General features: G+C 44.7%; 1 protein-coding gene across 1 annotated transcript; it reads left to right on the top strand.

Moving 5' to 3' along the window:
* Positions 1-40985: 40985 nt before the first annotated feature.
* LOC142290699 (splicing factor Cactin-like) lies at positions 40986-60542 on the top strand. Its single transcript, XM_075334688.1, has 7 exons — positions 40986-41072; positions 49164-49569; positions 49650-49745; positions 52219-52364; positions 52471-52633; positions 58270-58392; positions 60242-60542. The coding sequence occupies exons 1-6, from the start codon at positions 41053-41055 to the stop codon at positions 58318-58320; spliced, it is 882 nt and encodes a 293-aa protein (XP_075190803.1). The 5' UTR covers positions 40986-41052; the 3' UTR covers positions 58321-58392; positions 60242-60542.
* Positions 60543-72089: the final 11547 nt, after the last annotated feature.

Below are 72089 nucleotides of genomic sequence, written 5' to 3'. Positions count from 1 at the left end.
CTGCCTCAGAGTCCAGTAGTCTAGACATCTTCTCTAAATTGGTTACTAATGATCTTCGAGCTATTCAACCCCAAATACAGCCAGTTAAATCAAACCTAACGAGGGAGGAATGGCAGGCCCTTATCAAGCTTGAGAATAATACACAGATTACTATCAAACCATCCGACAAGGGTGGAAATATAGTAATTATGGAAACAAAGGATTATCCGGCTATGTGTGGCAGGATCCTGTCAGACGAAACCACTTATGAAATACTTTTGAAAGATCCGACTCTAAAGGTGGTGTCACACACAGCGACAACGACAACAACATCGCTGCTAAGTCGCCATTTTCTGTGACGTAGCAACGACCTCAACAGCGACGTCGCTGTGTGTGACACATAACAACGATCAGACCCCAGCTGCGAAATCGCTGCTCGTTCCTGAATGCTTCAGGTCATTTTTTGATCGCTGCTATCCCGCTGCGCCATGATGATAAGCTCTGCATCCTTGTGTTTGACACCGCAGCAACGACGGTCGCTACGACGCTGAAGGCAGTGACGTAGGACTGAAGGCAGGACAAGGGCGTGTTTTTGCGGTGTATTTTGCAACGCCCCTACGACTCCGATTGGTGGTTACAACAGCGTTCCGATTGGGTACTTTGCCGAAGGCGTTACAGTGATTTCATTCTTTAAGTTCCATTCTTTGTTCTACGTAGTAGATGCTCTGTCTGGTGTCGCTAGTGTGTCGTTTTTTGTGGATCTTTCATCAGACCTTGTGACTGAAAAGGTAAAGTACGCTTTTTATTCTCAAATTGTTGTATATAGAATAGTAGTTTTGTATATAGGAGCAGTATTATAGTAGTTGTATTTTTGTACTTAGGGAGCAATATTATAATATTTATATTCTTATACATAGGGAGCAGTAGTTATATTCTTGTATATAGTGGTCAGTATTATAGTAGTTATATTCTTGTACATAGGGGGCAGTATTATAGTAGTTATATTCTTGTACATAGGAGCAGTATTATAGTAGTTATATTCTTGTATATAGTGGTCAGTATTATAGTAGTTATATTCTTGTACATAGGGGGCAGTATTATAGTAGTTATATTCTTGAACATAGGGGGCAGTATTATAGTTGCTATATTCTGGGGCATTATTATAGTAGTTATATTCTTGTATATAGGGGGCAGTATTATAGTAGTTATATTCTTGGACATACGGGGCAGTATTATAGTTGTTATATTCTGGGGCATTATTATAGTAGTTATATTCTTGTGTATTGGGGGGCAGTATTATATTAGTTATATTCTTGTACATAGGGGCAGTATTATAGTGGTTATATTCTTGTATATAGGGGTCAGTAGTAGTTATATTCTTGTACATAGGGGGCAGTATTATATTAGTTATATTCTTGTACATAGGGAGCAGTAGTTATATTCTTGTATATAGGGGTAAGTATTATAGTAGTTATATTGTGGGGCATTATTAAAGTAGTTATATTCTTGTATATATGGGGCAGTATTATAGTAGTTATATTCTTGTATATAGGGAGCAGTATTATAGTAGTTATATTCTTGTACATAGGGAGCAGTAGTTATATTGTTGTATATAGTGGTCAGTATTATATTAGTTATATTCTTGTATATAGGGGCAGTATTATAGTAGTTATATTCTTGTATATAGGGAGCAGTATTATAGTAGTTATATTCTTGTACATAGGGAGCAGTAGTTATATTCTTGTATATAGTGGTCAGTATTATAGTAGTTATATTCTGGGGCATTATTATAGTAGTTATTTTCTTGTATATAGGGGGCAGTATTATAGTAGTTATATTCTTGAACATAGGGGGCAGTATTATAGTTGCTATATTCTGGGGCATTATTATAGTAGTTATATTCTTGTATATAGGGGGCAGTATTATAGTAGTTATATTCTTGGACATACGGGGCAGTATTATATTTGTTATATTCTGGGGCATTATTATAGTAGTTATATTCTTGTATATCGGGGCAGTATTATATTAATTATATTCTTGTACATAGGGGGCAGTATTATATTAGTTATATTCTTGTACATAGGGAGCAGTAGTTATATTCTTGTATATAGGGGTCAGTATTATAGTAGTTATATTCTGGGGCATTATTATAGTAGTTATATTCTTGTACATAGGGGCAGTATTATAGTTGTTATATTAATTTATTTACGTAGGTGGAAGTATTATAGCTTTTATATTCCGGTACATAGGAATATACATACATATTGTTGAAACTTCTCTCATTTCATTTTATTTTTGCAGTTTGCACAGCATGGACGATGCGCAGCGTGCTCTTGTTGTTGCTGCATTGCTGGTGGAGGAAGCTCGGCGACAAGATGAAGCACGGATGCTAGAGAGGCGTTCCAAGCGTCGCATGTGGACCACAGAGTGGCTGCAGAGGAGGTCCGAATTCTCCCACATGCAACTTATAAGAGAGCTGCAGGAGAAGGGTCCTCATGATTTCCACAACTATCTGCGGATGTCAGAGGAATCCTTCAAACTGTTACTGGAAAGAGTTACGCCACTCATTCAACGGAAGGATACAAGGATGCGTGCTGCCGTCCCCACAGATGAAAGATTGGAAGTCATACTGCGATTCCTGGCCAGAGGACGCTCCCTGCAAGACTTGCATTTCTCTGCAGCTGTTTCAAGGTCCCTGCTCAGCGTAATAATTCCAGAGACATGTAATGCAATTGTTCGCAGTCTACGCAGCGATAATTAGTTTCCTAAAACGAAGGAGGCATGAAAAAAATTGCCAAGGATTTTGAGCAGCTGTGGCAGTTCCCAAACTGTGGTGGGGCTTTGGATGGGAAACATGTGCGGATCACGCAACCAACGAACAGCGGATCCTATTTCTATAATTACAAGGGCTATTTCAGCGTCATCATGATGGCCCTTGTTAACGCCAACTACGAATTCATAAATGTTGATGTTGGCATGAACGGCAGGGTGTCCGATAGTGGGGTTTTAGAGCACACAATGTTTGGTGAGCATTTGCAGAACGGTGCCCTGCACTTGCCTCCCAACTCTGAGACCAAAGGCAACCTTAATTTTGTTTTTGTCGGCGATGAAGCCTTCCGGCTTCATGCTAATCTTCTGAAACCGTTTCCACAAAGCACTCTTACGCAGGAAAGACGCATTTTCAATTACCGCTTGTCAAGGGCACGTCGGGTGGTAGAAAATGCCTTCGGGATCATGGCCAACCGCTTCAGAGTTTTCCACACTCCTATTAACCTGAAGCTTCAATCAATAGACTCTGTTGTTTTGGCCTGTTGCACGCTGCACAACTTCCTTCGTCGGCAAGATGTAAATGCATACAGTCCGCCTGGTTTCGTGGACTCTGTGGAACCAATAAATGGGGAAGTGGTTCTTGGTGAGTGGCGTGCTAACGATCCCGCAATCGCAGGCCTTCAACCAGTCATACATGGCAGAAACAAGGATAATGCGAAGGCCTGTCGAGACAACTACTGCCGATATTTTAACGGTCCTGGTGCTGTAACTTGGCAGCATCAGATGTTATAGTGGCCTACTGAACGCTTTGCTGTCTATACTGTATTTATAATATATTTTTGTTTTAAGTTTTATTTTAATCTTTCTGAATATTATACAGTTTGTATTTGTTCAATAAAATTTGATATATACTATAATGGTTGATGACTTTTATTACACTGACTGTCATTTGTACCAACAACCATTTAGGTCCTCTGTACCGATACCCCATCGGGTATAATCCCATGTGCGCTCTATTCTCCTTCCTATAATAGATTTTTAAATCAAAATGGTACCACTGACACTTTATGCCATCGCTACACCCTGCACAAAGACACTGGGCCCCGGGGCAACCATCCCTACCCACGGAGAGGTTAACATCCAGCTGCCACTACCTCTCCCCTGGGTGCCCCACAACAGCAGCAGTGGTGTCACACCTGACTACACATCCTGCATGGCGTCACGAACTTAATACGGCCTAGCCCGTTCATCTACGTCCTTCTCTTTATTCCGCGTGTCTGCAGAATAATACTGCCCCTATGTACAAGAATATAACTTCTATAATACTGCCCCTATGTACAAGAATATAACTACTATAATACTGCCCCTATGTACAAGAATATAACTACTATAATACTGCTCCTATGTGCAAGAATATAACAACTATAATACTGCTCCTATGTACAAGAATATAACTACTATAATACTGCCCCCTAAATACAAGAATATAACTACTATAATACTGCCCCCTATATACAAGAATATAACTACTATAATACTGCCCCCTATATACAAGAATATAACTACTATAATACTTCCCTATGTACAAGAATTTAACTACTATAATACTGCCCCTATGTACAAGAATATAACTACTATAATACTGCCCCTATGTACAAGAATATAACTACTATAATACTGCTCCTATGTGCAAGAATATAACAACTATAATACTGCTCCTATGTACAAGAATATAACTACTATAATACTGCCCCCTAAATACAAGAATATAACTACTATAATACTGCCCCCTATATACAAGAATATAACTACTATAATACTGCCCCCTATATACAAGAATATAACTACTATAATACTTCCCTATGTACAAGAATTTAACTACTATAATACTGCCCCTATGTACAAGAATATAACTACTATAATACTGCCCCTATGTACAAGAATATAACTACTATAATACTGCCCCTATGTACAACAATATAACTACTATAATACTGCCCTTATGTACAAAACTATAATTATATGCACAGCTGTATTGAACATATAAAACAGCCCGATTAAAAAGAAAAAAAAATAGCTTTTAGAATTTAGCAATGCAAATCTGCATTGTTAAAAGTGATGATGCTGGAACTTTTATTTGGTGTCATTACAATGGCATTTAAATATAGAACAGTCTGAAAAGAATACATACATTTCCACAGTATGTAATGATATAGGACTGCATATCAACCACAAATTCTATAACACAGAAATCCAATAAACATAAATCAATGATTAGATTTATGTCTTATGCTTTTTGCTTTGACTCGGTTACAGCCGGGATCGAAGACGGGAACGCTACTGTGACTCTGCAAGCAGGTTGTGATATTCAGCCCGCAAGTTTAACGAACGGGAACGCTACTGTAACGCGGTTCGAGCGGGCTAGCTGACAATGAGACCGCTAGCGGGATCGCTACTGCGACGCTGTTCATAACGCGACTTGATGACGTTTCTCACGTCGTCTTTGAAGTCTAGTGGGCGGCGTGGATGTTTTGCTATGCTCAGATGCGGGAACATGGCGGCAAGGAGGCGCTGTTCTCCCTGGGGGCCTGTGGAGGTTCACTATATAGTGAAAATGATGCTACAAAAGGATTACCTTTGTGAGGCCCCCCATGAGCATCCCATGCTGCATAAGCAGGCAGTGCTGGGGATAATCAGCAGAGGCCTGTCCCGTAGATTTGGGGTGGAGCGGTCCACAACCCAAATCCGCAAGAAACTGGCGGACCTGCGCTACAGGTCAAGTGATCTCCTCGCCAGCATCCGGGCAGACATCCTGAGGCGTCGTGGTGAGTGCTGTTTAGCGGCTTTGGCCAGGTTCGGTTTTGTTAACCCCTAAACAACCCATGACTTTGTGGTTCATGGATCATGGTCATGGATCTTGTTTGTTTAATCGCCAACTCCTGCCGTGGGCATGACATGGTGATCCATACAGATATAATATAATTTCTACAATTAACATGTGTAGTCGCGGGTGTAATAGGGTTGTACCCACGACTATTAACCCCTTATATTTCATTCAGACAAAATCTGGCAGCAAGAGCTATATGCGCCTCGCCATTACGGTAACTTCCCCCGTCCCCATCGGAGGTCACGGCACCCCGAGTAAACAATACATGTTTGGTATCTATGAACTCGCACCGAACAGAGGCATCACGTTACCCTTTAGTGAACATGGTAAATATAATATCACAAAAAAAAATATTGTAGGATCACCCTTTTTTGGCAGCTTATCGACACAAGGTACTTTTTTTCTTTTTTTTCTCCGTTTTCAAGAACACTACATGGTTAAACTTATGGTTTCATTAAAAGGGAACCTGTCATCACTTTTTTGGGCTGTAAGCTGCGGCCATCACCATCACAGGGCTCTTATATACAGCATTCTAACATGCTGTATATAAGAGCCCAGGCTGCTGTGAGCAAATAAAAAACAATTTATAAAACTTACGGTCACGCTACGGTGGAATAGGGTCACAGAGGCGTGTACGTTGTTCAGTTCCGCCGGCGCCTCTTTCGGCCATCTTCGTACTCCTATTCCACCGCAGCGCGACGGCTAGGTAAGTTATATAAAGTATTTTTTATGTTGTCACAACGGCCTGGGCTCTTATATACAGCATGTTAGAATGCAGTATATAATGGCCTTAGGGGTACTTTGCACGCTGCGACATCGCAAGCCGATGCTGCGATGCCGAGCGTGATAGTCCCCGCCCCCATTGCAGCTGCAATATCCTTGTGATAGCTGCCGTAGCGAACATTATAGCTACGGGACCTTCACATGGACTCACCTGTCCTGGGACGTCGCTCTGGCCGGCGACCCGCCTCCTTATTAAGGGGGCGGGTCGTACGGCGTCACTGCGACGTCACACGGCAGTCGGCCAATAGGAGCGGAGATGAGCGGGATGTAAACATCCCGCCCACCTTCTTCCTTCCGCATATCCTACGGGAGCCGCGGTGACGCCGGTGGGAGATGTTCCTTGCTCCTGTGGCTTCACACACAGCGATGTGTGCTGCCGCAGGAACGAGGAACAACATCGGACCGTCGCGTCAGCATAATTATGGATTACGCCGACACTACACCGATGATACGATTACGACGCTTTTGCGCTTGTTAATCGTATCATCTAGGCTTTACACACTACGATGTCGCCTGCGATGCCGGATGTGCGTCACTTTCAATTTGCCCCCACCGACATCGCACCTGCGATGTCGTAGTGTGCAAAGTACCCCTTATGGTGGTGGATGCAGCTTACAGCACAAAAAAGTGTTGAGAGGTTTCCTTTAAAAGTACAACTAGTCCCGCAGAAAACATATGGGAACATTGACTGAAAAATCTGAAAAGTTCTTTCTGTTTGAAAAATGAAAGGGAAAAAAATACGGAAAAAATAAAAAAAAAAAATGCGTAAGTGCAGCAATGAATGCAGCATACATACTTTCCTAACATGGACATTACCTGGGATATTCATCCAACACTGGTGACCCAGTGATTACAATTGAAAAAACATGGCACAAAATGCCAATAACCAATTACTAAAATTCATATATTTTATTAATTTATATAAAAAGTACAAACAATAATAATACAATGGTGCAAAATATGAGGTAGTTTGGCGAGGACCCAAAGGAGGGGGTTGATTTCTGAAAGATAGGCACTAGAAATACACACACATATGGCTTCTACAAAGGCCAAACATGCTCCTAATGTCACTCTGATATGCACCGAGATAACAAGTATAGTCAGATGACTGTAATATTAATTGATGTCTGTTCCCTAGCCTCAGGATCTGGTTGGGTCGTCAGCCCCTCCGAGGATGAAGCTGATGAACCCCAAAACCGTAAGTGGTAAACAACAAAATCTTACCGGTCAGTTTGATGTTTGAACAAGCCTGGATAACTTTTACCATTCCCTCCACAGAAATCCCCACACTACAGGACCTGGTGGACTCAATCAGGCGGATGCTGGCATCACATCGGCGTTTGTCTCAAGCCATCCGCCAACATGGGGAGATGTTAACAAAGTTTGTGGCAACCCAACTACAGGGCCACTAAATGTCTTATTATTTGTTAAAACCTGTTTTTGTTTTTTTTATTAGACATAAATCTTTCAACATCGAGGCCAGACTATTTTTTTAAATTAAGACCTAGACCCTGCAGTTGCATATCATAAGGGATCCCTTTTTGTATGGTAATTTTTCCAGGGAAGCTTTGGCAGGGATGTGAAATATGCATGAAGGACTGCTCAAACACTCCTGGGTGCATATTTCTAATCACTGCTTAATAGTCCCTGAATATATTAGCATAGATAAAGGGAGCTTTACAAAAAGTGACTTTTTTATGAGATGCAAATGACTGCAGTGTCTAGGGTGTTATTTAACCTCTTAATACCTTTGCTCCTAGGCTCACTTTTTCCAACTTCAATTAAATTTCTGGTCACGTTAGTCTTTACCGATGAACATGGCCATATGTTTACCTATACACTAAACCCACTGACCGCAACAGTCTACTTTTATTTTCTGTCATCCCCAACATATTAAAAAAACCAATACCAAAATTTCAACATTGTACAATTGATCGCATAATCAGTTATCCTGCCATAGTCATACAGCAACATAAGAACATGGACCTTAAATTTCAAGAGGGACTACACTACAACAATATTAACCATCTCTACTAACACCCAACATAGGATACCTAGTAACAACAGAATGCCTTTCATTAGTACATATCCTTTTATGCAAACTATTCATGTATTTGAAAAAAGAGGTCCCTCTTATATAACGCATGCCCATGTATTACATTTTCATTACTTCCTTTCTTGTGCTCTAAACGATCGACACCTTAAGGATAGTCTTGTCAGAGCATATACAGGTTCCAAAAAAAGTACTTGGATACAGGGGAAACTGACGCAACATCGGAATGAAACTGTCCACTCTTTAGGGTGACCCCAATGCTGAAACATGACGAAGGGTGATACCTTTACACATACCTGCTCAAGAACGAGGTATCCCATAAAAGAATTTACTCAGTGTGATACTTCACATGCTGTTTACTTGATCAAATGTCATTGCAGTCTCGGATATGTTGGGGAAACCATCCAACATATCCGAGACAGCATGGCACAACATAAATCCACTATTCGATGCATACACACCATTCTGCCGGTCCCAGCCCATTTTATACAAATTTGGTCACTCAACTTTCTAATTGAGATATATTAAATTATTGAGCAGGTGTCATGACCAAGACGTGGAGGACATTGTTAAATCTCTAAAAAAGCAAGAATCCTTCTAGATTCATACCTTTCAAACCTTGTATCTCCTTGGCATGAACAGGGAATATGAGATCTTCCAATAGGGTTGTAGATCAGATCACATATATTTGAATCTTATATATTCTTTTGGATTCTTTTTTGAACAACCAAGATGCTGCTGATAATGGTCATTTCTAATAATATTTTGTTTATTTACTATCTGTGTTTGCTTGTTTCTAGATGACCTAGATATGGTTGATCAATTTCTTAATACCTTCTTATTCCAATATCTACTCTATATTTCATATATTTTCCGCTTCTCCCAGAGATAACTCCTGATAACAGTGGTAACATAGAATTAAATAAATGCAAAAAAGGTAAAGACTATGTAATTTTTTCTTTTTTTCCATGTATATCTAATTAATTTGATAAATATGAATATTCAATTCTAAACTTGCCTTTATGCACTGTAGCTGCCTTTGCGCGGCTCTTTTGAATTTTTCGGTAGCAATTCTTTCAGGCTACTTTTACTTCTTTTCTGCGCTCTTGTTCGGCATTGTACGGAGGTATTTGTCTTTGCCCTTATAACGTTCACCGCCGGACCCGGAGGTAACCATCGGCATGTTTACCCCACTCTACACGCTACAGGTATGTTATAATTTTTGGTTTGGAAATATGTTCTTGATTTTGAGTCACCCAGTCTCCGTCTAATGCATGTTATTTCTCACCATATAGGCTTTGTTTCATACTTGACTCAAACACACTGTTTGTACCACAACAATGTACCTTTGATACTCAGTATTCTAGCTTTTATATCCAAATTAATGGACTGTGTTTACACTATGTTGTACACTTTTAGGATTCTCTCTTTTACCTTTATGGGCCACCTTGTTTAGTGCCCTAAGATTATTTAGGGTATTTAAGCACCCCGGCTTCAGAAGGACAACTAAGACGACTGAAAGAGGTGGCACCGGCACCAGAGAATGAAGACACCAATATTCCCCAGCTTCACCGCAGCAACCGTTTAGGTAAGTATTATAAAGTGATTTTTATGTTCTACACAGCAGCCTTGGCTCTTATATACAGCATGTTAGAATGCTGTATATAAGAGCCCAGTGGTGGTGGCAACAGCTTATAAGCCCCAAAACTGGTGACAGGTTCCCTTTAAACGAGAGGACTGATTTCTAATTGCAGCCTTTAGTGTGTTTTCTACCAGGATATATCCGTGACACAAAATCTATTATTTACAACATGCAAGATTTTCATTGGTAAGAAGAATACCAGTGGCTGTACTGTGGTATAGAAAGCTTATATCCCTCCCTTCCACACAAGATGCAGTTCCTATTAAAGATTTTTTTATTTTGGCAGTTTAGTTTCTATTAACGCTACACTATTTTGTTTTTAATAAAAACATTTATTTATTTTTACTGAAAAGAGAAGTTAGCATGGAGGTGAAATTACGAATACTTTTACCTGCGGATTTTCACACAATAGCAATTTTTCATGGACTTCATAGAACTCAAAATGCTTTCCCACCATGTTTAAGCCGTTTATTTTGGATATTAAGTCTCGAAATGAAAAATTTAGGCAGTGGTTTCATGGACATCTATCCCTTTGGTGTCTAGGATCCCGGTATATCTTTTGGATTGTTCTACTGTGTTGCTGTTTTTTGATAAATTTCATTGGGCTGAAGGTCTTAACTTTTACATGTGATGTATCTAATTTATAATCCAGCATACCCCACCATCTGGCCATTGAGTCTATCCAATACAACATTACTGGATATACCTCTTATTCAGATGAACTTAGACAATTTATCTTCATCGCAATACAGTATTTATTGCAGCATACCGTATTTTTCGGACCATAAGACGCACTTTTTTTCCCCCAAATGTTGGGGGAAAGTTGGGGGTGCGTCTTATGGTCTGACTATAGGGCTGCGACCGGGAATGAGGGTGCTGCGGTGGAGCGGGTCATCGGGGGCACGAGCAGGCTGTAGCAGCCTGCTGTGACCACGTGGGCCCGCTCATTACATATGCACGCCCATCCTCCCGCCCATCTCTCAGCGCAGAAGACGGCACTGCCAGGTGGGCGGGAGGATGAGCGGGGACGCGCGCATAGTAAAGAGCCGGTCCGCATGATCACCCCTGGCAATTACAGCCTGGAGTGATCATGTGCGGCTCTATTCACTGCCCCCCGCACATCATTATCAGCACGGGGTGCAGTGAGTCAGTACACTCACCCGTCCCCGTGTGTGGAGCCGTCCCCCTGCAGCATGCGATGTCTTCCTGTCTGTGCCGGTCAGCTGATCTGTGCTGGTCAGCTGATCGGCACAGGCAGGAAGACATCGCGATGGTGCAGGGGAACGGCTCCACACACAGATCAGCGGCGCAGAGAGGAAGATATGAGCGGTGCTGGAGGAAGTGAGGAAAAGGTGAGTATAAACGTTTATTTTTTTCTCTGTGCCAAAGGATACAGGCCATATACCAGGATGGTATATGAGCACGATGGGGGCATATAGCAGGATGGGAGTATATGAGCAGGATGGATGGGGGGTATAGGAACAGGATGGGGGTATATGTGCAGGATGGATGGGGGGTATAGGAACAGGATGGGGGTATATGTACAGGATGGGGGTATATGAACAGGATGGGGTATATGAACAGGATGGGGGTATATGAACAGGATGGGGGTATATGAACAGGATGGGGTATATGAACAGGATGGGAGTATGTGAGCAGGATGGGAGTATATGAGCAGGATGGGGGAATATGAGCAGGATGGGGGTATATGAGCAGGATGGGGGTTTATAGCAGGATCATATACAAGGCAGGAGGATCATTACCAGGATGGGGTACCTTAGTAGAGAATTTGGGGACATTAACATAACAGTGTCAGCAGCAGATCCTCGCCCCATAACACTGTGTCATGACCACATTTTTTTGCTTAAAATTTTATTTTCCTCCTCTAAAATCAGGGTGCGTCTTATAGTCCGGTGCGTCTTACAGAATGAGTTTTCTCTCTAAATTGTTGGCGCGCCAAGTTTTCGCCACCCTTAGTGTTACGGTTGCTGTGGCTCTGGAGACTATGTCCGGATTTCTTGCTACTGCACATGTGCAAGCGCTGGAGACTAAGTCCTATCTTGGAGCCATTGCACATGTGCGGGTGACATCATCGCTGACACGAGGTCACATGTCTCTGACACCTTCTAAGCTGATTGGCCACTGGTCATGTGCTTGTGACACGTGGTCACATGTCTCTGACACCTTATATGCCGATTGGTCGCTGGTCATATGCTTGTGACGCTTTGCTCGGTGATAGGCCAGCGTAACGTCATTGCTGTCATTCTGGCAGCGGATTGGCTCTGGTGTCCTCCATCTTGGATGAGGCACAGAGTCTATTTAAGACCCTGACGCACGCCGCCCGGCGCTCAGTCCTCTTGGTTCATGCATGAGGGTAGACGCCCTGTGCACGTCCCTCTAGGCATCTCTCTGTCTATGTTAGGCGAGCGCTACCGGCAGGGTAGCGTTCTTATACCTTACAGCTTCGGCTGCAGTCCGTATCCTTACCTCTTAGTGGAACGGACATAGGCAGGTGCCTGAGGCACATGGTCCGGCTGGGCCTTGTGATTCTACTCGTAGGTGGACGTTGCTGCTAGGGTAACGTTCCTTATACTGCGTCTGGCAGTTGTTCGTATCCTCGCACACTAGGGGAGCAAACAGAGGTAGGAGCTTTGTGCGGCTTATGCTGCTGTCCGTCTCTTTTGCACCACTAGAAGAGCGGACCTAGGCAGGTGCCATATCTAGTGGTTCGTGTCCTCGCACACTAGTGGAGCGAACGCAGGTAGGAGCTTTGTGCGGCTTACGCTGCTGTCCGTCTCCTGGCACCACTAGAGGAACGGACCTAGGTAGGTGCCATTTCACACTCACTGCTTTTGTCTCTGTGATCTTTAACAGAGACCATTCCACACACCCTCCAAGTAGGGGAGGAATTGCTTTATTTTCTAAATTATATTCCTCTGTGAGTTTAACAGAGGTATTGCACTCTGCACTTCTGCTATTATTTTTTACAGTGGCACACTTATATACCCCTTATCCTCTGCCATAGTCTGCAGCAGAGTCTTTGCACGGTGGACCCTGACTGTCTGACATTCCTTTAGGTTTTATTATCAGACAGCCCCCCGTAACACTTAGCCATATAGTTTATGGCCTGGTGGGAGGAGCTGTACATTTTTCCAACAGTAAACCATTTATTTATTCCATTTTGTGTATGGCTGAAATGTGAATGACCTTCTCCTTGTTTGGTCTGGCGACAAATCTGTCATACCCCTTTTTTAGGGCATATTTGAATTCCAATAATCTCAATTTGAACTTTGCATTAAATCCATCTCAACCTTGGTACCCATCTCAACCTTGGTACCTTTCTTGTACATTTTTTTACAAGGTGATCTGACATTCAATAAAGTCCATACTTCTTTTTTCAGGAAAGAGATATTAGGGAAGACCACATTATTGGCATCTGGTTGTCACACACCATTCTAGCCATTCCATATGGCGAGCTTATCAGAGCTAAAACATGCTGCTCATTAGATGAAGTTTTTGAAGCAGAAAGTAATACTGTAAAAAAAACATATTGACCAGGAGAGGCTACAGTAAGGGACTCATTAATTCTGCTCATGAAAAAGTTAAAAATAAATCCTGTCTGCGCCAACCTTTATGAATCCTACTACAAAACTATGACAAGGTGGTATTTCACTCTGGCAAAACTATATTAAGCTTTCCCAAACCACTCTCTTCTTTGCTGAAGACGTTGCAACTTCAAAGGGGATATTCTACATATCTTCTGGTCTTTCCCAAAACTAAGTAGTTTTTGGTTGGATGTATCCAGCTCATTAACAAAAATACACAATCCAAAATTGATGTAACACCGCAAATGGCCCTACTCGTTTGGATATGCCCACAATCAACCCAGCATTAAAACCTATCATAATTCACGTATTACTTGTAAAAAAAAAAAAAATTCCATTGCAGCAAATTGGAAGAAATCAATAATTCCATCAATTCATGATATTGTTGACAAAACGTATTTACATAATTTATATAAGAGGAGCCATGCAATTTCTAATAACCTTTTCCCAGCTTATTACAAGAGATGGGACCTTGGATAAATAATTTCCCTTAATCCTAAACTGATTATACTATTCGGCCCTACTCTCACCCCTTCCTCTTTTCTTTAATTTTTCTCCCTTTCTTTTTTTTTCTTTCTTTCCTTTTTTCTTTCACCACACCCTGACTTCTAATCTTATATTTCGCTATATAAGTGTTATGTTCAATTGTTTGTATTTAACTTTTCTTTCTACAGGATTGTACTTTATAAATGTGTAATTTACATTATTTTTAACAGCTATATATTTGTAATTTATATAAATTTTCTCCTCTCTCCTTTTTTATTTCCTCTACTTCTTCCCTTGTTTTCCCAATAAAAGTTTACTTTCCCATTTTTCCCCTTCCATTCCGATACCTGTAACCTATATTGTTTTACTATATATGTTTTCTATGTATCACTCAAATATTGTAATGTATTCACCTCATCCTTCCCGTTTGCCAGTTGTAAATCTTTTAAAATAAAGATTATGGAAATGAAAAATAAATCCTGTAACATGATGTTACAAAGATCCTCGATTAATACCACTCTGCAGTACAATGATTCCCTTGCTACCGCTTCCACCCCTTTCAGTTCCAAATTTAACAAAATAAAAAATATTAAATATCTACCTATACTGAATCAAGATAGTTGCCAATATGTGGCCAGGAGGGGATCATCGCTCAGGAATATATTGTGCTCTAGTATGCTGCCTGATACCCTCAATTAAAGATATGTGGTCTCACAGAGAGGTTTTTTAAATGTGTTGGCAACACCTGTAATATCTGCAAACTTTGCCAGAAATACAAGTTTTAATTTTACATCCTACAATGGTAAAAAAAAAAAAATATTTGATTAATAATTTTATAAATTGCTAAACACTCCATATTATTTATTATAGAGTGCTGTGAATGCAATGTAAAGTACATCAGATATACTATTAGCAACTGCTCCGGCCCGAAGCTCCGTGTCTGCAGTGACAGGAGGCAAACAGTTGCACACACTGCTCTATGGAAGTCGAATTCAGCCACTCACCCACAGCCGACTTGGGGCCGGGGCCAGGGTCACGCAGGGCTGATTTGCCGGAGCTTTACTGCAAAGGAGCTCATTTCTGACTTCCTGTTCCTGCTCTCCGCTGAGGCTGGCTCCACTGCTTGTACACACACTTGTTTGAGGGTAAATGTACATACTTGGTTCTGTGTGTTTGTGCTTTGTTGTGCTACCTGTGTATGTGGACTGACTATGTGTGTATGTATATAAACCACAAAGCAGTCAGCTGCAGTAAAGCGCTGACAGCAGCGGTGGCCCTGTGTATTGGACGCGATCATGAAGGAGTGCTTCTTGTGGACTGCAGGCACATAGACCCCTCCATGATTGCATCCAATACACAGGGCCACCGCTTTACTGCAGGTGAATGCTTTGTGGCGCCGTAAAGCATTCAACTGCAGTAAAGCCATAATGACATCCTTCAGCGGCCGCTTCGTGCATTGGACGATATCACGGAGGTAGTCTATGTGCCTGCGGACTGCAAAAAGCAGCTGGAGGTACCGTGGGAATGGAGGACAGGTGAGAATATCTTTTATTGTGTGTAAACGACGGCGCCGTGCACCTCCGTATAAGACGACCCCTAACTTTTAAGATTTTGAGGGGTTAAAAAGTTGTCTTATACGCCGGAAAATATGGTATATGTATATATATTTTATATTTATTTCAAGATTGCAGTGTCAAACTTTAATTTTTAATAGCCTGAGTATTGTTGCCTACTTGCAGGAAATTCGACATTGCATGTTTTTTTTTTTCTGGCAAAATACTCCATGCTGAAGTCTGCAGCCCATCCTGCGTCAAAACGGCTGTCATCATACAATAGACGTCTCCAGCAAATATTCAACAGGTACAACTCTTTCCTAAAACACTAAATAACATTGCAGCAATACTATGTGCCTAAAGAGTACTTAACACGCTGCGATATTACGATTGATATCGCTAGCGAGCGTACCCGCCCCCGTCGGTTGTGCAACACAAGCAAATCGCTGCCTGTGGTGCACAACATCGCTAGGCCCAGTCACACGAACTTACCTTCCCTGCGACGTCGCTGTGGTCAGCGATCCGCCTCCTTTCTAAGGGGGCGGTTCGTGCAGCGTCACAGCGACGTCACGCGGCAGCCGTTCAATAGAAGCGGAGGGGCGGAGATGAGTGGCTGGAACATGTTGCCCACCTCCTTCCTTCCTGCCGGTGGAGGCAGGTAAGGAGATGTTCGTTGTTACTGTGGTGTCACACATAGCGATGTGTGGTGCCGCAGGAACAAGGAACAACATCGTACCTGCAGCAGCAACGATATTAAGGAAAGGAGCGACGTGTCACTGATCAACGATTTTTGACATTTTTGCCCTCGTTGATTGTTGCTCCTTGGTGTCACGCTGCGATGTCGCTAACGACACCGGATGTGCGTCACTAACGACGTGACCCCGATGATATATCGTTAGCGATGTCGCAGCATGTAAAGCACCCTTAACTATGTAAACATCTAGATCAGTGATTTCCTTGTATTGCACAGGTGATTGAATCATTATCAAGACATCATAAATTGCCACATTTTGATTCACCTGTGCAATACTAAGGGAATCCAGAAAACATGACCTGTTGGTGGCCCTGAGGACTGGAATTTGGGAAACTTTGATCTAGATGCTGTTAACACTATTGACACTATTGTACTTTTTAACAAGCCTTGCAATTGTCCTCTTTCACCCTGAAAGGCAATTAGCATTTTGTTTTCAAGGAGTATTACAGTTAACTCACATGTCAGTTTCCACAAGGAGAAATGTAACTTAAACTGAAATCCCATATGAAAGGCCACACTATAGAATACATCCAGTGAACATGTGTAGGTCAACAACTTTGGTAGATTACTGATGCTTTGGTTATTATAAGTACATGTGATGGATTACAGTAACCCTCATGACAACTCTTCCAGCACTATGCCATCATGAAGTCCATGTTTTTCTGCTTTTGCAATTACACTGTAGTTTAACAAAAATTTAATGAGCTCCATGGCAAATGACTCAATCATTAGTTTAATGTTTTAGATGCAACTGAACAATAAAATATTTTCATAGTTGTACACGTGCTTTGAAAGGGGCTATGGTGTACGTACACCTTTTTATACATATATATTCTAATTTAACAGCATTTCATGGCGTTGGCTATAAACTGACAAGACAGTTTAGTAATGAATATAGCTCAAGGTTTGACCGATCTAATTATTTAAAAGAAAATGAAGAGACAATCTACTATAGTGAACTATTTTAATCTGGGAAACAAGAAAAAGAAGCAAAATGTATTTGACACTTCTGTCTTAGATATTAGTAGCTATGTAATCAATACGAGTACTGTTGGCCGGAACTGTGGCGCAGATGTTGGCCAGGACTGTGGCGCAGATGTTGGCCAGGACTGTGGCGCAGATGTTGGCCAGGACTGTGGCGCAGATGTTGGCCAGGACTGTAGCGCAGATGTTGGCCAGGACTGTGGCGCAGATGTTGGCCAGGACTGTGGCGCAGATGTTGCCCCTAAGCCTCTACTTAATGCCCCATTATCATGTACAACTGTTGCAGACCTGAGAACAAGCAGTTGCAGTTTAATTTCATGTTGGTCCCAAAAGCAAGTAAATTTTTTTGTCAATTTGTACCCATGGCTTACCTTTAAAAATGCTAAATTGGGTTGTAATGTATGCTGTGAAGTTGGAAGAACATTAGGAGTGACAAAATCAAAATCTTGTCACCTTTCTGTTAAATGGAAGAACTGTTCAGTGAAAGCAAGTGGTACCCTTAAATATATTCAACAAGCTTCTCTTCGCAAAAAAATTAAAAGAGCACGCAATGTCTATATCGTATGACAAAGCTGAGACCATTCTTCATGCTTCAAAGCGTAGTACATTGACACTTGCTATTGACCGAGCCAATGTGAAAGCTTTGGCTTCAACAATCCATGTTTTTAATATTGTGTATAGCCTAGCTTTGCGTAATCAGCCTTTGGCTCACATAGAGACGGGAAGTTGAGCTGCATGAAGTGAATGGTGTTTATCTTGGAGTATGCCTTCATTCAAGGAAAACTGCCATAACAAGTGTTCAACATATATCCTCAAAAATAAGAGCAGATTTGTTTTCTAAAATTGTCAGTTATAAATCTAAGTTGTGCATTATAATTGACGAATCATCTACTGTAGCTCAGAAGAGTGTTCTAGTTATCTATATACGTTGTAATGTACCCACTTCTCCTGACCCTGTCAATGTCTTTGTTGATTTGAAGGAGCTTGAATCTACCACCGCTGAGGCCATAAGCAATGCTCTCTTTAAATGTTTGCATGAAAATAATTTTGATAAAGAGTATTTAAAAGAGAATTTGATAGGCTATTGCTCTGACCGTGCTAGTGCCATGCTGGGCTGCAAGTCTGGGGTGGCTGCCAGAGCTCTAAAAGAATATCCCAAAATTGTGATATGGCACTGTTTAAGTCACAGAGTTGCCAAACTGTCTCAGTGTCCTGAATGGAAAGCACATTCGTGTCAAGAATTCGCCGAACTCTGGCTCCTGATTTGTTCAATTTAAAAAATATTTTTCATTGGTGCTGTTGGCCTTGGTTGCTGACCTGACTATTTTACTTTTGTTGAGTTCGGGGCCTATGGGAATGCGTCAGATGCTCAGTTTTTGCTCTTCTTGATTGGCTCAGCAGCTTGGTGACATGAATCTTGCAATTCCAGATCCCATTGTGCTTCAGGAGGCTCTGCACCGCCTGCACCCTTTGTTATAGTCAGAGATCAGGGTTTTGGACTCTCCACACATGTGCTGAGGTATTTTGCCCCCTTTTCCTCCTAGAGGTCTGGACGACCGGAGGCACATATTTAACAGTCGACTGTTGAGTGTGCTTTTGGGATTGTGGCTAACAGATGGCGCATTTTTCAACAGCTCTCCAGATGCATCCAGCTAACGTTCAGGCTGCTATCTATTAAGGCAGCCATCATTCTACAATATTTTTGCATGATGCATCCTTGGATGATGATGTTAGTTTGAGTGAGTCAAGAGTTAGCCAACCACTGGACACGCAGCGTGGTCAACAATCAAGTCCATCCGGCCTTCGAGTGCGTAACATTTTTGCAGATTTTTTTTCTTACCAGGATGGGTAAATAGCTCAGTCAAATATGCCCCACCCCCCTCATTTTTTTTTTTTAAGTAGCTAGAAAGAATATTCTATTTTGTAAGCAAAAATTAGGTTTTTGGGTTTTAAAAAAAAAACATTACCAATTTAAATAAATAAATAGGGACTCGAAAATCAATGAGGACCCTTGAGGCACAATACGAGCTTAAGTTATTTTGTGGGCCAAGAAAGCAACCAAGATGTTTTTTGGTGTGTGGTCTCAAAATCACAACTAATACCTCATTCAATTTTTTAGGCGGGTATCTTATTTGTAATGCAATGTTTATTCATTAAAAACGATTTTTGTATGTTCTTTCATCCTAAAACAAGTCCTTTGATAGTGGGTATAGATGGGCTAAAGGAACCCTGTGTAACCAACTCCTCAAGCCCACTAATAAACAGCAGGAAAATTATGAAAGATTTATATCAACCTTTAACTATGAATGGTCTATAATTCGTACCATCCTGGGCCTATTCCTAAATTGGAACCCTCACTTCAACTATTTCTCTTGGACAGGCCATCTATGACTTCTAGACGGAGTAGAAACTTGGTGATTTTCTGACTCGTAGTCACAATATAAATAAGATTACTAATCCATTTGATTCCAGCCAATATCCAACCAATATCCAGCTTAATACCAATTTTGATACAGCAAATGGCACATGATTCTATATGATTAATGAATATATACTGTATATCATGTAAAAGCACCCACGTGGTATATTATGCCACGTGTGAATATCTATAAATATATGTTGGACTTGGCTCCAGAGAGTTGAGGGTTAGGGTTAGGATTCGTGAGCATGTGCCCGACACTTTCTGGATTATGAAGCTCGATAGCTCGAGTTATGCTCGATAACGGTTCGATCAGCAAAAAGCCTGGCTAGTTACTAGCTGGCTTTTCACTGTAATAGTGTGAGTCACTGGGATTCACGCTATTATAAAATTTTAGCGTATAGTGTGCGGGGGGGATGCGGTTTAGATCTGTGGTGCACTTCTGAGAGAATGCCAATCGCCTTTTTATTTTTTCTAAGCGCGTGTACAGTGGGGCGGGCCAGGATGTCAGCCAATCACAGACACACAGCTAAGTGCATTTTTGCCAGACAAGCAAAGGCATGTGTCATAGGCTGTGAATGTCACATGTCCTTGCCTTAAAAAAATACGACCATTTCCGCTGTCGCCGCCATTATCTCCTTTGTGCATGTGGGTGACAGTCACTGCTCACGCTGCGGCCGCCGATCCTGCTGTGTGCGCTATAGACATAGTGCAAGCTACACAGCGCTCTAGGGATTAGGGACTGATGGTTATTTCAGCCCTTTTCAGGGCTTATTTCCAGGCGTTCATAGCCACAGCTGCTAGGCAGGTACACTGTGTACAGCTTTAGATAACAGCATCTGTGTACCTCAGCTCAGGGAATTCCTTGATGCATTTCATCATTAGGAGGGATAGAAAGTAAGGCTTCCTTTCCTGTCCTGGTACCCACAGAACCCGGGCACTGTACCCACCTGCCTATTTTTGCCACGCTATTTTATTTGCCCAAAGAGCTGACACTTTTTCTGCCATCCTAAAAGTGTCTGGGAATAGTAACTTAGTATTCCTTTCCTGTCCTGGTACCCACAGAACCCGGGCACTCTACCCACCTGCACACTTTTGCCACGCAATTCTAATTGCAAACTGTGCTGCCACTGTTAGGGCATACAAAAATTGTCTGTGATAGTCAGTATTGGTTCTTCAGCTGTCTATCAAGCTAGACCACCTCTGCATTGTACACACCTGTCCTTTTTTGATACGCAATTCTAATTGCAAACTGTGCTACCACTGTTAGGGGCATACAAAAATTGTCTGTGATAGTCAGTGTTGGCTCTTAAGCTGTCTATCAAGCTAGACCACCTCTGCATTGTACACACCTGTCCCTTTTTGATATGCAATTCTAATTGCAAACTGTGCTGCCACTGTTAGGGGCATATAAAAATTGTCTGTGATAGTCAGTGTTGGTTTTTCAGCTGTCAATCAAGCTAGACCACCTCTGCAATCTACACCACCTCTCAATTTTTGCATCCACATTTTAAGTGGCCAATCTTGTTGCGAACAAAATGAGTGGCAAAAGGACAGATGGTGGTGGAAAAGGGAACAGGCGTGTTGGAAAAGGAAAAAAAGTTTGTGTCCGTGGGGAAGGTAGGAAAGCTACATTAACATCTGCTGAAGATAGGCCATCTTCCAGCAAAAGTAAGATGTCTACTACTTTCCGTGGACAATCGGATGTGCACCCTTTTTTACGGAACCGAACGACTGTAACAAAGGTAGATGACACACAAAAAAAGAACATGCTTGAATGGATCGCAAGTGCTTTAACAAGTGTCTTCTCCTCTACCTCAACTTCAACATCCAAAAAACAACAGTCCTCTGAGTTGTCACCCCAATCACCCTTGCTTTCTCCCAGCTCTCAAGTCTCCATCCGCCCTGCAGAGTATGGTGAACAAAGATGGCTGAGTCTGCAGAGCTGTTCAGTCACACTATAAGCTGGGAATCAGAGGTCTGCTCCCAAGCTACAGTGAGTGCAGACCAGGAAATGGTCTGCAGTGATGCCCAGAAGCTTTGTGACTCAGATTCTGGCCCTGATGACCACATTTCTGAGCATAATGTACACCCTCATTCCCAAACTGTAACACCTGATGGTGAAGACATTGAGGAACATACTGATGACGATGAGACGCAGATACCTGATTGGGATAACATCTTAACTATTCAGTCAGGGCAGGACGAGGTTAGCTCTGAGGGCGAGGGGAGTGCAAACACAACGCTTGATGATGAAGTTCTAGATCCCACTTACTGTCAACCAACAGTCAGGCACTTGAGGTCACCAGAGGCGGTGGAGGAGGATGCAACTGACGACGAAGTTACCTTGCGCCTTCCTGGACAGTCGGAGTACTGGAAGCACGTCTACAACTGCATCCTCAGCCACAACTCTACCTCTGAGCACAAGTCGGGGTGGCTCTGCAGGTCGCATGGCCTCCAAGCCTTGCCTAGCCTGGTCCTTTTTTGACCTTTAAAAGGATCTCCATAATCATGTGATCTGTAAAATTTGTCGGCAATCTATGAGTAGAGGCCAAAAACTCACCAGTTTGACAATACTTTGGCGTAGTGTTGGGGCTCTGTTGCATTGATTAATTCAATAGCTAAATTTCTCTTTATTCATATGTTCATGGCAGTAATGCAGATTCCATTTTTCATACTTTCACTCTTACATATAGCTATTGGATTTTTCATGTCAGTATTCACACAGCAGTTTCTGCTTTTTATATATTCCCCTTACATAGTCACTGGTGTGCATACCTTCTCTCCATATAGTGTAGATTGTTTAGGTTTTTGCACCCAGTTCAGACTCAGAATGGTGTTCCAGACGTTATTTCTTGATTGATTTGTAGTCTTGTGAACCCGGCCCCACCCACACCTATTGCCAGTCCACATTATACGCATTTATAGCCTGGGTCTCAGCTTCCCATACACGGTTAGTTTTTTAACTGCATAAGAGGACACACACTAGCTAGGGACCCCAACGTAGAGAAATACTTTGGCGTAGTGTTGGGGCTCTGTTGCATTGATCAATTCAATAGCTACATTTCTCTTTATTCATATGTTCATGGCAGTAATGCAGAGTCCATTTTTCATACTTTTACTCTTACATATAGCTATTGGATTTTTCATGTTAGTATTCACACAGCAGTTTCTGCTTTTCATATATTCCCCTTACAGTCACTGGTGTGTATACCTTCTCTTCATATAGAACCCTGATCTCAACCCAATTGAGCATCTCTGGAGAGACCTGAAAATTGCTGTCCACAAACAATTACCATCCAACCTGACGGAACTGGAGAGAATATGCAAGGAAGAATGGCAGGGGATCCCCAAATCCAAATGTTAAAAACTTAAAAAGCATCATTTCCGAGAAGACTCATGGTTGTACTAGCTCCAAAGGGTGCTTCTTTTCAATACTGAGCAAAAAGTCTGAATTCTTATGACCACGTGATATTTTAGTTTCTCTTGTTTAATAAATTTGCAAAAATGTCCACAATTCTGGGGTTTTTTTTATCAAGATGGGGTGTAGAATATACATTAATGGGAAAAAAATGATCTTTTTTGAATTTACCAAACTGCAATGAAACAAATAGGAAAAAATGTAAAGGGGTCCGAATACTTTCCGTACCCACTGTATATATGTTCACACAAGTGGTAGTAGTTTGTGTATCATACTTTTTGGATATATGGCTATGTTGTATAAAATTACATTTTTATTTGTTCAACATAAATGTCTTTAGTTACCTTACCAAAACGAAGTGGGTGGTGTAGCACACAGCGCAACAAAAAACAGACACATTGATAGTGAAAACATGTCTTGCTCAAAAAACTTAAGGTACACTTAATCTAAAAGGCCCTATACAACGCTTTTGTGTTGTACCGAAAAACTGGGAACCAAAGATCTTCTTGAGTTCTAAGAAAAAAGAATTATCTAGTGAGGCCACCAGAATTATCCCCAGTCTGCATTTTCCATCATTAAGTGCCACCAACAGCCATAAAAGGCCGATCACAAAAGAGATGCAGGGTGTTTTACAAAGACGGAGTTGGGAGGGAAACCAGTTACCAATGTGATACATCTTGATAACACGGCCTTTTCATTAGGGAATGTTTCAGTTGCTACCACACATCCATAGGATGAAGGGAATTTTGTTACTTACCGTAAATTCCTTTTCTTCTAGCTCTTATTGGGAGACCCAGACGATTGGGGTATAGCTACTGCCCTCCGGAGGCCACACAAAGCACTACACTAAAAAGTGCAAGGCCCCTCCCCTTCTGGCTATACCCCCCCGTGACATCACGGGTTCTCCAGTTTTAGTGCCAAAGCAAGAAGGGGGAAAGCCAATAACTGGTTTAAACAAATTAACTCCGAGTAACATCGGAGAACTGAAAAACCGTTCAACATGAACAACATGTGTACCCGCAAACAACAAAAAAATCCCGAAGGACAACAGGGCGGGTGCTGGGTCTCCCAATAAGAGCTAGAAGAAAAGGAATTTACGGTAAGTAACAAAATTCCCTTCTTCTTCAGCGCTCTATTGGGAGACCCAGACGATTGGGACGTCCAAAAGCTGTCCCTGGGTGGGTAAAGAAATACCTCATGTTAGAGCTGCAAGACAGCCCTCCCCTATGGGGAAGCCACTGCCGCCTGCAGGGCTCTTCTACCTAGGCTGGCGTCCGCCGAAGCATAGGTATGCACCTGATAATGTTTGGTGAAAAAATGTGCAGGCTCGACCAGGTAGCTGCCTGGCACACCTGTTGAGCCGTAGCCTGGTGTCGTAATGCCCAGGACGCACCTACGGCTCTGGTAGAATGGGCCTTCAGCCCTGAAGGAACCGGAAGCCCCGCAGAACGGTAGTCTTCAAGAATTGGTTCTTTGATCCATCGAGCCATGGTGGCTTTAGAAACCTGCAACCCCTTGCGCGTACCAGCGACAAGGACAAAAAATGCATCAGAGCGGCGCATGGGCGCCGTGCGGGAAATGTAGATTCTGAGTGCTCTCCCCAGAACTAACAACTGTAAATCCTTTTCATACCGGAGAACCGGATGAGAACAAAAGGAAGGTAAGGATATATCCTGATTAAGAAGAAACGCGGATACAACCTTAGGGAGAAACTCCTGAATAGGGCGCAGCACCACCTTGTCCTGGTGGAATACTAGGAAGGGAGCCTTGAATGACAGAGCCGCCAGCTCAGACACTCGCCGAAGCGACGTGATCGCAACCAGAAAGGCCACTTTCTGTGACAGGCGCGAAAGGGAAACTTCCCTCAGAGGCTCGAAAGGCGGCTTCTGGAGAGCAACTAGTACCCTGTTCAGATCCCATGGATCTAACGGCCGCTTGTACGGGGGCACAATATGACAAACCCCCTGTAGTAACGTGCGCACCTTAGGAAGACGTGCTAGACGCTTCTGAAAAGAACACGGATAGTGCCGAGACTTGCCCTTAAAGGGAGCCGAGCGACCAACCTCTTTCCCAACCAGATTGCAGGAGGGAAGGCAAAGTAGGCAATGCCGATGGTCAGGGAGACACTCCCTGAGCAGAACACTAAGATAAGAATATCTTCCACGAGTTGTGGTAAATCTTGGCAGACCGCGGCTGGCTAGCCCGTCTCATGGTGGCAATGACGTCGTGCTCACGGTCGACCGACGGTGAGGTGCCACAGATCTCGGTACCACGACCTCCCCGGCCAGTTTGGGGCGACGAGGATGGTGTGGCAGCAATCGGTAGCTGGAACTGTGACCAATCCTGAGCCAAGGCGCCTGTCGCCAGAGCTCTTTGATCGTAAGACCGCGTCATGAAAATCGGGACCTTGTTGTTGCCGAGAAGCCATGACGTCGACGTCCGTCTTCATCCTGCGGCTACAGGTTTCTTGAAAACAAACGGGTGCAGAGCCCATTCCCCTGCGTCCACGCCCTGGCGACTGAGGAAGTCTGCTTCCTAGTGTTGTACGCCCGGGATATGAACAGCTGATATGGTGTATGCTCTGTCTTCTACCCATAGCAGAATCCGCCGGACCTCTTGGGAGGCTTGTCGACTGCGTAGTCCGCCTTGGTGGTTGGTGTATGCCACCGCTGTGGATAGTCCGACTGAATTCGGATCTATTTGCATTCCAGCCACTGCAGGAAGGCTTGCAGTGCAAGATACACTGCCCAGAGCTCCAGACCACTGAGTTGAAGAGTGGACTCCTCTGAAGACGGTCTTTGACCGTCTGGAAAAGTGACACGTTCCTGTGTAGGGACATCGACTTCCCTCCCATAAGCGAAGAATGTGCTATTGAGGCGGACGCAGATGAAACTGCGTGAAAAAAGCTCGCCTCTGGATGAGGCGCCTCCTTGAAGGAGAGACTGCCCCCTCGTCTGTAGTGAACGCTGTTTGTCCAGCGGAAGCTTCACTATCGCTGAGAGAGTGTGAAAACTCTCCAGGAGATGCCAGCGATTGGGTTCAACCTTGAAAAGTTGAAGACCCACCCGAAACTCTGGGAAGGGTCCAGCGCCATGTTCATGTTGTGTTGGCATGCTTCTAAAGGAGAGTGCCTTGACCAGTAGATTGCCCAAGTAAAGGATCACAGAGTGACCGTGAGAGCGCGGGACTGCTCCCTCTGCTGCCACGAACTTGGTGAACACCCGTGGGGCTGTCGCCAGCCAAAGGGTATGGCTACGAAACGAAATATTCTCGTCTTTACTAACGATTCGTAGCCAACGCCGGTGCCTCGGAGCAATCGGCACGTGTAGATAAGCATCCTGATGTCTATTGATGTTAGGAAAACTCCTTGAGACAGAGAGGCAATGACGGAGCGGAGTGATGCCATCCGGAACCGCCTGGTTTTCACGTGCTTGTTAAGCAGTATAAATGCCAGAACGGGACGGAAGGAGCCGTCCTATTTTGGCACCACGACCAGGTCGGAGCAAAATGCGTATCTGGTTCCTGAAGAGGAACAGGGATTACCGCTCTTTCCGCCTGCAGAAGAGCCTCGGCTCGGTCGGTGCGGTAGTTTGAAAACAAACTGACTCTCACTCACAGGCCCTTGACCTGCGGTAGGTAAATGCCGCTAAAGCGGGGGAGTCTGCCCCCCCCGCGGTTGCGGAGTGAGTGGGCTGAAAATTATGAGGAAAAACACTTTGGTAGCGGGTCCTCCGGCTGCCTTCCCCGGGCGTGATTGAGCCCGCTAGGAATCTATGCCCTTCTGGGCTTTTTGAGTCGTCTTGGATAGTTGAATGATTTCATTCAACCCTTACCAACAGACTATCACTAGATAAAGGCAACCTGGTTAAGCACTTCGTTGGAAGCAGCCTCTGTTCCACTCTCTCAACTACTAGCCTCTGCGTAAAAACACGGAGTTGGCGGGTGCCACTGACGTCCGGCTCGTAGAGTCTCGGACAGCAATAACAGCATGATTCGCCATGCCGACATTGCGAGTTAAAGACGCTGCTGGGACCGAGAGTACCTGTGACAGCGACCCCCTGCGCAATACTAGCTGAAATAGCTTGGAGTGCCTTCACGGCTGCGACTGCCGGAGCAACCGACCTGCCGATAGCTTCATAGACAGATTGCAACCAGAGGCCAATCTGCCTGTCAATGGCATTTTGAAGTGAAGTCCTATCCACCACTACAACTATAGATCTAGCTGCAAGCATGGAGATTGGGGAATCCACATTTGGATACTGGGTCTAGCGCTTGACCACGTCAGGGGGGAGCGACACGTGTCTCATTAATACGGTCGGAGAAACGCTTATCGTGATAAGCGTGTCGTTTCTGGACTGCTTCTCTGGAGTCAGAGTGCTAAACAAGTACTCAATATACGCTTGAGATACTGAAATAGAGATTTCTCTTGCTGTGAAGCTGACCCCTCCACTGGAGGAGTTGAGGGAGAAATACCCAACCTTTCGTTGATGGACGCAATAAGATTATTCACTATAGCGTCACCATCCGGTGTATCCGGATTGAGAGCGGTCTCAGGATCAGAGTCCTGAACAGCTACGTCTGCCTCAACGTACAGAGAGTACTCCAGCTGGGACCTTGACCAGTGATGGAGTCGAGGGCTAATCCCAGCGAGCCCGCTTAGGCCATCTGGGACTGTCGACCGTGTCGGATGCCTGCTCTCTGGGATGCCTGGAATCACTCTGGCGCCTTGAGATGCTCCAAATCAGGGCGGCCAGGGTCATTGCAACCATATTGCCCACGGTCTGCTTGGGGTGCAAAGTCTGTAAGATGTCAGTCATAGTCACAGACAATATATCAGCGGAAAAACTGCAACTTCGTCCCTGTCTCTGGACAGAGATCACAGGTGGTTCTTTTGGCCACATATAGCAGAGACCCCGGTTGAGCAATTGCACGCACTGGGGGTCCTGGAACCGTATGACATGCAGTACAAGCAGCATAGAAAGCCCGTGCATTGGCAACTTGTCTTTTTCTGCTGTTGTTGTCTAGCTATCTAAGAGCCTAGCCGAGGATAGCGACCGTACAGTGAATAGTCATACAAGCATGAAGTACAAATAAACACTTCAGTACATGTAGTACACGCAGCATTGAAAACTTGTGGCTTGGCACATTTGCTCTTCTGCTGCTGTTGTCTATTTATCTAGGAGCATGAGACAAGGATAGCGACATACAGTGAATGTATAGCATACAAGCCTGACAGTAAACACTGCAGCCCATGCAATCCAAGCAGCATTGAAAGCTTGCGCGTTAGCACCCTAGCCTTTCTGCTGCTGTTGTCTATTTATCCAGGAACATTAGCCAAGGATAGCGACATACAGTGAATGTATAGCATACAAGCATGACAGTAAACACTGCAGCCCATGCAAGTCAAGCAGCATTGAAAACTTGTGCCTTAGCACCATTGCTCTACTGCTGCTTTTGTCTGTTTATCTGGGCGCATTAGCCAAGAATAGCGACATACAGTGAATGTATAGCATAACAATAAACCGTGCAGCACATGCAAGCGAAGCAGCATTGAAAGCTTGTGCCTTAGCACAAATTGCTCTACTGCTGCTGTTGCCCAATCTGACAGTAAACACTGCAGCACATGCAAACGACGAAGCATTGAAAGCTTGTGCCTCAGCAGCATTGCTTATTTGCTGCTGTTGCCTAGAATAGCGACAGTACAGTACAGTGCATAGCATATCAGCACACAGTCCAAAAGCCCACTTCAGCATTAGTGGTGTCAGTTGCTTACCGCCCGCACAAGAGCGGGTGTGAGGTCGCCCAAAAACCTGTGACTGGTTCCGTTCTCCCAGAGTGGAAACCATAATGGCTGCCGGCTTCTCTTCCCCGTCCTGTGCAGAGGGGCGGGCCGTGGGCGAGCCCCAGCCAAGAGCGGGAACCCGGCGTCTCACTGTGTTCAGTGAGAGGGGGCTGGAGAATGCAAAGCAGACTCCAGCTCCCTGCGCTGAGCTTCTGTACAGCGTCCCGCCCCTCCTCTGACTGGCAGGGCTGGGGCGGGAACGAAACGAAAGCTAGGCCGCAAAGCCGGGGACTCGAGTAATAAGCGCGGCCGTCCTATGTGCACGGCCGACGCCGAAGTCCCCCGGCGCACCACAAGTCCCAGCCGCGCCACAATGTAAAAAACAATCAGCAGCGGCCGGCGCGGCCGTTTTCAATACATAAATTCACTCAGCAAAGCTGCAGTGAATAATAGCACCAGCGCTCCGCGCTGTTGTCCCCGGCGCACTAACACTCCCAGCAATGCTGGTGTGTGTGTGCGCGCTTGCCCGGGGACACAGAGTACCTTGATGTAGCAGGGCCCTGTCCCTGACGATACTCAGCTCCATATCCAGCAGGTTCTTTTGGGTCTGTGGATGGAGCTCGGTCTCTGTGCCTGGAGACCGGTAAGATCCCACTTCACCCAGAGCCCCTCATGGGGATGGGGAAGGAAAACAGCATGTGGGCTCCGGCCTCTGTACTAGCAATAAGTACCTCAACCTTACAACACCATCCACGGGTGAGAAGGGAGCATGCTGGGGGCCCTATATGGGCCCTCTTTTCTTCCATCCGACATAGTCAGCAGCTACTGCTGACTAAAATCTGTGGAGCTATGCATGGATGTCTGACCTCCTTCGCACACAAAGCTAAAACTGGAGAACCCGTGATGTCACGGGGGGGTATAGCCAGAAGGGGAGGGGCCTTGCACTTTTTAGTGTAGTGCTTTGTGTGGCCTCCGGAGGGCAGTAGCTATACCCCAATCGTCTGGGTCTCCCAATAGAGCGCTGAAGAAAATTGAATTTCTTTGTTTTAGACGATTCCCACCTTCTACCTTTTTCTCTTTATTTATTGCCTGTGTATTAATTGGAATTCCAAAGAAAGTTAAAGAATAATATACACCTACATGAATACTGTGAGGGGAATTTGCTGAATTTTAGTGATTTTCTTTCATCAGTTTATGATTGTCCTGCTAGCTAAATCCATCATTCTGAATCTTTACACTGTTTGATGTTATAGACATGGCGGATTTTCATGGATTATTCCTAGTATACGAGTTGTTCCTGCTCTATACAGAATTGACTTTCTAATTGTTTTATTCTGGTATTATAAAAACAGTTATACCTCCTAAAACTGTCCACATGGATTGTGGTGTACTACCTCTTTATATATTTTGTAAAATGAAGGGTTGTTCTGCCCACATTTTGGTTCCCACCTCAACGGGCAGGGACTGTTAGTGTGCCTGCGTAACATCAGTCTCACATAAGAAAAACAAAAAGAAATAGTTGCAGCAGCCCAAGATTTTCTCATCTTGGAACTTCACAATGCTACTTTAGCAGAATATCATAAGGCACAACGTATTGTCAGAGTTTTACGTGTACCGCCAAGACCCACGTTGTTTTAAGAAAACTTGGAATACTGTAACAGCTTTGAAAGTATTCTCAATAGGTGCTGCATGAATCTTCTCGTCCTTACTATTGACATTTTGGAGAAGAAATTCTCGGAAATTTCGAATCAGATCATAACGCTTGTACAACAACTACATGATACTCTTTCCACAGTGGACTTTGATTCCATAAAATCTAAGATATCTATGGAGTACTTTCATCTTCAACAAAAGGAAAAAAAAACGTTTATACGTATTGTAATAATCAGGTTTGCAAAAGGTGTACAATGAATAATGACCACCAGTCCGTAAATATTTTTTCTCCTAAGGAAACTGAGAGTGAGTTAAATCAACACAGACCAGTTCAATTTTTGAAACAACATTATACCCGTTTTCAAGGAAGAAAACGAAGCAAAGCCAAAGGCACTAGAGTTTGAACACAGGTGGTGACACATGCATAGGTATAATTCAAAACCTAGTGAACAATATATCTTCCATAGCCCTTCCACCAACCAAAATTACTTGTTACAAAACTATCTCCTTGTGTCTACTTGAGTGCAACTGCTATTGTTTATAATGTATGCTATGTTTAGTTTCCCCCAGTTCAAACTATGAGATCAGGAATTGTCGGCAATTCTATTTTGTAATATGGAGTCATGTCTTTTGTCTGGAAACTCCTCCCAGTGACCTCAAGTGTTTTAATTTTCCTTTTGCAGGATTTTCTCTAGCCCTTATAAAGTGACAACCCTCAGAAAGATTTTTTTCTCTTCCCGATAGGGGTAGAATCAACTATTTCAACCAAAATAACTACCCCTTATCTTGTATAAAAATATAAATTTTATTCAAAACACATAATTGACAAAAGTGCAGGTTAAAAATCAATCTATTAGTGCATACTATAAGGCTGGGGAGGGTCTTTGGGCACCTTCCCTATCCTCTCCCTTCCTTCCAGTGGACGTCGGCACCCTAGTATATAATACGCCGTGGTGCCCCCACTCAACCGTTGACTGATCCTAGGTGGCCCTTTACTATACTCTGTATCGTGCTGCTAGCCTTAATGAGGGGCCTTACAAGAAAGTATAGTGTTTCACACTCATACCACTCATTATACACATATATTGGTATCAGTTAAGCCAATAATATCCCCTTATTGTATTTTTAATTTTGTTTTGCATCTGGGGTATAATACTGCTCAAGGGTAACCATAGGGTACAATCATTTTCTTATGCCCATATTCATCAAAAAAACAGCTTAGTAGCCCGTCCTTCACCGCTCACGGCGGTTTTCTGCCCAACGCGTTTCCCCTAAAATTTATATTTTTATACAAGATAAGGGGTAGTTATTTTGGTTGAAATAACCCTTATAAAGTGGTCAGGAATGACACGAAAAGAGGCAGAAGTTTAGATTAGGACCCAGTTGAGAGTTACACCTTTGCGTGATAACTGAGCTTAAGTAAATTTGGTCAATTTTATTTGCAGTAACGCATATTCACATTCCAAACTTTACCATATACATTTCTTTGTTTTTTCTACTTCCCTCTACTTGAGTGCAACTGTTATTTTTCATAATGTATAATATGTTCAGTTTGCACAAGTGTAGACTATGAGATTAGGAAGTGTCGGCAATTTTTCTCTTATTACAGAACTGTTTGTCCTTTTGCCCTATATTTTCATTGATTCATTCACACTTTTCCAAAAGTTAGCCTTGTTTTATCGTTCGCTTATGTTTGAAAGCCCAATTCGCTAATGTTGAGGATACAAAATGTATACGACCAGATAATACTACTGCTAGGGTGAATTACTTTTCCCTGAGAAGCTTGAATATGTGTATAGCCAGTAACTATAGTTCTCTACTTTATTACTGTCTTACCAAGACATATAGTTCTCTTGTCCAAAAGGACATTGATGTGAAATTCATTTGTATCAAACAAGGGGTAGTACATTTTAAAATAATCTCACAATTGAACAATCCAGCACTCTCACGAGATTTAAAATTGAATAAATTAATGTAAAACCAGTAGATAACGGGAGCTCAATGGTTATCATGGATAAATCCTATTGCAGCTCAATGATGGAGCTACTCATGAACCAATTTCAAAGAGCCCCACTTAGGACATTTGCAGATTGATTAAACAAATGATCACCAAATATCAGTTGAACAGTGTGAATGATAAAAACTGGCAGAATATCTAGTTAACCCCTTCACCTTGTGATTCCAATTTTTTACATCTTACCCAAAATCATAATATCTATCATCCACCGAGTCAACCAATTGTGGCCTCTAAGAGTTAATTTTGTCCCCATTGGCATTTACTCGAGAAGATTCTGAGCTTAATAGTACTGAAAATCCCCATTTTCCTTAAAGATACATCACATTTTTTTACACCCTTCCAGATTTTTGGTTGTACCACCTTCCACGATTGATGTAAACAGCTTGTATACAATGATCAGTAACGGTGATGGCCTGTGAGATGTACAGTTTTTTGGGGATAAATAGTTTTCTAGCATGAACAGAAAAAATTCTCTGTTGAGCTATTAGATTTTCTGTCTAAGAGCTTTCTTTCAGGATCAATTCTATTTGCAGAAACAAGGCACTGCTATGGGGTTCAATATGGCACCTCCTTATGCAAATATTTACATGCCTATGTTTGAGGATGTATGTAATATGTATGTGATGAGATTTTCCTGCTGCGAGTTTAAAAGAAGTAATTATTAGCCACATGTTTGCTACCTATAGAAAGGGCCTCCCCAACGCTCCATAATGGGAGCACACCCATATTTCAACTAGTTTTGCACCTGCCTGCTTAGCAGATAGTGTTGGAAATTGTTTGTTTTGATGAACATGTCCTATTTGACTTTCAACACCAGAGTGTGTCCTGTTGCACAGGGTGTTATCACGCAGGTTTGGAAAGCTCTACCCAGTTGACAATCTTATGCGCGGTGGTGCAGATTTCAGGTGCATCCAATTGTCCTAACTCTTCTCAGTCTGGGAGTGGGCAGGCTTTACCGTAGCGTCACCATGCCACCAGCATCCAATTGTCCGCCACAACACCCTAAAAGGGCACTTTCTGCATTTGTATGGCCATTTCCATCAAAATCCAGACACATTTTTTCTACATATTCCCGAATGAGTTTGGAGACCTTTGATTATTTGTTTGAACAATTGCGACCTGTCATAAGGTGAAGAAATAGTCGCTTGCAGCCAAGTACTTCTGGGGACAAGCACCTTTTGCTGACATTGTCATGTGTTACATTCTGACGTATTAAACTTTTAGCATGTATTATTTCTTACAATCTGGTAAATGCAGCGGAACATTTTAGGTACATATCACTTGCCTTGCCTAGTGAGGCCACCAGAATTATCCCCAGTCTGCATTTTCCATCATTAAGTGCCACCAACAGCCATAAAAGGCCGATCACAAAAGAGATGCAGGGTGTTTTACAAAGACGGAGTTGGGAGGGAAACCAGTTACCAATGTGATACATCTTGATAACACGGCCTTTTCATTAGGGAATGTTTCAGTTGCTACCACACATCCATAGGATAATTGAATTTCTTTGTTTTAGACCATTCCCACCTTCTACCTTTTTCTCTTTATTTATTGCCTGTGTATTAATTGGAATTCCAAAGAAAGTTAAAGAATAATATACACCTACATGAATACTGTGAGGGGAATTTGCTGAATTTTAGTGATTTTCTTTCATCAGTTTATGATTGTCCTGCTAGCTAAATCCATCATTCTGAATCTTTACACTGTTTGATGTTATAGACATGGCGGATTTTCATGGATTATTCCTAGTATACGAGTTGTTCCTGGTCTATACAGAATTGACTTTCTAATTGTTTTATTCTGGTATTATAAAAACAGTTATACCTCCTAAAACTGTCCACATGGATTGTGGTGTACTACCTCTTTATATATTTTGTAAAATGAAGGGTTGTTCTGCCCACATTTTGGTTCCCACCTCAACGGGCAGGGACTGTTAGTGTGCCTGCGTAACATCCGTCTCACATAAGAAAAACAAAAAGAAATAGTTGCAGCAGCCCAAGATTTTCTCATCTTGGAACTTCACAATGCTACTTTAGCAGAATATCATAAGGCACAACGTATTGTGGGCACAACGCCCTAAAAGGGCACTTTCTGCATTTGTATGGCCATTTCCATCAAAATCCAGACACATTTTTTCTACATATTCCCGAATGAGTTTGGTGACCTTTGATTATTTGTTTGAACAATTGCGACCTGTCATAAGGTGAAGAAATAGTCGCTTGCAGCCAAGTACTTCTGGGGACAAGCACCTTTTGCTGACATTGTCATGTGTTACATTCTGACGTATTAAACTTTTAGCATGTATTATTTCTTACAATCTGGTAAATGCAGCGGAACATTTTAAGTACATATCACTTGCCTTGCCTTTTTTGAAACTAAATGGAGCAGGTGTTATTGCGCCATGTTGGCTAAACACTTTTTGGATATTGCCCTATGATTTTTGTGTTTTTTTGTAAATCACGGTGGAAGCAAAACAATGACATTGCCAATCACCCTTCATGGACACTGTTAATTCCTCCTTATACTATTACGGAAGCATTTCAATCCTTTATCACTTTTTGTCAAATGTGGAACTGTGGAGGTCGACTGAGCTATAGCTTGTTTGTTCAAACGTAATAAGAATATCTGTGTATATAAATAATCAAAATGTAGATGTAGTTGCATAATTGTCTGTCTGTCTATGTAGCCATCGCATAGATCCATAGTATAATTCAAAGTTGTATAGTCATGAAGGAGTTAACCAAAGATAATGAAGCCAAAATGTGAAGCTACAAACTCTTATCAGTCGTGTCCACACAGAAAGAATGTTTTAATGAACTGTATTGTACAATGTATTGTACAATATGCTGGGAGAAATAGGGGAGTGACACTCCCATAAACTCTGTGTATCATTTTCAAGGCCGAAGGTGCCTTCTGTAATAATTAAGTTTCTTTCAATATATAACGAGTTCAGTTGCTGATGCTGACTCAGGGAGAGCATGTCTGTGTGTTCTTTGGGTTATATACATTGATATATATTGGCACTGATATACAGCTAATACGGCACCGTCTCTGGATATCCCAAATGAGGACTCCATTAGCAGTCTTCAACCCAAATTCCTCCCTTGACAGAACTTGTCTGTCAGGTCAATTTTTTTATTTTGGGTGTAAAAAATGTGCTGCTAAGTGTTTATGAAATTCTGCTGTTAGATATTAAATTCCAGCAAAGGATACTAAAATGTTTGGATCTAGACATTTATCCTTGTTTCCTCTCTATGCTGGTGTGTGTATATACAAAGAGAGATAGTGTTGTAGACATGAAAACTCACAGAGAAAGAGAGAAGGAAGCTTCTTACATTTTTATTTGGCTCTTGTTATTCTCTGAATATATTTTTGACTTACAACTTTGTTTGTATTATAGGTTTCTGTCTACGGGACTTTCTTATGCTGCACTTCATCTTGAATTTCTCACTGGAAGTTCTACAATCAGCGGCATTCTGACCTCCACGTGCAGGGATATGGAACCATCTCCACTCAAACATGATGCCCAAATGAATTCAGGAACATTGGCTCGATTTCTCAGGGCAGTTTCCTAACTACTTGAGAGCAATGAATGGAAAACATTCTGATTTGCAAACCGCCAAACTAAGGGTCCCAATACTACAATTATAAACAGTACTTTTCTGTAGTATTATTGGCGGTAGTTGATACCACATACCTATTTATAATTGTAGATATTGGGACTACGGAGGATGTGGAGATTTGCAAGTGTTCAACCACTCCATCATATAGCGGCGGCGAAGAACTAATGCTTTGAATATCCTCAATTTACTATTTGTTCTATCCCAATGTATGTAAAGCGCTGTGGAATTAATAGCGCTATATAAATGAATAAAATTATTATTATTAATTATTATTTGTATTTATATAGATCATCACATTTGACCGGTTGACTGCTTCACCTTTTACGCGCCTTGAGATTCGCACTTGTATTTAGACCGGTGCCTCCAGACTTGGATATAATTCATAATATTCATACATATGTGTATTCATGTTATTGCATTTAAAATGCCTGTTTCATTCATTGATGGGTGGAATTTTCTTTACCTGTTGGCACTCTCATTGTTAAGGGTGACTATTTTGTTATCACCCCGAATCAAGCTTGATTCTTCCAGCACTTTATATTTAATATTGTATTGTGGCATAAGTTTGCATTTTCATATATATATTGCATCTTAACTCTGTATAATTATACATACATTACAGGGGGTTTTAGTTGCTCAAGGTGACCTGATCTTTTTGTTTTTTGTATGCATTTTAATTGTTTTTATATTTCCTGTTTGGTACACAAAAAAGGTGTTTGTTATTACTATACTATCCGGGTGTGCATCCGATGTTATGTGCAGTGTCTTTTCCCTTTGTTCAGCTATTGTTTTTTCACTGCACCGGATAGCATCCTGATCTTGATTTTGATGTTCACTAATTTATGACAGTGGTACGCTCCAAATTTGTCTCTTTGACTAGCATGGATACAACCATGTACACGCGTATCTAAACTTCATGTCTTTGGATGTGGTGGGGACACCTGGAGACGACAAATTCTAATGGAACAGATAAGGTCGGAGTCACACAAAAAAAGCAAATGTACGGGGCACTAATTGTATTCCTAGCATGTCTTTGGATGTGGTGGGGACACCTGGAGACAATGAATTCCATGGAACAGAAGGGAAAAGGTTGGAGAGAGACGCACAAAAACACAACTGTTGCGGGCACTAATTCTAATTGTATTCCTAGTATGTCTTTGGGTGTGGTGGGGAAACCTGGAGACGACGAATTCCAAGGAACAGAACAGATAAGGTCGGGGAGAGAGACGCACAAAAACACAACTGTTGCAGACATCTTTTTTTTTTTTGCGCAATGATTAAAAAGAAGCATTGATGGCATTTTAGTGCTTGTGTTTTTTGCTGAGTAACACAAGCTGCGGCAACCGCCATCATTTCATTTTGTACATAAATATAAAACAAAGGCTGAAAGTATAATAAAAACAATTAAAATATGATCCAGCGCACTAATGGGTATCAGTCTTTTATCATGTACAAGACAAAAAAGGGAGACTAAGGCAAATATCACACAAAACCAGGGGTGTTGGTTGTGGAAATGATGCAGATTTCCAGTTGCTTTTAAGTATTTATTAATCTGTAAATAGGGAAAATTGCCAGAATTTTAACCAAGCTCCGGTTAATTTATGCCGATTTTTGTACAGTGTGAGAATGAGGTTTCATTTACAATGCTGGTATGCTCCTTTACTTCAGATTTGGAGCCTAAAAAAACTCAGCAGCTAGAGATAAGCAAATAACGAGGGAATAAAATTCTTGTATTTTACAAAAACCAGCAATGTCCGAAATAGGATGCTGCCATATTACAGCTAAATGTGAGAAATAATATTATATTTATTCACTTATGTAGCGCCATTAATTCCAAAGCGGTTTACATACATTAGCAACACTGTCCCCATTGGGACTCACAAACTAGGGTCCCTATTAGTATGCCTTTGGCATGTGGGAGGAAAACCACGCAACACGGGGAGAACATAAAAACTCCTTGCAGATGGTGTCCTTGGTGTGATTTGAACCCAGGACTCGAGCGCTGCAAGACTGCAGTGCTAACCACTGAGCCTCCAAGCCGCCTGTCTGTAGATTCAACCAAAGATATGTTATCGGGGCCGCTATATTTTAGCATCATATCCCGTTTCCTGGATGTTTATACAGGAACAGTCATACATTTTTCTTTTTTGCAATATCTACTTGCAATATATTTTTTTCTCTTTCATAATCCAATTATATTTAACCTAAAATCAAGTGAATACAAAGGAGCAGAGATATTCAGTAATGTTGCATAACCCCGAGAAAACCTAGTGCTAATCCCAAAACACAAGCGCAAAATGCACCAAAAATATGGAATAAAAAAGCAAGTCCTGCTGCAAAAGCCTGAGATTAATGGTTTATAACCCAATATCAAGAGAAAAATGGAACAAAACAGAAATACTAAAAAGAAAAAGAGAAGAGTTCACTCTCGGCGCAGAAATCTAAATAAGAAAAAATGGGAGATAGACTCTAAAAACGCAGCATTCCCAAGACTAACATTTTTTGAGATTTTGATGTTGCAGAATTTTTGCACCTCAAGTTTGTTGCTGCATTTTTAATTCTGCGCTTTTTAGTATTTTTGTTGCCGAGTTGTTTTATTGTGTTTTTAAGTTTTTTCTTCATTGTGTTATTTAGGCTATGTGCGCACGTTGCCTTTTTTGTGACTACAAAGATGCAACGTTTTTGTACATTTTTGGCCGCAAAAAACGCATACAAACACACCCACAGCAAAAAATACAGCGGTAAAAACACATGTGTCTTTACACATTTTGGTGCATTTTTTGCTGCATTTTTGTTCCTGCGTTTTTTCCAATGCATTGTATGGGTCTAAAACGCAGAAATAATGGACATGTTGCATCTTTGTTGTCACTACAAAACCTCACCTAAAAAAAACTGCAGTGTGGACAGCAAGAATGAAAACTCGTACTTTGCTGGAGAAGCAAAGTCATGAAATTTTTAGACCAAAAACGCACCCGAAAAACGCAACGTGCACACATAGCCTTCAGCTGCGTTTTTTGACGCTTTTTTTAACATTGCGTTTTTTTACCCTGCATTTATATTTAGTTTATGACTTTGCATTTTTTGTCTATCTGGCGTCTCATGCTTTATATAAAGCTCCTTTGTTTTTAAACGTCCTGATATTTACATTCTTAGGTGGTGATTATTACCTGAGCGTTTGATAAATGTAAGGGGCAGAAAGGCACTAAAATCACGTGTATTGTTTTACAAGTGGAATTTCTGCACTAAAATCGCAGGTGCATTCTTTCCCTGTGGATTTTTTGCATTTAATAGGGAAATTCTCCATGAAAGACTCAGAATCTCCACAAGAGAAAGTGACAATGTTGCAACTTCAAAAACGCACTGCGGATCAGTTTACGTAGCGTAAAGGAGCATAGTGGGCAGGAGATTTCTGTAAATTTTATCCACTTTGCTTCTACTGCAAGATGCTGCATTTTTAAAGCTGTAAGGAAACGCGAGTATAACATAATGGGCAGGTAACGAGTGCGCACAAGACACAAAACAAATCACAGCTTCTTTTAAAAAACAAACAAGCTATGAGGCAGTGTTGGTATTTTTTGTGATGTTTTTTGGCTAAATGTGGTGAATCAGCCGCACGTCTATATAAATTCTAATGTGACATTTTCTGGGGCCGTTATATTTTGGCAGCAGGTCCCATCTTGCGGGATGTATTAACATACAGGGACACTATTTATTCCCCTTTTTTCCCGCTTGTTCTCAGTCAGGCCTGGCCTCTTTTACAGCCATTATTTATTTCTTATATTTCCTTTCTAAGGAGTCTGCATTTAATGCTCCGAAACAAAAATGGGGCAGAATAAGTTGATAATTTGTGTAAAAACGAGGGAAAAAAAGTGGAATAAATGTATTTAGCGGCAGATAAGGACCCCCGGCCGGTGGGCTCCGGGGCAGCGACTCTCTGCACATTATTCCTCTGCGCCCGGTCTCTCTACATAGAGTGCAAGTCATTAATTTCTTTGCTTTGTTAGTGTTCAAAGCAAAACAAAATAAAAAAAATTAAATAAAAACTCCATTATTGCTCAGTGCAGGGGTCTGAGAGAAAAAGTTTCTACCCCAAAATCAAGAGGAAAAAAAAAAGCAGCAAAACCGAAATAATGTGAACTGAGGTGACCAAGCCTGAGAGGAAAATGGCGGGAGATGAGGAGACTGACAGCCCTAATAGCAGGCATTCCCTGACAAGCGCCGCAGAGCCGGAGTCTGGGGAATATGCAGTATTAGTGCTGCGTCTGTACACTGTAGAAATCTGTGACTTTTTCTCCCCTTTTACTATTACTTCAGCGCCTTAACTAGGCCGCACTAATTCCCGCACCTCCCTCCCTCCCGTCCACCCAGCTCCCTAACCAGTGCCCTGAGAAGAATGGCGGCTGTCACTACGCGCGTAGGAATATATAGAGTACTGATATCACGTGGTGTAGTGGTGGTCACGTGGTGCCGCGCGTCACTCCTTGCCGGTCACGTGGTGCCGCGCGTCACTCCCTGCCGGTCACGTGGTGCTGCAGCGTCACTCAGCGCCGCTCAGTTGGCCGCGCGTCATCAGACCACGCCCTCTGTTGATCACAGCAGGGAATAGACTGCGGCCGGGACTCTGCAGAAGTGAAAACCCGAAATGGACTCCGCCCCCGGAAGGTGAGTGCCTGGCGATCCCTCCCCTGCTGTGCAAACGTCTATCCCTCTGTATTAGTCGCTCCCCGGATGCAGTTAACCCCTTCCTGACACAGACTCTTCTCTTTTCTCAAGTGGTTAAGCCTAGAATGTATGGGCTCCTGCTAGGTCCGGACAGAAGCCCGTACATTCTATGTGGTTCACTACTGAGGAGGCTGGAATGTATGGGCTCCTGGTGGTATATATCAGGACAGTAGAATGTATGGGCTCCTGGTGGTATATATCAGTGTGGACAGCAGAATGTATGGGCTCCTGGTGGTATATATCAGTGTGGACAGCAGAATGTATGGGCTCCTGGTGGTATATATCAGTGAGGGCAGCAGAATGTATGGGCTCCTGGTGGTATATATCAGTGAGGACAGTAGAATGTATGGGCTCCTGGTGGTATATATCAGTGAGGACAGCAGAATGTATGGGCTCCTGGTGGTATATATCTGTGAGGGCAGCAGAATGTATGGGCTCCTGGTGGTATATATCAGTGAGGACAGCAGAATGTATGGGCTCCTGGTGGTATATATCAGTGAGGAGAGCAGAATGTATGGGCTCCTGGTGGTATATATCAGTGAGGACAGCAGAATGTATGGGCTCCTGGTGGTATATATCTGTGTGGACAGCAGAATGTATGGGCTCCGGGTGGTATATATCAGTGAGGACAGCAGAATGTATGGGCTCCTGGTGGTATATATCAGTGAGGACAGTAGAATGTATGGGTTCCTGGTGGTATATATCAGTGTGGACAGCAGAATGTATGGGCTCCTGGTGGTATATATCAGTGAGGAGAGCAGAATGTATGGGCTCCTGGTGGTATATATCAGTGAGGAGAGCAGAATGTATGGGCTTCTGGTGGTATATATCAGGACAGCAGAATGTATGGGCTCCTGGTGGTATATATCAGTGAGGACAGTAGAATGTATGGGTTCCTGGTGGTATATATCAGTGAGGAGAGCAGAATGTATGGGCTCCTGGTGGTATATATCAGTGAGGAGAGCAGAATGTATGGGCTCCTGGTGGTATATATCTGTGAGGGCAGCAGAATGTATGGGCTCCTGGTGGTATATATCTGTGAGGGCAGCAGAATGTATGGGCTCCTGGTGGTATATATCTGTGAGGGCAGCAGAATGTATGGGCTCCTGGTGGTATATATCAGTGAGGACAGCAGAATGTATGGGCTCCTGGTGGTATATATCAGGACAGTAGAATGTATGGGCTCCTGGTGGTATATATCAGTGTGGACAGCAGAATGTATGGGCTCCTGGTGGTATATATCAGTGAGGGCAGCAAAATGTATGGGCTCCTGGTGGTATATATCAGTGAGGACAGCAGAATGTATGGGCTCCTGGTGGTATATATCAGTGAGGACAGCAGAATGTATGGGCTCCTGGTGGTATATATCTGTGAGGGCAGCAGAATGTATGGGCTCCTGGTGGTATATATCAGTGAGGACAGCAGAATGTATGGGCTCCTGGTGGTATATATCAGTGAGGAGAGCAGAATGTATGGGCTCCTGGTGGTATATATCAGTGAGGACAGCAGAATGTATGGGCTCCTGGTGGTATATATCTGTGTGGACAGCAGAATGTATGGGCTCCGGGTGGTATATATCAGTGAGGACAGCAGAATGTATGGGCTCCTGGTGGTATATATCAGTGAGGACAGTAGAATGTATGGGTTCCTGGTGGTATATATCAGTGAGGAGAGCAGAATGTATGGGCTCCTGGTGGTATATATCAGTGAGGAGAGCAGAATGTATGGGCTCCTGGTGGTATATATCAGTGAGGACAGTAGAATGTATGGGCTCCTGGTGGTATATATCAGTGTGGACAGCAGAATGTATGGGCTCCTGGTGGTATATATCAGTGTGGACAGCAGAATGTATGGGCTCCTGGTGGTATATATCTGTGAGGGCAGCAGAATGTATGGGCTCCTGGTGGTATATATCAGTGAGGACAGTAGAATGTATGGGTTCCTGGTGGTATATATCTGTGAGGGCAGCAGAATGTATGGGCTCCTGGTGGTATATATCTGTGAGGGCAGCAGAATGTATGGGCTCCTGGTGGTATATATCAGTGAGGACAGCAGAATGTATGGGCTCCTGGTGGTATATATCAGTGAGGACAGCAGAATGTATGGGCTCCTGGTGGTATATATCAGTGAGAACAGTAGAATGTATGGGCTCCTGGTGGTATATATCAGTGAGGACAGCAGAATGTATGGGCTCCTGGTGGTATATATCAGTGAGGACAGCAGAATGTATGGGCTCCGGGTGGTATATATCAGTGAGAACAGTAGAATGTATGGGCTCCTGGTGGTATATATCAGTGAGGACAGCAGAATGTATGGGCTCCTGGTGGTATATATCAGTGAGGACAGCAGAATGTATGGGCTCCGGGTGGTATATATCAGTGAGGACAGCAGAATGTATGGGCTCCTGGTGGTATATATCAGTGAGGACAGCAGAATGTATGGGCTCCTGGTGGTATATATCAGTAAGGACAGTAGAATGTATGGGCTCCTGGTGGTATATATCAGTGAGGACAGCAGAATGTATGGGCTCCTGGTGGTATATATTAGTGAGGACAGCAGAATGTATGGGCTCCTGGTGGTATATATCAGTGAGGACAGCAGAATGTATGGGCTCCTGGTGGTATATATCAGTGAGGACAGACGAATGTATGGGCTCCTGGTGGTATATATCAGTGAGGACAGCAGAATGTATGGGCTCCTGGTGGTATATATCAGTAAGGACAGCAGAATGTATGGGCTCCTGGTGGTATATATCAGTGAGGACAGCAGAATGTATGGGCTCCTGGTGGTATATATCAGTGAGGAGAGCAGAATGTATGGGCTCCTGGTGGTATATATCAGTGAGGACAGCAGAATGTATGGGCTCCTGGTGGTATATATCAGTGAGGACAGCAGAATGTATGGGCTCCTGGTGGTATATACACAGTGAGGACAGTAGAATGTATGGGCTCCTGGTGGTATATATCAGTGAGGACAGCAGAATGTATGGGCTCCTGGTGGTATATGGTATATAATATCAGTGAGTACAGCAGAATGTATGGGCTCCTGGTGGTATATATCAGTAAGGACAGCAGAATGTATGGGCTCTTGGTGGTATATATCAGTAAGGACAGTAGAATGTATGGGCTCCTGGTGGTATATGGTATATATCAGTGAGGACAGCAGAATGTATGGGCTCCTGGTGGTATATATCAGTGAGTACAGCAGAATGTATGGGCTCCTGGTGGTATATATCAGTGAGGACAGTAGAATGTATGGGCTCATGGTGGTATATATCAGTGAATACAGCAGAATGTATGGGCTCCTGGTGGTATATATCAGTGAGAACAGCAGAATGTATGGGCTCCTGGTGGTATATATCAGTGAGGACAGCAGAATGTATGGGCTCCTGGTGGTATATATCAGTGAGGACAGCAGAATGTATGGGCTCCTGGTGGTATATATCAGTGAGGACAGTAGAATGTATGGGCTCCTGGTGGTATATATCAGTGAGGACAGCAGAATGTATGGCTCCTGGTGGTATATGGTATATATCAGTGAGGACAGTAGAATGTATGGGCTCCTGGTGGTATATACACAGTGAGGACAGCAGAATGTATGGGCTCCTGGTGGTATATATCTGTGAGGACAGCAGAATGTATGGGCTCCTGCTGGTATATATCAGTGAGGACAGCAGAATGTACGGGCTCCTGGTGGTATATATCAGTGAGGACAGCAGAATGTATGGGCTCCTGGTGGTATATATTAGTGAGGACAGTAGAATGTATGGGCTCCTGGTGGTATATATCAGTGAGGACAGCAGAATGTATGGGCTCCTGGTGGTATATATCAGTGAGGACAGTAGAATGTATGGGCTCCTGGTGGTATATACACAGTGAGGACAGTAGTATGTATGGGCTCCTGGTGGTATATGGTATATATCAGTGAGTACAGCAGAATGTATGGGCTCCTGGTGTTATATATCAGTGAGGACAGTAGAATGTATGGGCTCCTGGTGGTATATGGTATATATCAGTGAGGACAGCAGAATGTATGGGCTCCTGGTGGTATATATCAGTGAGGACAGCAGAATGTATGAGCTCCTGGTGGTATATATCAGTGAGGACAGCAGAATGTATGGGCTCCTGGTGGTATATATCAGTGAGGACAGCAGAATGTATGAGCTCCTGGTGGTATATATCAGTGAGGACAGCAGAATGTATGAGCTCCTGGTGGTATATATTAGTGAGCACAGCAGACTAATTGGGCTCCAACTACAGGACTTTGAGGTCTGTCTTCAATATTTGATGAACCATCTACCGTATTTTTCGGACTATAAGACGCACTTTTTCCCCCCCAAATGTTGGGGAAAGTGGGGGGTGCGTCTTATTGTCTGAATGTAGGGATGCGGGGAATGAGGGTGCTGTGGTGGAGCGGGTCATCTGCGGCACGAGCACGCTGTAGCAGCGCCTGCCGTGACCACGTGGACCCACTCATTTAATATGCACGCCCATCATCCTGCCCATCATCTTTCAGCGCTGCAGTCGGCGCTGACAGGTGGGCGGGATGATGGGCGGGGGATAAACAGCCGACCCGCATGATCACCCCTGGCAACTACAGCCTGAAGTGATCATGTGCGGCTGTATTCACTGCCCCCCGCGCATCATCATCAGCAGCACGGGGTGCAGTAAATCAGTGTATTCGCCTGTCACCGTTCCCCTGCAGCATCGCAATCTCCTCCTGTCTGCCGACGGCGGCTGTGTGGAGACTAGCGGTGCGCACAATGATGACGTCATCGCTGTGCGCACGTGTCCACACGCAGCCGCCGCCGGCACAGACAGGAGGAGATTGCGATGCTGCAGGGGAACGGGGACGGCTCCACTCAGCGGCGCTGACATAGACGGGAGGAGGAGTGATGCTGCAGGGAGTGAGGTAAGGTGAGTATGTACGTTTATTTTTTTTTATGTGCCACAGGATGCGGGCCGTATACCAGGATGGGGGTGTATGAGCAGGATGGGGGTATATTATGAGCAGGATGGGGGTATATTATGAGCAGGATGGGGGTATATTATGAGCAGGATGGGGGTATATGAGCAGAATGGGGGTATATAGCAGGATGGGGATATATATAGCAGGATGGGGCCATATGCCAGTATATAGCAGAATGCGGCCATATGGCAGGATGACGGTATATAGCAGGATGAGGGACATATAGTGTATATACAAGGCGGGAGGATCATTACCAGGCTGGGGTACCTTAGTAGAGAATTTGGGGACATTACCCCCATAATAGTGTCAGCAGCAGATCCTCGCCCCATAACAGTGTGTCATGACCACATTTTTTGCTTAAAACTTTAATTTTCCTATTTTCCTCCTCTAAAACCAGGGTGCGTCTTATGGTCCGGTGCGTCTTATAGTCCGAAAAATACGGAAGGTATTGTCAGCATAAACCCCACTTTTAATTATGACATACATACTGATATACAAATACTTTCATTGCAAAATGGGAACGCCCAGCACCAAGTCATTGCTAGCAATTTTGCACAGATTTAAAGGGGTTGTCCACTACTTTGACAAACCCCTACTCATTACCAATGTTTCTCCCTATTAAAATAATAATGCCTATACTCTTCTCCAGTGCCAGGGTCGGTCCAGCAGTGCCGACGTTCACTCTCCCCGGGCTCATGAGAGGTTAATATGTCAGGTGATCCCTGTACCCAATCAGCGACGGCCTTCCTGCCCCCCCCCCTTCAGACGCTCACTTCCTTCTGATTAGTTGCATGTCTGAAGGTGGGGACAGTGAAGCTGGCGCTGATTGGGCACGCGGCTGGCGGGACATAACCTCACATGAGCCGCGGGAACGCGAGAGACAGCACAGCTGGAATTATACCGGCAGCGGAGGTGGGTATAAGCTTTACATTAATGGGGAAAACATGGGGAGTGGGAAGGGGTTGTACCAAGTAATGGACAAACCCTTTCATTGTTTTCTTATCATTAAAACATCACTGCAGTAGATTATTTTTCATCGCTGGAGTAATGCTTTACATGCGAGTTCCTTACACTCGCCCTCCAGCACTTTCAGGCTTTTTCGGCTCAAGTCACAAGCTCTCAACGCCGAACCAGCACGGGGGGAAAAAAATCTGAATCGGCGAGTGAACTTGACACCAAAAAATGAACCCTATAGAAATGAATGGGGACAAGACGTTCGGGGCTATAAAATGGCAGTTGTAAGCGCTAAGGGGCTGTGGTGGAAGTAAAATAGTAGTTAGAGCAGGATAGTTTTAATACCGTGGTTCCTGGAAGATCACGCTGCAGTCAGACTCTCTTCCAGGTCTGCTAATTAAAGTTCATGAATATTCACTGCTTCTCCCACCCACCCTCCATACCAGAGTCTGTGATTGGTTGCAGACACCCCCCGCCCTGTATCCACGTCTGTGATTAGTTGCAGTCAATTTGCTGTAAAAATAAAAAAATAAATAGTAAAAAAAAAAAATGGCGTAGGCTCCCGCCATATTTTGATCGTCAGTGCAGGTAAAGCAACAGCGGCAGGCTGCAGCCCCCACCTGTGAGCTTTGCGGTGGCTCAATATCAAAATAGAGGGCAAAAAAAGATGTAGAGTACCCCCATTTTTTATATCCAGCCACAGTAAAGTATAGAGGTGGGGGCTGGTATTATCAGGAAGGGAAAGCACCATGGATATATATATATTGGTGCCCCCAAAGCCTAAAATTACTAACCCGCAGCTACCCATAATTGTCGCATCCATTAGCTGCGACAATTCTAGGCTTATCTGAATTTGCCCTGTTGCAGTGGCAATCAGGTAATATAAAGAGTTAATAACAGCTGCCACTAAGCCCTAGATTACTAGTGCGAGGTGTCTATGAGACACTTCCCCCCCCATTACTAACCTGTAAGTGAAAATAAACCACAAACACCGAAAAAATCCTTTATTTGAAATAAAATAGACACACGCTATTTCACTCTTTATTAACCCCCAAATTACCCTTGAAGATCCAACGTAATCCATACAAAGTCGCTCGATGATCCTGGCACTGCTACATCCGGAGCTTGAAAGCGGGGAAACAACGTCCACTCTCCACAGGCTCTGGGAAACACTGACAGCAGTAGGGGGAGCCCGGGTGTGACCTCCGCTGAACTGAGGGATTTCACCAGCTAACGGGGGATCCGGCTGCGAGCAGGTGACGTCAAGCAGTTCACTAGAGGCCTGCAATATATTCTTACTTTCAGGCCAGTGCCAGTATCGAGTCACATCACTCAGCACGGCCTGCATGTACTGTATTTCTATGCAGCTGCACGCTCCTGTCCGGAGAGCGGCAGGCCGTGCTGAGTGATGTGACTCTATTCTTGTGTGAGTCACTCGCAAATGTGACACATGCCTCACTGAGTGCAGCGGGGGAGCCCGGGTGTGATCTCCGCTGAACTGAGTGACATCACGGCAAGTGTTTCCCGAAGCCTGCAGAGAGCAGACACCTTTTGTCTCTCTCCTGACTCTGGATGTAGCAGAGCTGAGTATCGTCATGGGACTTCAAGTGGATTATGTCCAATTTTCAAGGTTGTTTTCGCTGTCAATAAAGGAGTGAAAATTGCGTGTGTATTTTAATTCAAATAAAGGATTTTTTTTGTGTTTTGTGTTTTTATTTTTTTCCCTTACAAGATTAGCAGTGGGTAAGGGGCTCTCCTAGACGCCTCTTTACTAATCTAGGGCCTAGTGGCAGCTGTGATCCGTCATTAACCCCCTTATATGACCCCGCTTGCCACAGCACCAGGGCAATTGTGTTGAGCCAGGTAAAGCGAGCGCAAAACAATGAAGTACACTATATCACGAAAGAAGAATCTCCAGAATCCGTTGAAGCTCCAGCGTTATCACCTCATACAGTGACACTGGGGAGAATTGTAAAAAATTGGCCGGATCAGGAAGGTGAAAACAGGCTGGGGGTGAAGGGGTTAAACTGCTTGTTTTACAGTGGCGCAGGATGAAATGTTCGTTCATCTGGTTCTTTTCTGTATTTTAATGTCTATTTCTGGAGAAAGGAAAGCGAGAAAAACAAGCAAAAGGAAAGAGAAGAGACACAAATCTTTCTCCAAGGATGAGAGCAGTACGGCACGAAAACCTCACCGGAAATCAAGATCCAGATACAGGTCCAGGTCTCCTGTCTCCCCGTCATCTCCAGCGAGATCACAGAGACCCAGCGATTCCTCAGACTCCGGCCTGACCCTGCAAGAACAACGAAAACTAAAAGAGAAGAAGGAAAAAAGAGAGACGATGAAAGCAATGGAGGCTCCAGAGGAGAAGAGAGCCAGACGGCTGGCCAAGAAGGAAGCCAAAGAGCGCAAGAAGCGAGAGAAGATGGGCTGGGGCGAGGAGTACATGGGGTACACCAATACTGACAACCCATTTGGAGATAATAACCTACTGGGCACTTTCATCTGGAGCAAGGTTAGATGACTCCATTATTAATGTGTGTTTGGTATAACAATATGTCGTCTGATCTCATCCGTGTTCTTGTATTTTCACAGGCGCTGGAGAAGAAGGGAATTGGACATCTGAATGAAAAAGATTTGAAAGATAGAAACAAACTGATCCAGGAAGATAATCGCCTAGAGCTGCAAAAGGTGAGGTTAAAGCGGTGGGCCGAAACTAATACTGACTTAACCCTAAGTGTCTGTTAATCCTTTTATAACATGCGGCATACGTGTATTATGCTGCGGGGAGTGCGTCTCCATAAACCATGATACAGATATGTTGTGGTGATTGTGCCCTCTCATTAGTTGCCGCAGCAGAGCCGGCAAAATCCGCTGGTGCCAGCTAAGAAAAGTAGCGGACACCCTGCAATAACGCCCAGGATCGGTTTTGTCACTGATCTCAGGCTAATGCTGCTGTCAATAACAGCGGTATCAATCTATTTACAAGATGGAGGGAGCGCTCTCTTTTCCGACCTTCACAATGTGATTGTGTTGTGTCAATTGTTTCTACCGCAAGCACGGGCCGAATAATGGCCCAGGGCCACGATTGAGATCATTGGCACTCCTTCCTCTGGGTGATTCAATGATTTAATACCCTGCAGTGCAAAAGCATTGCAGGGTATTATTACCAATCATAAGAGGACAAGTTGCTGTCCCATCCTGGGGCTAAGTAAAAACTGTGTAACAGCTTTAGAGATCGGGTTATTCTGGAAGCGGCAATAGCAAATATATATATGATTTGTAATTGCCGCTTCCAGAATAACCCGATCTCTAAAACTGTCACAAGTTAATCCCTTCAATCAATACTTTTTTTAAAAAAAAAAGTGGCAAAAAAGTGTTTTTTTCATCACATCATGGAATAAAACGCGATCAAAAAGTAAAATGTAAATAAAAATGGTATTGCTAAAAACATCTTGTCCGAAAAAAAAACTAGCCCCCAATCATCTGTCAGTGGAAAAATAAAACAAATTCTACAGTTTTCAGAATAAAGTGATGAAAAACAAATGTATTTATTTATTTTAAATTGTTTTTATGTTTAGGAGTCAAAACATAAATGTGGCAATAATTTGAAAAAAATATCATATATAATTTTTCAAAGAAGGAGCAAGAAATTCCGAAATATTAAAATATTGAATTTTTATTAAATCGAAAACGTACTAAAAAAAATAGTACTTGAGATGTATACAGCAAAGAATGAGGACATAGCAGCATAACAAACAAAATAGCACATAATAGTATCCAGAATACAATGAAAAAAGTGACTAGTGCGTAAATTCCATACAAGTATAATTACCTCCCCACATCAACATTTTTCCTACGCTGTAAAGACAATACCCTTATTGAATAAATAATTGATATATACAAAAATGGATTGTAAATAAGGAAAAATATATACATCCATGTGGGAATAATAGTACAAAAATAGAATAACACAATTTGTCACAAAAAATGTAGATTGTTATATTATATTATGTCACCAGAATTTTCGCTATGAAACTAACAGAATCCCCTTCTGCAGCTCCGGGGCTGCATTCTAGAAAGGTTCATCTTGCTACTGGCCCCCCTTTCAGACCTAAATAAACACTTTATAAAATCTTACCTTTTGGTATGCTAATGAGCTTTGCTGAGCACGGGGGCGGGCTGTATTCCGTTATTCCCCCTCCTGCCGCTGTTCGCCGTCCCCCTGTATTGATTTACATAGATGAGGCCGCCGCCCTCATGTTCCGCAGTGCTCTTGAAGTCTCGCGCATGCCTAGTGGCACTATCGCGGGACTGAGCGCTGTTCAAATCTCGAGCGCCGGTGATGTAATTGCGCAGGCACGAGATTATGGGCGGCGCTGTGAATGTCATCACCAGCGTCATCCAAGCACCCGCCCATAATCTCGTGCCTGTGCTTTTCCCTCTGCTTCCACCGTTATGCGCTAGCGCTGGCCATATCATCCACGTTACCTATTACCTTGGGCACGAGATTATGGGAGATCAGCTGATCGCTCTCAATAGCCGGCCGCCGGCTTTTGAAAGCGATCAGCTGATTTCCCGCCGGCCGGCTTTTGAGAGCGATCAGCTGATTCCTCGCCGGCTGTGACGAGCCAGAAAGAGAGCGCACAGTCATTGCACATAGTGAGGAGAGAAGATGGCCAGCAGGAAAAGCCAAGACCAGCTCCTCCCCCCAAAGGGATGTCTGTTTTAGCATTAAGAATATATATGCAAATGAGGCTGCAGATCGGAAGCCTCCGTCACTCCAGCTCTGTTCCCCGCCCAGTGCTGCCACCTCCTGCTTTGCCTGAAGTCACACAGTATAAAGGCCGTCAGTCAGGTAGCAAATAACGGCACTGATCTGGGAATAGTGCTAGAGTGATGGAGGCTTCAGATCTACCAAGAGCTCTTTAGCCTCACAGATCAATTCAAGCACTGATTTCTCAGTGACGGAGGAACAGACCGGCCATGGAAAGGTATTTGTGGTCTTGTCTATGAAGGAGCTATAAGTATTTTGGGGTGAAAATCTTGCCGACTGTTTCCCTTTTTGATTTTCATTTGTTACCCCGAGTTTCCCTACAGTCAGGAAATCCTCTGTGTCTGATTCTTGGACTGATTCGCACTAAAAAATATTTCTTTTATGCAGATTAAGCAGCTGAGGTTAGAAAGGGAGAGAGAAAAAGCCATGCGAGAGCAGGAACTGGAGATGCTGCAGCGAGAAAAGGAGGCCGAACACTTCAAGACCTGGGAGGAACAAGAAGACAACTTTCATCTTCATCGGGCAAAACTGCGGTGGGTACCGGCCGGGATAATGAGACGGTGAATTAACCTGATCTGAGCAATTTGTCAGTAAATAGCCAGAGTTACTGGATCTCGTTTATTTCTCTGTCAAACACAGATCCAAAATCCGCATTAGGGCCGCGCGCGCAAAACCCATAGATCTGCTGGCCAAGTACATCAGTGCTGAAGACAATAATCTGGCTGTGGAGATGCACGAGCCGTATACTTTCCTGACCAAACTCACAGTCTCTGATCTCGAGGACTTGCTGGAAGACATTCAGGTGAGTGGTTTTTCTCCTCTCTACAGGTGCACTTTGATGTGCCCTGAGCATGGTAGATCAAAGTATTCTAGTGCACCTGCGCAGGACCTCAATGCAGGCCTGTGTGGATGACGTAGGATGTGTCATGCACCCAGGCTTCAGAAGAAGGAAGACCAAGATGGCTGAAAGAGGAGGCGCCGACCAATCTGCACTGGAGCAACCCCTAGGTGAGTATTATAAAGTGTTTCTTATGTTCTACATAGCAGCCTGGGCTCTTATATACAGTATGTTAGAATGATGTATATAAGGGCTCACTGGTGGTGGCCACAGCTTATAGGCCCCAAATCTGGTGACAGGTTCCCTTTAACATTCAGGTGCCTTATAGGTGACGACATCTCTAAAGTCAATTTCCATCTGTTTCTTTGTCGCTCTATTGGGAGACCCAGATAATTGGGTGTATAGGCTATGCCTCCGGAGGCAGCACAAAGTATTACACTCAAAAGTGTTAAGCCCCTCCCCTTCTGCCTATACACCCCCCGTGCTCCCACGGGCTCCTCAGTTTTTATGCTTTGTGCGAAGGAGGCAGACATGCACAGCACAGCTCCACAGATTGGTCAGCAGCAGCTGCTGACCAGGTCGGATGGAAGAAAAGTGGGCCCATATAGGGCCCCCAGCATGCTCCCTTCTCACCCCACTCTTGTCGGCGGTGTTGTTAAGGTTGAGGTATCCATTGCGGGTACGGAGGCTGGAGCCCACATGCTGTTTTCCTTCCCCATCCCCCTCAGGGCTCTGGGTGAAGTGGGATCCTATCGGTCTCCAGGCACTGAGACCGTGCTTCATCCACAACTCCTGTGGAGACTGCTGGATAGGAGCCGGGTTCCGTTCAGGGACATGGCCCTGCATCTTGAAGGTACTCTGTATCCCTGTAGGGACCGCGCACGGCAACACCTCAGCTTTGCTGGGTGTGCTAGTGCACCGGGGACCGCGGCGCTGACCGGGTCTATATGTGCCATTACACACTCAGCGTCGCTGAGTGTGTTTATATGTAGGGGCTACCGCGCTAACCGCCGCTGCCATGTGAAACTGCGGCGCGGCTGGGACTTGTAGTTCGCCGGGGACTTCGGCGTCGGCCGCGCTTTTACGGCGGCGACGCTTATACTCGAGTCCCCGGCTTTCTTGCGGCCTAGCTTCCTTTTTCCCGCCCTCAGCCCTGACAGGCAGGGGAAGGGCGGGACGCTGCACGGAAGAGAGGGACAAACGAGCAGCATGAGGGCTGGAGCATGCTTTGCATACTCCACTCCCCTCACTGTGCACTGTGTGAGACGCCCACGGCTCCCTCCTCTCGTCAGGACGCCGCAGCCATTTCCTGTCAGCTCCTCCGACGCTGCAGAGAGGGACAAACCCTGGGAAACCCAGACACGGTCTCTGGTGGCCTCACAACCGCTTTAAGCGGCTGGTAAGCAGCACCTGTGGTGGTTAGCCCCATGGTGCTGTAGTGTATTGATACATTCTGTGTTATCACTATATACTTTACACTGTATGAGCACAGTTCATTATGGCTATTTACCCTTTTGTGTTAATCAGGGAAAACAATAGCATGGCGCCCACAAAGACAGGGGTGCCAAAAAACAGGATTATTATGCTGCCTGCGCCGCTTGTACGACCCAGCTGCCGGCAGGTCCCATTGACCCTCATTGTGTGCAATGTGTGGCCCCTGTGACTCTCTTCTTCAGCCAGAGCATCTGCTAAGAGGGGCCCAGGGGGAGACACCTGTTGACACGGTCCTTAGTGACGGGGATGGAGTTTGCAAAACTCTCTGAGACTATGGCTGAGATACTAGAAGCCTTGCAGTCGAGGCCGGTATCTCAGCAAAGGGACTCTGTTGAATCATTGTTCCCTGGCCCCCCTCAATTGGACCAACAATGTCCTCCCGGGATACATTCCAGGCTGAGGGTTCTGACTTAGACCCCAGCCCCAGACCGACTAAGCGGGCTCGCTTAGAATTTCCCTCGACATCATGTTGTTCAGGGTCTCAGCGGGGGAATCTCCGGTTGATGATGCGGAGACAGCTGATCAGGATTCTGATCCTGAGGGCGCTCTCAATCGTAATACTCCAGACGGGGACGCCATAGTGAACGATCTTATTGCGTCCATCAATCAAATGCTGGATATTTCTCCCTCAGCTCCTCCGGCGGAGGAGTCAGATTATCAGCAGGAGTAATTCCGCTTCAGGTTCCCCAAGCGTACACCGAGTATGTTTCTAGACCATTCTGATTCCAGAGAGGCAGTCCAGAATCACCATGCTTGTCCAGATAAGCGTTTTTTCTTAGCGCCTTAAGGATACACGTTGTCCTTTTCCACCTGACGTGGTTAAAGGTTGGACTCAGTGTCTCAGAGTGGACCCTCCAATCTCACAGACTGGCGGCTAGATCATTACTTGCAGTGGAAGATGGAGCCTCGCTCAAAGATGCCACTGACGGGCAGATGGAGCTCTGGTTGAAATCCATCTATGAAGCTATCGGAGCTTCTTTTGTCCCAGCATTCGCAGCCGTATGGGCGCTACAAGCTATCTCAGCAGGTCAAGCGGCCACATGCACGGCCGCGCCACAAGTGGCATCCATTACCTCCCAAACCTCGGCAACGCTATTAGTGCTGTCCTGGACTCTGCGAGCTGTACGGCGGTTGCGGCCGCCAATTCGGTGGTACTCCGCAGGGCCTTATGGCTACGGGAATGGAAGGCAGATTCTGCTTCCAAAAAAGCGCTTAACCAGTTTGCCAATTTGTGGCGACAGGTTGTTTGGCGAGCGTCTGGATGAAGTCATCAAACAATCCAAGGGAAAGGATACATCCTTACCCCAGTCCCAACCAAACATATCCCAACAGAGGAGAGGGCAGTCGAGGTTTCGCTCCTCTCGGGGCGCGGGCAGGTCCCAATTCTCCTCGTCCACAAGGTCTCAGAAAGACAAAGGAGCTCTGATGCATGGCGGTCTAAGTCACGTCCTAAACAGACCACCGGGGGCGCCGCTAACAAAGCGGCTTCCTCATGACTTTCGGCCTCCGCTAGTAGCATCCTCGGTCGGTGGCAGGCTCTCCCGCTTTTGCGACACCGGGCTGCCACAAATAAAAGACCGCTGGGTGAGAGTTATTCTGTCTCACGGTTACGAGATAGAGTTTACCTCTCGTCCCCCGACTCGATTCTTCAGGAGCGTAAAGGGTCACAGGCTTCCAAATCAACCTTGGCTCGGTGGATCAAGGAGCCAATTCTCGAAGTCCACCGTTCGGCTGGGCTTCCGGTTCCCTCAGGGCTGAAGGCCCATTCTACCAGAGCCGTGGGTGCGTCCTGGGCTTTGAGACACCAGGATACGGCTCAGCAGGTGTGTCAGGCGGCTACCTGGTCGAGCCTGCACACTTTCACGAAACATTATCAGTTGCATACCTATGCTTCGGCGGATGCCAGCCTAGGTAGACGAGTCCTTCAGGCGGCGATTTCGCACCTGTAGGAAGAGGCCGTTTTACGGCTCTCTTACGAGGTATTATTTTACCCACCCAGGGATTGCTTTTGGACATCCCAATTGTCTGGGTCTCCCAATAGAGCGACAAAGAAGAAGGGAATTTTGTTTACTTACCGTAAATTCCTTTTCTTCTAGCTCTAATTGGGAGACCCAGCACCCGCCCCTGTTTTTTTGTGTACACATGTCGTTCATGTTGAATGGCTTCAGTTCTCCGATATTCCTTCGGATCGAAGTTACTTTAAACCAGTTTATAATTCTTTTTCCTCCTTCTTGCTTTTGCACCAAAACTGAGGAGCCCGTGGGAGCATGGGGGGTGTATAGGCAGAAGGGGAGGGGCTTAACACTTTTGAGTGTAATACTTTGTGCTGCCTCCGGAGGCATAGCCTATACACCCAATTGTCTGGGTCTCCCAATTAGAGCTAGAAGAAAAGGAATTTACGGTAAGTAAACAAAATTCCCTTCTTTGTCTTCGACTCTTTTGCAAATTACTGACGCCAGATTTCACGCCCACAGCTCATCTCTCCAGAAATCTTTGCATCCAGCAGCACTGTTTGACAAGGTGCTCTTAAAAATAAAAGTAACATTACACTGCCCCATAAATAAAAATATACACACACTGTCCCTGTTCGTAATGTTCCTACACGCACACACGCACAGACTATCCCTCTCCGTAATGCTCCCCTTTTCGTAATATTCCCCCCACACATTGCCCCACTCTGTAATATTCCTCCCTCACACAACTCATCCCTGTAATATTCCCCACACACACCTCCAGTCCGTAATATTTATCCCCTCACACACACACACTGCCTTGCTCCGTAATGTTCCCCATACACTGCCCCGCTCTGTAATATCCCCCCCACACTGCCTCTATCCATAATATTCTCCCCACACGTCTTCTCTGTAATAATCCCCCCCCACACACCGTGCCTCTCTCCGTAACATCCCCCACACTCACTGCTCCTCTGTATACTGCATCCCATAAGGTGCCCTCAGAAGAACTCTAACCCCCCACCTCCCACAACAGGATGATCATCGGCTCCCCCATGGGTTGCTTACTGTTTCTGGCTGCATCCTTGCTGCCTCTGCACTGCGGAGCTGGCTACAGCAGCAGTGTGATGAGGTCGCGGCATGATGACCTCATTCTGATGATGGACGTCGACCGTCACTATTGGACACCACCAATGTTAGTACAAGCACTTACACCAGCACAATATCACCTCTCCGACACTAAATGCTGCCTTCCGTCCCTTTTGTTGTTCCTCCTTTGCCCCTTTTTCATTCCTGCATGTCACAGAGGGTCCAATTTAGAGTCCTTACCTAGATTTCTTTTCTAGTTTAGACACCCCATGCTATATGCCACATTGTGTTGAGTTGAAGCTGCCATTTTTAGATCACTGTAATCTTTTTTTTGTGTGTGTTCATGCTGGGTTCACACAATAGTATTCTCTCCATTCATTTTTCTCAAGTGTGATACCATTATTTTTTTGAGGAAAACAGAGAAGATCCAGCACTCGTGTTCAATATGTATAAAACTTGACTTTTATTTATATTCCATTAAAAATCTGGTGTCAATCACATCCAGAATATAAAATCCACATGAAAGATGAGATGTGGTGATGGTACGCGTTTCATGGGGATTTTATATTCTGGATGTGATTGACACCGGATTTTTAATGGAATATAAATAAAAGTCAAGTTTTATACATATTACACATGAGTGCTGGATCTTCTCTGTTTTCCTGGAATTTTTGGCCGGGCCGGCCATCTCCGAGCACCTGTTCTCTATTGGAGTCTGCAAGACCTGGGTGAGCTGATTTTTTGTTTCTTGTTCATTTTTTTTTTGAGTAGCACTCAGACCGAAAACACGGTTGTCTTCAGGGGCCCTTACACATAAAAAAAGGTCTCTCATGTTCGCTACGGCTTTTAGAACCAGATTCCTACAGCAAATTCAAAATAATTCCACAATCCATGTTCCGGCATGACCTCCACCGGGGCTGTGCGGCTCCTCCTGGCTCTGACCTTCATCTCTGGCTTGTATGGTTTCCATCCCTCTCCAGCGCTTCTCGTGCGCTCTCTCCATTTCTCCGTGCTCCAGTCTTTTTGTGATTTATTATAGTGTGATACATTTCATTTTTCCCGTAGGCTTCGAGAGCGTCACCAGGATGTTTTACGTCAAAAGCTGTTCAAGCTTAAGCAAGAGCAAGGGGTGCAGAGCGAGCCGCTGTTTCCTATTGTAAAACAGGAGCCGGATTCCCCTGAGGAAAGGTAAAGACAAAGTTTTCTTCCTATTTGGTTAAAGAGGCTGTTCAGGTTATAAAACAATACAAAATGGCAACAAACACAGATATAAAGCCTGAGATTAATCTCATAAATCCTTCATTGTCCTGTACTAATGAGCCGGTGACCACTCAGGTGAGAGGTCCAGACACTCACGTTCTTCTCATTATTGCGTCCTCCCTGTGGGATGAGCAGAACGCCAAAGAAATACCAAAAGAGTAACAGGTTGTTTTTTTTTTGTTTTGTTGCATTTGGGTTTTTTTTGCATATGCCATATGCTTTCTTGATGTGTTGTTGTTTTTTTACTTGGACAGTCCCTTTTTAACCCCTTAACAACCGCGTGCAGTAATTTTACGTTCTAGCGGCCATAGTGTTAATCCCCGTAGGCTGTTTGCAGCAGCCTGCAGCGATCAGTGCACATGTCAGCTGATTTATACAGCTGACATGTGTGCCTGCCAGGCACGAGTGGAATTGCTTTCTGCCCGTGCCTTTTTTTAACCCCTTAAATGGTTGTCATGGACATGGTAGCACAGAGTCATGTGATGACTCCTGTAGCTCACATGACTCAGGTCCTGTAAGAAACAGCTGAGTACTGGCTGTTACAAGAGATGATCATTCCTCCCGGTCTGAGTGGTGCTGCTCTGATTGGGATAAATGAATGCGCGATCACACAGCTGATCCCTATAGCCCCCTAAAGGGACTAGTAAAATAAAAACATTTTTTTGAAAAATAAAAAAAAATAAAAGTTCAAATCACTCCACTTTCGCCCCATTGAAAAGTAAAGGGTTAAAAAAATAAAAACAATTAATATCGCCGCGTTCAGAAATGACCGATCTATCAAAATATAAAATCAATTAATCTGATCGGTAAACGACGTAGCGGCAAAAAAAAAACACACTCCAAAATTATGTTTTTTTGATTGCCACAACTTTTGCGTAAAATGCAATAACAGGCAATCAAAATGACACATCTGCGCAATTTTACCATATAGTGAACACAGTGAATAAAATATTTCAAAAACAATAGTGAAATCACACTTTTTTTTGCTGTTTTCCAGTACACTATGTGGTACAAACCATGGTTTCATTTAAAAGTACAGCTCATTCCTCAAAAAACGAGCCCTCATATGACCAGATTGACTGAAAAATAAACAAGTTAAGGCTATGTGCGCACATGTGCGCTCTGCACCGCACCTAAAAGGTGCGCTTCAGAGTGCAGCTGAAAAGCTCCGTTCTGAAGCGCATGGTGCCGGCAGAGAACGTGTGCTCTGCATGCTGCCTCTCCCTATAGACAGCATGCAAACCGCACAGAAGAAGTGACATGTCACTTCTTAGAACGCAGCGATTTGGGCAGCAGCCGAATCGCTGCGTTCTAATAGGCCACGTGCGCACGGCTCCTGCACAATCTCCATAGATTGTGCAGGGGACGCAGGACGCATGCAGTTACGCTGCGGTGCAGAACGCAGCGTAACTGCATGCAATACGCACACATGCGCACATCCCCTACGTCTCTCAGAAGAAGAATGGCGGGAAAAAAAACAGCGCAAAATCGGCCGGTCGAAAAGGGGTTAATATTTTCTATAAAATATTTATGATAAGGGACCTGCTTTTACCACCCGATTATTTGTGTCACACTGAGTTTTGCACAGAACTCACCAACTGTCATGGAAGCATCAGGTTTTGTTCACATTGCAGATTCTGACACTCCGCCCGATGTTTTTCTGTTGCCTCTGATCAACACAGATAACAGAGAGTAGTAGATAGGGATGTCAAACCGCGCCACTGACTCAGCCGATCCAGGAGATTATGGATTGATGTTGCTTTTATTCATTACACAGATCAAGTCAACGCGTTTCGGGAGTCACAGCTCCCTTCATCAGGACAGACTGGCAAGCAAAACAAATCTGCTGTACAAGGATTCCTTCCAGCAATATATACCTTACTGATGACGTCATGATCCACCCCCTTCTGAAAAAATCGGCGGGAATCCATACATAGAAAAAAATGTGTCATCATCTATTACATTCAACCTTTCTTATAGTAAATCAATTCAACATTATTATATCTGTCCTGACGACTAAGATGTATGAATTAAAAATGGATTAAAAAGAAAATAAAAACATGTGTTTGTGCAAAATCTATATGCGTACCTCTCTTTTATATATAGTGTCAAAATTATTGTAGGGAAACCATGCAAGTGTGCAACTAGACAATCACAACATTGCCTAGAACGTCTTTAGGAAAGTGTCAATTGATCAAAGCGGCTGGGTTGTAATCGTAAATTCAGCCAGCGCCATCCTGGAAGTGATCGTCGGGATGTGTTCAACCCATGGATTTATTACAAAGTATACTAAATGGAAACCTATTGAAGGAAAGCGTGTCTAAAAGGATTAATTATCCAGTGAGTAAAAAAGTACATGGTATAAAAAAGGATGAAAAAAGAAAAAAAAGAAAAAAGGAAAAGGATCAAATTTTATCCCTTAAAGAACAGTGTCATGGTCTTAGAACCAAAAACTAAATAGACCATGAGCTTAGTGGAGGGGATTTGTGCCAACACAAGGCGCTATAGTTCCCTGTGTGTCAGTGTAGGGAAGAAAATAGATGAATGTCCACATAATTGTTAATTTCCCCGACCGACAAGCTAATGCGGATCATTCTATGGGAAAACAATTAATGTTGTTTTAGTCGAAAATCACCAACATCATACCATCATTTATTTAGGAATGATAATTTGGGGACCAGTAAAAAAGTAGATTATACCCGGTTAAAGGCGTGGGGAAAAAAAATACAGACATGTGCTTTTTTACTCACTGGATAATGTCAGACTGCCACTTGGACTAGTCTGCATATCTTTTCGAAGCACTACCAAGTGCATGCTCTTGCTTCGGAAGATGTGAGCTTGGGCAGACGCATCCTTCAGGCGGCTGTCGCCCATTTGTGAAGTTAGGTTTCGCCTACTTCTCAGTTTTTCTGTTTATTCCCACCCATGGACTGCTTTAGAACGTCCCATGGTCTGGGTCTCCCACAAGGAACGATGAAGAAAAAGAGAATTTTGTTACTTACCGTAAATTCTTTTTCTTATAGTTCCGACATGGGAGACCCAGCACCCTCCCTGTTGCCTGTTGGCAGGTTTCTTGTTCCGTGTGTTATCACCGGCTTTTGCTGTAGACAGAGGTTCCGGTTGTTCCGGGTTTTGCTCTGTCTCTACTTGTGGGTGGATGTCCTCCTTCAGCTTTTGCACTAAACTGGCTAGGACTGGCTACCAGGGGGTGTATATGCTAGGAGGGAGGAGCTACACGTTTGAGTGTAGTACTTTGTGTGTCCTCCGGAGGCAGAAGCTATACATCCATGGTCTGGGTCTCCCATGTCGGAACTATAAGAAAAAGAATTTACGGTAAGTAACAAAATTCTCTTTTTTCTAGGGACCACATCACATTTGAAGCGATTTCGAAAGGTCTACATGACACAAAACACCCAAAAGTGACACCATTCCAAAAACAGCACCCCTCAGGCTACTCAAAACCACATTCAATAAGGTTATTAACCCTTCAGGTGCTTCACAGTAACTAAAGCAATGTGGAAGGAAAAAATTAGCCTCAAATATTGCATCACAAGGGTAGCAGGATTAAATGAACCTCCATAATTTGTTGGGCAATTTCTTCTGAGCACGCAGATACCTCATATGTGGCGAAAAACTACTGTGTGGGGTGCACGGATGGACTCGGAAGGAAAGGAGCGTCATTTGACTTTTTGAACAGAAAATTAGCTGGAATCGTTAGCCACACCATGTTGCGTTTGGAGAGCCCCTGAGGTGCAGAAACAGTGGAGCTCCCCTACATGTGACCCCATTTTGGAAACTAGACCCCTCATGGAATTTATCTAGATGTTTATTGAGCACTTTGAACCTCTGGGGGCTTCACAAAAGTTAATAAAGTTGAGCCGTGAAAATAAAAACAAATCTTTTTACCACAAAATTGTTACTTCAACCAGGTAGCTTTTTTTTCACAAGGGTATCAGGAAAAAGTGCACCATAAAATGTATGGTGCAATTTCTCCTGAGTACACAGATACCTCATATGTGGTGAAAATCAAATGTTTGGGCGCACAGCAGAGCTTGGAATGCAAGGAGCGTCATTTGACTTTTCAAACGCAAAATTGTCTGGAATAATTAGCGTATTCCATGTTGTGTTTGGAGACCCCCTGAGGTGCCGAAACAGTGGAGCTTCCCCACATGTGACCCCATTTTGGAAACTAGCCCCCCATGGCATAAAAAAAAAACCAGGACGCACGCACGTATGTTCTGAAAAAAGGGGGGGGGACTAGGTGGGATGGAAAAAAGAAGTCCTGTCCAAAGTAGAGTACGACTGCAGGACGATTGCTTATCAGGTACCTAATTGTTCAAGTTCTCTCTTTTTTTTTTATTTGGGGTGCACAAAAAAAAAGCAAAAACTCGAGCAACAATTACGTACCTGATCAGCCAATCACGTAGCTGGTCAGCACTTGGCGGCAAGTGAGTGGGGGAGGAGGTGGGGGAGAGGGAGTGGGAGATGCGATTGTGGATAGTTAGAAAAGAGCCACGAACAATACTTACAGGATGCATCAGAACATCGGCAGATGGGGGGGGTGGCAGATGGGGGGCAGCGGCATATAACGGGAGCATCTGTGAATGTGAGACGGTGGCGGCTTGCGGCAGATGGGAGAGGGCGCAGTGGATGCAGGAGTGGCGGAGGATGGGGGGGAAGGGGGGATGGAGGGGAAGGGGAGTGGGAGGTGAGATTGGGGATAGTTACCTTACAGGATGGATCTAGGCAGCAGGATCACAGGAGATGAAGGAGGCAGCAGATTGGGGAGGGTGAGAGGTGGGAGAGGAAGCGCAGATCATGGGGGAGACAGGTGAGTGGAGAGCGGGCAGCAGATCACGGGTGTGACAGGTGAGGGAGTGCACATCACGGGGGTGACAGGTGAGGGAGCGCACATCCCGGGGGTGACAGGTGAGGGAGCGCACATCACGGGGGTGACAGGTGAGGGAGCGCACATCACGGGGGTGAGGGGGCGGGCAGCCGATCACGAGGGGGAGGGGGAGGGCGGCCGACCACGAGGGGGAGGAGTCGGGCAGCCGATCATGAGGGGAAGGGGCCGAGCAGGACATCACGGAGGTGAGGGGGCAGGCAGCACATCACGGAGGTGAGGGGGCGGGCAGCACATCACGGAGGTGAGGGAGCGGGCAGCCGATCACGAGGGGGAGGGGTTGGGCAGCCGATCACGAGGGGAAGGGGCCGGGCAGCACTTCACGGAGGTGAGGGGGTGGGCAGCACATCACAGAGGTGAGGGGGCGGGCAGCCGATCACGAGGGGAAGGGGCCGAGCAGGACATCACGGAGGTGAGGGGGTGGGCAGCACATCATGGAGGTGAGGGGGCGGGCAGCACATCACGGAGGTGAGGGGGCGGGCAGCCGATCACGAGGGGGAGGGGTTGGGCAGCCGATCACGAGGGGAAGGGGCTGGGCAGCACATCACGGAGGTGAGGGGGCAGGCAGCACATCACGGAGGTGAGGGGGCAGGCAGCACATCACGGAGGTGAGGGGGCGGGCAGCCGATCACGAGGGGGAGGGGTCTGGCAGCTGATCACGAGGGGGAGGGGGCGGGCAGCCGATCACGGGGGTGAGAGGTGGGGGTGCGGGCAGCAGATTGAGGAGAGCGGAGCGGTGGCAGATGGAGGAGGGCGGCGGCGGATCGGGAGGCTTTTCGCCGGTTTCATACAGTATAATGGCAGCGCGGCCACTTCCGGGTCCCATGCTCCGGTCACATAACAGCATGGGACCGGAGCTTGTTGCCCTGCCATTGCACTGTATACACTCACTGTGCTGGCATGCTCAGGACTGACAAGTGAAGCTGACAGGGGCAGTCACTGGCAACAGGTCCATGGTGATTGGAGAGATCAGTCACAAGGCCGGTCTTTCCAATTAGAGCTGCTGGAGCTGGGGGAGGGCGATCCAGTGAGGTCACCCAGCACCAGCCAATGGCCAGTGCTACAGCTGCACTGGTCAGGGCTGGATTTCAATGTTTCAGTCACTTTAAATGGCTGAAACATTACACGGGCTGTGATTGACTGAGCAACGTTCATCAGCCAATCATAGCCTCCATAGGTTCGGGGAGGAGGCACCACCCCTCCTGAGGTCAGGTACAGGTCCCCTTCTTCCCGAATCTGTGGTTTCTGTGAACCGATTGCAGTCACCGGGGCTCCGGTGCCGCGATTCCGCCAAGACGGAAAGATCCGTCATTGGTCTTTAAGTACCAGGGCACCATGACGGATCTTTTCGTCCATGGTCGTGAAGGGGTTAAAAAATGATTTAATCAAAATTACACAAAGCAGCCCAGTAAGTGACACATCACTGGAATCAGGGTCTCTGTTTCTAAATTATGCTCCTCCTAGGTTAGGTGGCAAAAACCTGGTGACAGATTCCCTTTAACATGTTTAATTGGTCCCAGATTTCTAAGTTATATTTCTTTAACAATTTTAAACATGTTTGTTTGTTCTCTAGGTTTCTTGCTACAGGACTTTCCTATGCTGCCCTTCACCTGGTATTTCTTCTTGGGATATCGACTACCAGATGCATTGTTTCCGCCAACTGTGCGGCGATATGGGACCAGCTCCATGGAAGCATGATGACCGAACCGACTCATGAACACTGGCTCAGGATTTCAAAGGGATTTCAACTAAAATGTCAGTTCCCTAACTGCATAGGAGCAATGGATGGCAATCACATTCCGCAAGCCGCCAAACTCCGAGTCCCAATACTTCAATTATAAACAGTTCTTTTCAGTTGTGGTGTTGGCTGTGGCCGATACCACATAAGAGTTTATAAATCTAGATATTGGGGCCTATGGAGGAGCTCGAGACTCGCAAGTGTACAACCACTCTATGATGGATCGACGGATGCAAAATAATACAAGAACCGGACTTTCTTGCAACACCGCCTCTGGCCAGTTCATGTGGCCAGCCATCAGAACTACAAGTCCGGACCCAGTTCTGTAATTTTTTGCTTTACCTGAGGTGTCTATTCCCTGGCAAGATGCTGTGGTTGTGATACCTTAGTTTGTTTTGCTAATATTGTATATTATCAGTTTGTTTTGGACCAGCCATGTGTATGAGTTGAGTTGTGGTGAACCATTTTTTTGTACTTAAAAACAACCAAAACGCAAATTTTCAAAGAAAACACTTTAATTCAATGAAAGCAAGTCAGCTGTGCCTGTGCCTATTCATAAAACATATCTTTGTCATATTTATTTCTGGGTTTCGGGCTGAAAGAATTTCAAAATAACACTTAAATTGTATACAGTAATCAAAAAAAGGCAACCAGGTAATAAACCTTAGATATTTAGAAAGATAGGTGGGGGTTGGAGGTGACTTATATTGGAGGCTTAAGTGGGAGGTTGACTGGAGAAGGTGGTGGGAAGAGGTTTGTAAGGTAGTTGTGGCTGTTGGGCAACATGGTATAGGGCAAAAGACTAGGGATAATTCCCCTCCAAATTTTCCTCACCCCATGATTGGCTGAGCACAGATCCAATGTTATCCTGCCGAAAATGGGCATGCTCTGAGCCCTCCCCTTGTATGGCGCTGCGCCGGTACCCATAACTTCCCTGATCACCAGGATGTTGAAGACATGCTCCAGATGGTTGCATCTGGGAAGCAGAGGATGACTGAGGGGCAGGATTATGCTATAAGTATTCTGGATTTGGGGGAGGAGGTATGTTTATGGCTGTTGTTTGTTGCACAATAGTGTTTGGCATGCAGAGCAGGTTTTCACTTGAGAATTGCTACCTCTCTAGAAAATGAAATACCATATGAGGAGTATTGGGGGCAGTGCAGGAGTCTAGCAGAATTTGGATACCATTTCTTGAATGTAGCCTGACATCGCGTGGGATTGCTCATAAGAAGCAAGCCAAACTACATACAAATGCTTCATCCCCATCATCATTCACGGTACATGCAAGATACTGTAAAATGCCAGTATCTACCGAGCGCCATGAACCGAGGATAGGGAGTTTCCTCCTGCGTCAGTCTCTTGCCAAAATTGAAGCCTATTGGGGCGAGGTGTCCAAGAGTTGTGTGGAACTCGAACTGTGCCCCTCTTCATCCTCACAGGGTGGTTGGTCAGATGCTGCAGGTTCAGGTTGGTGTCTTGATAGTGTGGCCGATTCAATAGCGCCAGATGCTGACCGTTCGGCACGTTGGGGTGCATTTGATTGTTCGGTCCCCTTCTCGTCTACGGACACAGGGTCAATGACCACATTGGACTCTGAGGAATTCTCCCGCTCCTGCAGGTTAGATTCAGTACCTAAATGGAAAAGAGAAACAAATAACTTTATACCTTAAGATTCTATTTTAATATATAATCAATTTCTGCTTAAAAATATTAAAAATAAACTTACAGACATGTGTTTATTATTGGAGCTAAAAACTATAGCCTCTTGTAACATATACAGTATATATTGGCGTTTTTTAGGGGCAGGTGCACCTCTGCGGGACCGCCTACAGCTTCTCCACCGTCTGGTAATGTCAGTCACTTTGAAAACAATTATTAAACAATATTAGTGTGACCAGAAAAAAAAAGGATTTAACTTGTGTGGGGTCATTCTGTTTTCACACATTTGACCTTTCTACACTTAGAAAACCATCACTTGTCAGAAGTCAGTAGTCACTTGTCAGAAGTCAATTGTCAGAAGTCAGATATTAGTTGTCACTTGTCAGTTTTTAGGATTCAGAGTCAGTTGTCAGAGTCAGTGATCAGTTGTCAGAGTCAAACAGACTATTTCTGATGTTTGACACTGATATATGATCATGTTTTAAAATGGACACTGTTTTAGGACATGATCATATATCGGTGTCAAACATCAGAAATATACTGTTTGACAACTGACTTTGACAACTGATCACAGACTATGACAACTGACTGAATCCTCAGAAATGACAAGTGACAACTAATATCTGACTTCTGACAAGTGACTTCTGACAAGTGACATCTGACAAATGACAAGTAACTACTGCCTTCTGACAAGTGACACCTGACACTGTTTTCTTATGATATATTACTACTACTATTGAATCAAATAAATAATGAACCTATAGCTTAATGATAAGGCATCTGTGTTACATATAGTTTTGGCTTGAAAGGATAATACTAATTATAAAACGAAAAGACCACTGTCCACTATAGGGACTAGAACCCACAGACCTGTATCTGCAGGACAGAACTCTAACCACTGAGTTTTTTTTAATTATGCTGCTAGCACACAAACTCCAGTGATGTCTGATGTGTGAAGTAAATCACATGACGCACATCAGAAACAAAACGACTTATAGACACACAGTGTTTGTATGTTCAATCTCATAACCAAGGACAATCATCATCTCCTAGTAGCCTGTGGAGGAGTCGTAAGGCTAGGGCGTTGTCACTTCAGCCACTACACACATTGCTAAATTTCATGCAAAGCTCTTCTAGGGTATCGCATGCAAATTAGCCATGTGGCTGGAAGCAAAGAAGTGGAGCAGATCAGGGAGGCGGTGCATAATCCGACGACCCACCATTATAAGGTCATAAAGTGATGACCTCATCACAGTGCTGCGGGCAACGCAGAGGTGGCGAGGAAACGGCAGCTGATGGGGAATGGTAGGTGTTCCTTGAGCTGAAGATCCCAGGGGTGGTGGGGGAGCCCATCCAGCTGAAATGCATTGCCGCTCAGAGAGGACACCGCTCGACATGTGATCCGGGGATGATGAGTTAATTGTTTGTTTTTTTTCTTTTTGCGGCAGACAAACATACAAGGAGAGGCCCTGGAAGGGTATATATAAACAAGGAGGACAAACAGTACATACCAGGAAGAGGACAAAAACCAGGATGGGGACATTATACCAGAATGTGCACAGTAGTGGGATATGTATACACCCCGAGGGGCTCTGGAAGGGGATATATATACAAGAAAAGGGTCATATATACCAGGAAAGGGACAAAAAACAGGATGAGGACATTTTACCAGAACGTAACCAGAAGGGGAATATGTATACACCAGGAGGAGCCATATATACAAGGAGGTTATATATACCAAACAGTGGACAAATACCAGGATGGGGACATTATACCAGAACGTGCCCAGAAGGGTGTGTGTGTATATATATATATATATATATATATATATATATATATATAAATGTATGTATATATATATATATATATATATATATATGTATATATACAGTACAGACCAAAGGTTTGGACACACCGTCTCATTCAAAGAGTTTTCTTTATTTTCAGGACTCTGAAAATTGTAGATTCACATTGAAGGCATCAAAACTATGAAATAAAACATGTGGAATGAAATACTTAACAAAAAAGTGTGAAACAACTGAAAATATGTCTTATATTCTAGGTTCTTCAAAGTAGCCACCTTTTGCTTTCATTACTACTTTGCACACTCTTGGCATTCTCTTGATGAGCTTCAAGAGGTAGTCACCGGAAATGGTTTTCCAACAGTCTTGAAGGAGTTCCCAGAGATGCTTAGCACTTGTTGGCCCTTTTGCCTTCACTCTGCGGTCCAGCTCACCCCAAACCATCTTGATTGGGTTAAGGTCTGGTGACTGTGGAGACCAGGTCATCTGGCGTAGCACCACATCACTCTCCTTCAAATAGCCCTTACACAGCCTGGAGGTGTGTTTGGGGTCATTGTCCTGTTGAAAAATAAATGATGGTCCAACTAAACGCAAACCGGATGGAATAGCACACCACTGCAAGATGTGGTACACATTCTGGTTCTGTATGCCTTCAATTTTGAATAAATCCCCAACAGTGTCACCAGCAAAGCACCCCCACACCATCACACCTCCTCCTCCATGCTTCACGGTGGGAACCAGCCATGTAGAGTCCATCCGTTCACCTTTTCTAAAAAAACACAGTGGTTGGATCCAAAGATCTCAAATTTGGACTCATCAGACCAAAGCACAGATTTCCACTGGTCTAATGTCCATTCTTTATGTTCTTTAGCCCAAACAAGTCTCTTCTGCTTGTTGCCTGTCCTTAGCAGTGGTTTCCTAGCAGCTATTTTACCATGAAGGCCTGCTGCACAAAGTCTACTCTTAACAGTTGTTCTAGAGATGAGAAGGTGTGTCCAAACTTTTGGTATGTACTCAGGGCTGTATTTTGCCTTCGTGCTGCCCTAGGCACTTTAAGTGGTCGCGCCCCTTAGTGACAACGTAAAACTGAGTTTTCGCACACGACATCTGTTTAAGGCAGATCTACTCTGTAAAACACTTTAAAAAGTATCAATGAGAAACGAAGGGCACTAACTCCCCCCCCCCAATGGGGATAACCACGGGCACATCAAAACATAGCATGAGTATAAAATATTCCCACCGTCCCCACTTATATACTGTGACTATCACACTGCCCCTAATAAACTACACACTGCCCTCCCTTATAAATTATACCCACCACACCTTCCTCAATTATGAAATATGATCTGCACATTGACCTCAAATCATGCTGCCCCCTCCTCACAATGTCCCATGCATGCTGCTCCCTCCTCACAGTGTCCCATGCATGCTGCTCCCTCCTCACAATGTCCCATGCATGCTGCCCCCTCCTCACAATGTCCCATGCATGCTGCCCCCTCCTCACAATGTCCCATGCATGCTGCCCACTCCTCCCAATGTCCCATGCATGCTGCCCCCTCCTCACAATGTCCCATGCATGCTGCTCCCTCCTCACAATGTCCCATGCATGCTGCTCCCTCCTCACAATGTCCCATGCATGCTGCCCCGTCCTCACAATGTCCCATGCATGCTGCCCCGTCCTCACAATGTCCCATGCATGCTTCCCCCTCCTCACAATTTCCCATGCATGCTGCTCCCTCCTCACAATGTCCCATGCATGCTGCTCCCTCCTCACAATGTCCCATGCATGCTTCCCCCTCCTCACAATGTCCCATGCATGCTTCCCCCTCCTCACAATGTCCCATGCATGCTGCTCCCTCCTCACAGTGTCCCATGCATGCTGCTCCCTCCTCACAATGTCCCATGCATGCTGCCCCCTCCTCACAATGTCCCATGCATGCTGCCCCCTCCTCACAATGTCCCATGCATGCTGCCCACTCCTCCCAATGTCCCATGCATGCTGCCCACTCCTCACAATGCCCCATGCATGCTGCTCCCTCCTCACAATGTCCCATGCATGCTGCCCACTCCTCCCAATGTCCCATGCATGCTGCCCACTCCTCCCAATGTCCCATGCATGCTGCTCCCTCCTCACAATGTCCCATGCATGCTGCTCCCTCCTCACAGTGTCCCATGCATGCTGCCCCCTCCTCACAATGTCCCATGCATGCTGCCCCCTCCTCACAATGTCCCATGCATGCTGCCCACTCCTCCCAATGTCCCATGCATGCTGCCCACTCCTCACAATGCCCCATGCATGCTGCCCACTCCTCACAATGTCCCATGCATGCTGCCCACTCCTCACAATGTCCCATGCATGCTGCCCGCTCCTCACAATGTCCCATGCATGCTGCCCACTCCTCTCAATGTCCCATGCATGCTGCCCACTCCTCAATGTCCCATGCATGCTGCCCCCTCCTCAGTGTCCCATGCATGCTGCCCCCTCCTGACAGTGTCCTATGCATGCTGCCCCTTCCTCACAGTGTCCCATGCATGCTTCCCCCTCCTGACAGTGTCCCATGCATGCTGCCCCCTCCTCACAATGTCCCATGCATACTGCCCCCTCCTCACAATGTCCCATGCATGCTGCCCCCTCCTCACAATGTCCCATGCATACTGCCCACTCCTCACAATGTCCCATGCATGCTGCCCACTCCTCACAATGTCCCATGCATGCTGCCCACTCCTCACAATGTCCCATGCATGCTGCCCACTCCTCACAATGTCCCATGCATGCTGCCCACTCCTCAATGTCCCATGCATGCTGCCCCCTCCTCAGTGTCCCATGCATGCTTCGCCCTCCTCAGTGTCCTATGCATGCTGCCCCCTCCTGACAGTGTCCTATGCATGCTGCCCCTTCCTCACAGTGTCCCATGCATGCTTCCCCCTCCTGACAGTGTCCCATGCATGCTGCCCACTCCTCACAATGTCCCATGCATGCTGCCCACTCCTCACAATGTCCCATGCATGCTGCCCACTCCTCACAATGTCCCATGCATGCTGCCCACTCCTCACAATGTCCCATGCATGCTGCCCACTCCTCAATGTCCCATGCATGCTGCCCCCTCCTCAGTGTCCCATGCATGCTGCCCCCTCCTGACAGTGTCCTATGCATGCTGCCCCTTCCTCACAGTGTCCCATGCATGCTTCCCCCTCCTGACAGTGTCCCATGCATGCTGCCCCCTCCTCACAATGTCCCATGCATACTGCCCCCTCTTCACAATGTCCCATGCATGCTGCCCCCTCCTCACAGTGTCCCATGCATGCTGCCCCCTCCTCACAATGTCCCATGCATGCTGCCCCCTCCTCATAATGTCCCATGCATGCTGCCCCCTCCTCACAATGTCCCATGCATGCTGCCCCCTCCTCACAATGTCCCATGCATGCTGCCCCCTCCTCACATTGTCCCATGCATGCTGCCCCCTCCTCACAGTGTCCCATGCATGCTGCCCCCTCCTCACAGTGTCCCATGCATGCTGCC

The sequence above is a fragment of the Anomaloglossus baeobatrachus genome, chromosome 2 (assembly GCF_048569485.1).
Source record: "Anomaloglossus baeobatrachus isolate aAnoBae1 chromosome 2, aAnoBae1.hap1, whole genome shotgun sequence".
NCBI classification, from domain to species: domain Eukaryota; kingdom Metazoa; phylum Chordata; class Amphibia; order Anura; family Aromobatidae; genus Anomaloglossus; species Anomaloglossus baeobatrachus.
The sequence above is the reverse complement of the archived record's forward strand: the minus strand, read 5'-3'. Positions and strand labels throughout refer to the sequence as shown.

Bases quoted from the DNA above. Each gene is read 5' to 3' on its own strand.
- LOC142290699 (XM_075334688.1), top strand. From the start codon at position 41,053: ATGGACTCCGCCCCCGGAAG. The intron at 49,570-49,649 runs GTTAGATGACTC...GTATTTTCACAG, and splicing joins GCACTTTCATCTGGAGCAAG to GCGCTGGAGAAGAAGGGAAT. The intron at 49,746-52,218 runs GTGAGGTTAAAG...TCTTTTATGCAG, and splicing joins ATCGCCTAGAGCTGCAAAAG to ATTAAGCAGCTGAGGTTAGA.